This window comes from Aythya marila, assembly GCF_965140915.1.
Source record: "Aythya marila genome assembly, chromosome: 1".
In the NCBI taxonomy this organism is placed as follows: domain Eukaryota; kingdom Metazoa; phylum Chordata; class Aves; order Anseriformes; family Anatidae; genus Aythya; species Aythya marila.
The window spans coordinates 195,842,569-195,914,657 of NC_139042.1; positions in this window are offsets into that span (position 1 = coordinate 195,842,569).

Below are 72,089 nucleotides of genomic sequence, written 5' to 3' on the forward strand. Positions count from 1 at the left end.
ATTTTTCCATGAATATAATCACACTTCTGCTTTATGATATACTTTAGCAATAATGGGCTGAGTTGATTGTACCTGTGATACTAAGTAATCACTGGTAACCCCGTCATGAAAGATGTTATTATGGTATCTTTGGACTGCAATTTGGTGGGCATTTGCATTCAGCTTGACTACACTTTCTCCCTTGCCGATAATTAATTGTCAGTACACTGCAGTCCATTAAAGATGTGTGAGACTTTGAGACACAGCTTGGATCTCATATTAGCACTGGAGAGGCTTTATCTTACAAGGCAAAGAGAGCAAGTGCTGGGTTTACAGGTAATTGAACCGCTTATCATTATCATGACTGATTCATATAAGTTGCTGCAGCAAGCAATTAAATAGTACAATAAAATGAAGGGTGTGATTTTGGATGAACTTTTAATTATAGTTGGAAATGTTCTAAATCTGAATGAAATTCATGAATTAGCTGTACCTCCTTCCTTTCCTTCTCAAGCCACTTTTCCAGGTGGCAGATTCACCCCTGATATCTTTTGGGGTGGAAGTCTTTCTTTTATCTCAAAGCCTCAAATCACAGGACTTTTTCCACTATCTGAGATTTCACTTTCAGCCACTAGTTGGTTTGGCTCCTAAGCAGACTTCCATTCATGTAATGCTGAGGATAAAAGGCAGCTCTTTGGATCAACATGTAACTCCTGTAAATATCAGAGAAGGAAGAAAAAAAAAAAAAAATGAGGACAGAAGCACAGTTGCACAGTTAAATTTTATCCTTCCCTTGGCAATTTTGGAAGCCTCCCCTTTGACCCACTTGTTCATCTAGGACTTTGGGCAGGGCATAGGAGATATATTCTTCAAGCTCTCGGTATATTCCTGATGGTGATCGTGAACTCACTGGCTAGTGTGAGTTGGGTTCCATATATTTGTCTCAGGATAGACAAATTGTACTGAGGCTGTTGTAAAGCAGTTGGCTTCTTGAAAGTTAAATCTGGAAAATGTAATAATGTTAAATAGCTTGGTACAAGATTAACATTAACTCCCTGACACTGTTTTGAAGGGGGACTTCCTTGTACAAGCTGATTAATAAGTTTTCATACACAACCAGAGCGCAGCAGTTACCAGAGCTATCTATCTACAACAGCAAACGGCATCTAAAGTCAGACAAAAGGCATGTAGAACTGAGAACTGATTTATTCACAGTTTTAAACAGAACAGCAGGTATGTATACCAGATGTTACCTTCAATCCAATCAAATAGGCTGATTGGATTGCTCAATTTTGATAAGTGAAGTACTGTAGTAGATGTATTTGCCCAAAGAATGTGTACCTTGAAGTACATTATTGTTCTTTACCAGTTTATTATGAAAGTCATTAAATTACTAATTGTATATTTAATTTATTGTAATTGGTATCATTGTTCTAAAGGCTGCCATTTTAAGAGCTGTTTTCTCTTTACAATTTACTGTTAAACAAGACAGCAAACCAATTACTAACTCAGAAACATGTAAAATATTTTTATATAAAATTTCTTCTGTTCCTTCCAAATATTTCTGCCCATCTTAATGAAATGAAAGCTATATTCTTGTCCTGCCTGGAGACTTTGGGATAACTCTTGTAAATCATAATAAATGACACTTCAAGCAAATCACCATTATCAAAAGATTTGTTTGTTTGGAAGGAGGCTAGCAAAGAGAAGACAAAGGATAAAAATTCATTTTTCAGTAAGCCCTGTATACCCAAGTATTTCACAACTACCAATAAAGATATTTGTTGTCTCTATGAAGCATGTCCACACACTTTTTTTTTTCAGTGTTGCCTTGAACCTAGCAAAAACTGTTCATCTTCTTTCTTGAGACTTTTTTTTTTTTTAACTTCTGAAAATGTTTGCAATGGCTGTGCGATTGCACCATATCAATCTGTTGAAAACTGGCTTTAAAAGTATCATTTGATTGTGCAAAAACCATTACCAAAGCACAAAAGCTGTATCCTGAAACAGTGCTTGTGGGTTTGGACTGCAATGTCTGTGGGTTTAGACAGCATTTCCCATTAGACATGAAGTATTATCTTGGGCCATCATGAATTTACTGAGTACAGACTACACTGAACCTGTATTCATTTGCATCCACAGGCAAGCATTTGCCTGGAACTGGGCAGAGAACATACAAGTCTGTCAGCTGTCTACAAACCTAATGTACATCATCCTTTGAATATAGCATTACAGGTACTGCTTGCACTAAATGTTGATCTTTGCAGCTCAAGTGTTGATCTAAAAATGGTGTTGATGTTATCAGTATACAAAGTTTTGCTGTTCATTCTTGAATCCTCCTCCATTGTTGCTAGGAAGAATCTACAAGCATTTGTGTTGTTTTCTTGATTATTGTAACTTCTCTTTAAAAGAAATAAACAAACAACAAAAACAAAACCTGAAATGTTGCACCAGAACCATAATGATTTGCTTATTTTGGATGTGTTTTGATAGAGTTCAGGAATTTAATCTCTTTTAGTTCTTTTTGAGTGATGGCTGTGCTGAAGTTCTGTCCCTGAAGGCACTGGAAACCAATCTAACAGACAAAATCGCACAACGTGTTTATGAAAAATACCCACAGTACACATCTCTCACATGTTCTTCACAGGGGCCTCCCTAGGAAAAGAAAAAAAAAAAAAAAAATGAAATTTGCTGCTCTTGCCTTGCAGCCTAGTAAGATCTCAAGCTTGGGTTATGAACACCAGTGGGAATATTGGGATAGTAAACTGTACTGAGACACACTGTTCCAAAGCATAACACACTAACTAGCAAGATCAGTGGCTCAAACTCCAAAAATTTCAAGAAAATTCTGACTGAGGAGATAGAGAGATAGAAGTGGAGAGTTATCTGTGATAACATGAAAAGTAAAGTTAATACTGGCCATAGTTCTTGAGACTTGGTGGAAATAAATAGCTAGTCTCAATCGGACTCAAGTTGGTCCATAACTATGTGTGACAGTGAGATATCTCAGTAAGACTCAAATCTTCCCACATCTAATTTTGAAATAACATATATAACTAGAAAACTTCTTCCTAACCAACCTATTTTTGGAGCACACTAGTGGTTGACTCTCTCCATAATGTTCCTAAACAATGGAAGAGGCCTGGAACTAGGTCCCCATGTTTCTGCCTGGGTTTTCCTGGGTTGAATTGAAACAACACCTGTTGCACAGATGCCATCTGTGAGATAGTGAGCCAGTGTGCTGTAGACCTGTTGAGCTCACAGTGCAAAATCAGATCAGTTGTCAACTGTGTGTAAATGGTCCAAATCTTGTTCTCCTATTTACAGAACGTTTCCAGGGGAGGGAGGCTGTTTTGCCTGCTAGTCCCATGCAGGATCCAGGAATCAGAAATGGAATCAACCATCACGTCTCTCCAGATCTGTTCTGTCAAGATTATAGTTCTGCATCAATTTGGAGGCAGATCAGCAGCTAGTTCTCTGTGATCTAGCAGAGAAATCAAGATGATGTACAGTAAAGACTTTGCTTGTGGAGTATAGATTTGGATTGAATCCTTACCTCTTCATTTCTCAGACATTCTGGTAATGTGTTAGGTCTTTAGAGATTTTTGTCCTACAAAACAACACATGAGCACCTGCTCACAGTTTAGCAGTTTACACAGTTTTATTCCTCTGTGAAAGCGCTTCATCTGGACTTCAATTATTAGACTGCATTTTAATACCAAAATATTCACATTTCTCTCATTTTACTTTCTGAAGCAAATATTACCAGTGATGACTTTCTCATTTTTCATTTCACTGGCTAAATTTGAGTTGAATCACCTAAAATCCTTTGACAGATTTTGTTAAAGTAGAAGAGTCCACAAAGTAATTCGAATAGAAATGAATATGAGACTAAATGGAAGCTATGGCATATAATTATATTCTTCACAAACGATAATATCAAGCATCCATTTTACCCAAAGCAAACAGGAAATAATTGACACAATTTTGAAGCCTTTACTGCAACGGTGATACTTAATCTGGTAAGTAGCTACTCCAAAAGAAATGAAAATAAGCTTAGAGATCTCAGTGTAAAAAGGAGTGACAGTATGTTAACTGAATAAGATTTATGTAATTTTTGAGAATATGGACCAGTAAATAATAATGATAATTTTCTTATAAGTTATTGTTTAATCACCATTTTGCCTCTGAGGAAAAGTAGATCAATTCAAGATAAATATATAAAAGGAAAAAAAAAATTAGAGTTTAAGCAAACAGAGAAATGTAATGATTATTTAAAAACCATACTGATTAAATTAATGATTTATAATGAACTGTAAAATCTCTGGTTGCAATATTAACTAAACGAGTATGGTTTTACTCTGTATTAACCCACAGCCTATTTTAACAAAAAATATGCCACTGATCTATCAGATGTCATAACCATGTATTCATCATTACTAATGAGGTCTTGCAGAGGAGTCAGTATAGACTTTGGACATTTTTGTTTTTTCTTGATTTAGGATATTTTGAGGGGGCTAAAGGTAAGGAATTTTGTCTATATCAAAGACTGAGATGTCTTTTCCCTCCTCCAGTATCCTTCATGAATCTCTTTGATAGACGAAAGATTATACAGAGCCATTGACATAACTTGGATTTAAGAATCAGATTTGGGTAGTCTCAGCTGCCTTTGAGAGGGGCACCTGTTTTCTTACTACTGACTTCAAAGAAAATTTGGCTTCCAGATTTATCTGCTCTGGATTTCACCTGAGGCAGATGCCTGAACTGACTGATGTGAACTCTCCTCTCTACAGGAGAGAACTTAACAGAACTTTGTGGCACATTTTACCCACAGATATTGCTAAGACAACACATTTCCTCTTAGCTAACCTGCCTGAATTTTGCACATCAGATTTCCATTAGGTTCTGGTTCTGTTGTCTAGGTTATGACACATGGTTATAACAAAAATATTTGTTGGCAATCTATCTTGTCACAACCAGACACTTTCATATTAATTGCAGAATATAGCACTAAAGATGTCCAAGAGATGTAAAAAGAGAGAACTGGAGATTTTGTACATAATTTTCAGATTTCATTGTTCAAATTTAAGTTCTTCAGCTCCTGGATAAGCAATACAAATACCTTAATTTTGAAGGAAATTGATACAATTAAATGGATTCCTCTCTGAGGAGTCTACCCATGCATTATGTGTGAAATTTAGGCATCTACCTCTGAGAACTCTTATAAAAGTTTATTTTGGCACCTTATCTTGCCACTCCAGTGTTGACCATAGAGATACTTTCCTTAAGATGGAATAATAGCAGATCTAATGAGCTTTATGTTAAAACAGCAAAGCCCATCTGTTTGCCTTACTCTTCCCACAATGGCACTAACAATAAATAGCACACCCCCCTCCTCCCACTTCTCAATATGCACTGTGAATGTGGGACTCTACTTCCCACCAATGAAAGAGAAGGGATGAAACCTTTGTGAACCATCCACCTGCCTGTTTCCTGGCATTTCACAACCATATAGCATGCACCTGAAAATGAAGGTGACTGGTGTAGCATAGCCATGGTATACCTAGTGATTATATTTCATCTAAGATGACTCTATTTCTCCTTAGAACCCAAAGGAATTGCTATGACATAGATTGCTATGTACAACACTGAAGAAATTCTCCATACCGATCAATCTAAGTGCAATTTATGTGCAAGAACCATGAAATGAAGCTAAGTTATTCTGGCACCTAATAAGTGAATGAGATGACATTTTTCTCTGATTGAAAGCTCACAGTTCTTTAATTATAGAGCATCAGGCCAAACCTATCTTCATTTCATGCATTTTGGGTTGACCATAATGGTTTAAATTTTCAGCTTGCTTCTTCATTCTGAGCCCCTTGCAAAGACTTATAAAATGAATCTGACAGTGCAAATATTACTCTGTTACCTCTCCAAAAGCATGGGGGAAAGAGCATAACATCCTTCTGACCCAGGAGGGTGGCTGATGTTGCTTACCAAAAAGGGTTGTAGGGTAGTAAATGAAATGATTTCAAGTATTTGTTTGTGATATTAACTTAAGTTTTAAATTGTGGATGCTAGCTGTAGATGATTTGCTACTGTGTCCTGATGTGATTTATATTGCTCCTTTTTTTCTCCTTTTTTTTTTTTTTTTTTTTCATAGAATCATAGAATGGCTCGGGTTGGAAGGGACCCTAATGGTCAACTAGTTCCAACCTCCCTGCCATAGGCAGCGATGCCACCCAATAGATCAGGTTGCTCAGGGCTGCATCCAACCTGGCATTGAATGGCTCCAGGGATGGGGCATCCACAGCTTCTCTGGGCAACCTGTTCCTGTGCCTCACCACCCTCTGAGTGAATAATTTCCTCCTAACCTCTAATCCAAATCTCCCCTCTTTTAGTTTAAAACCATACCCCCTTGTCCTTTAATTATCTGATTGAGATAAGTGCCTTTAAGTGCCCTTTCAGCCCCCTTTAAGTGCCAAAAAACTGCAATGAGGTCAACCTAGAGCCTTCTCTTCTGTAGGCTGAACAGCCCCAGATCACTCAGCCTTTCTTCATAGGGTTCCAGACCTCTGATCAACTTCATGGCCCTCCTCTGAAAGTCCTAAACTTTCTAGGTAGTTTGTTGTTCTACCAATTACCTTGGTATTTCCAGAGGTCCATGCATAAATCAGTAAGTAAAAAGACCCACAAAATCAGTTTTTCCACTACCCATGGCAACATTATTCAATGAATTTTCTTACTTGTGTCTGCAGAATGTCTCTGACAAGCCGTCAGTATCACACCAACCATTTCACAATGCTGACAGACTGCTTCCAATGTACAAGGGACATCGAATGAATCAAAACGATTGGGAAGTGTGACAATGACTTCACTCTGTCAGGAAGATAGTTTGAAGGGCATAACTGAGGTGATATATTTTAATCATCAGGGTAACAACATGTGTTTTTTGACAAGAACATTTTGTATTAGCCAGAAAAGCATAATCTTTATGGCAGGTCAGATTATACTGATACATGAAATGCTGTAAATTAAAAATGTACCACTCATTTTAACAATTAATATCATAATTTAAAAGCAGGAGTTTGCTATAGCTCTAACAGAATTTTCTTTTTATCTTTTCATCCTTTTTCCTTTTTGTATTGAAGTATGCTTTCATAGTTCTTATTATTGGAAAGTATCTGGCTTCAAAATATTGACTCATATTTTATTCCCTTAGGAAGGTGCTACTATTTCATCCAGAAACATTTTAGAAAGGAAGTAAATTTTCCATTGGATTTTTGGATGGGTTTACTCTCATAATTAAAAATAAATGAAAACTTTCAGAGTCCAATTTGAAGTCTGCTCTCTCAATAAAATGCATGCAGATCCATGCTGGCAACTTCTATTAATACTAATGCAAGTTATTAGGTATATCTTCCCCAGGCACTGATGGGAGAATTTCCTGCTTATTTGCAAAGTGGAAAAGAATGATCCTCCTGTGATATAGCTTCTGGAAATGTGAATTAGACATAGTTAGGAAGGAAATTGAAAAAAGCTGTTTTAAGATGATACTGTAGAAAGGTAGTGGAAGTTAGAAAATCAAGGGATATGGCAGAGTACTAGATGAAATAGTGACCTTGGCTGATATATGTGTGGCAGCAGGTGTTTGTCTTGATAAATGGCTCTTGTAAATCAGAGGGAATGTTGTACCATCCCATCTCAGATGAAAAAGTTTAAGCACTCCTGATGAACTTTATAAATGCCAGATAGCAGATGCACTTTGGGGCTGTTAACATTTGCACACTTTATTATACACCTGAAACATAGAAATCACCTTGGAAGAATTTCTGAAGCTCAGTGTGGAGTCCCAGCCTCCATTACCTGATGAAAGAAGACATATGCCTGACATATCATTAATAAGAACAAGCTTAAATAAATTGTATAAGTGGCAGAGGAATTTTGCATGTACTTTTGTGCATTGTATGTACAGCTCATTCACAGTATGAATGATTTGTGGGAAGTTTTTCAGCAACTCTTGTTCCCTATGTTTTCACAGCTCTTCAGGTATTTGATTTGCTTTTCAGTAACTTGTTCATGCACAGGTCTATTCATTTTATCAAAATGGAAATACATGTGTTCTATTTCATGCTACTGTATTGCTACTATGACCTGATTTCTCATCTGATTCAGGCTGTTTCAAACCCCTGTCATGATTGGCTCAATATTGCTGTGATAATAACATGTAATCTGGGCATTTGCTTTTCATAGATCAGTTTGTGTTTCCACAATCTGATAAACCATAATGACACTTAAAATCTTTTCTCTTTACGTACATTTGGGGTAAGGCTATGCCCAAAATATCATTGCTAGAAATATACAAAAATGTATATTATTTTTATGCAAAATGGTGGAAATATACTTTAAATACTCTGTTATTCACTGGGGAGATTTATGCTTGTCCTCCAGTCACATTATAGCTGATTTCTTTAAGACTTATTACTTAAAAAGCACTGTAAAAGATAAAAAGTGAAGATCATAGTTATCCATAAAGTCTTACAAGTTAATTGACAGATTTGGAGTTTCTATTAGCTATTCTCATCCAGAAAGAACTAGCTTGCAGAGAAAGTTAATAATTTCATAAGTTTTTAATGGACGTAACAAGAAACTTCTATCTTAAGGAAGAACTAGAATAATTTGAATGGAAATAACTTCACAATTCAGGATTTCAAAGTATCTGTGGAACAAATATGGCTAGTATAATTGGTTAGCCATGCTGACAGTGCAAACTGTTCTGCAACTTTAAGGCATGGAGACAACAAAAGACATCAAATTATTTCAAAATCACTTTGTTACTGAGCATCGCAGCAGGAGACAGCACGTGTGTGGTCTTGATCCTTCTGACAGAGTAACACAGAAGCAATTTCCCTTGATATTTTCCATAATGATCACTTCCTATCTTGATGGAAATACTTTTTTCTCTTAAATATTTCATATTTTTAACATGGATATTTCTATTTCCTAATAAATATGAAAACCAGAGTCTACTTTTCAGAAGTCTACATTCTTTGCTCATGCCTTACTTTCCTATTTTCATGCAAATCAAAGTGACATTGAAAATGCCCATTAATATTACAACCTTTGTATACAGACTTGCTCTGTGCAAAAACTTTTAAATAAAATTCTGATTTGGAAAGCTTCATAATTTTCCATTTCAGAGTCGTAAAGAGACTTCACTTCCCACCTGGGCAGCAAGGAGGCAACAAAAGATTTAGAAGAATAGGGAAACATTTAAGCATACTGAGAGCTTAGAGCTCTGTTAATTAAGGGATGTTTCTGCTTTTCATATACTTTATTGAATCTTACAATTATTTGAATCTCATTTCCAACTCATGATTTTAGTTGGAGATGTGTAAGACAACCATGCACATGATGGTACTACTCCTGGTTAACTGGGGAGGTCCCAGTTGACTGGAGATTCCAGACTGTGACTCCCATCTACAAGACGGGCAGGACGGAGGATCCAGGGAAGTATAGGGCTATCAGTCTGACCTCAGTGCCAGGGAAGGTCATGGAACAGATCATCTTGGTGTGCAATCATACAACACATACAGGACAACCAGGTGATCAGACCCAGTCAGAATGCAAATATGAAAGGTGGGTCCTGCCTTACTAACTTCATCTCCTTTTATTGCAAGATGACCTGCTTAGTGGATGGGGAAAAGACTGTAGGTGTTACTTGAACTTCAGCAAGGCATTAAATACTGTTTCCCATGATATTCTTCTGGAGAAACTCTCTGCTCACAGCTTGGATGCATGTAGTATTTTCAGGGTAAAATAACTGTCTAGATGACCTGGCTCAAAGGGTTGTTCAGTTTTGGGCCTCTCACTACAAGATGGATAGCGAGTTGCTCAAGCTTGTGCAGAAAAGAACAACTAAGCTTGCAAAGATACTAGAAAATAAGACAACTGAGGAGCATCTGAGGGAACTAGGGCTGTTAAGTCTGGAGGAAAGGAAGCTGAAGGGACCTTATAACTCTCTACCGGTACCTGAAAGGAGGTTGTCACAAGGAGGGTGTCAGTCTCTTTTCTCAGGTGACAAGTGATATGATGTGTGGCAATGGCCTCACATTGCACCCAAGAGAGGTTTAGATTGGATACTAGGAAGAGTTCATTCATAGAAAGGGTGGTCTGGTCAAGGCACTGGAACAGGGTGCCCAGGGAGGTGGTGGAGTCACCATCCCTGGAGGTATTTAAGAGACACATAGAAGTGGTGCTTAGGGAAATAGTTTAGGGGTGGACTTGAAGTGTTAGGTACATGGTTGGACTTGACAGTCTTGAATGTCTTTACCAACCAAAATAATTCTATTATTCTATGGTATCAAAATATGTAGGTGTCATAGTTGAGTATTTATGTTAGAAAAGCTTTAGGATGAGCTAGGATCATAGAGCTGCTAGAGAGACGAAGAAATACAAGTTACTTAAGAAAACAAAACTTCTAGTTATACCATAAAGCTCAGTTTTTGGTCACATATGAAAAAGATTGTTTTTATTAAAGAACTCAAGCCATACACTGAGTCTGAACTATACTGTATAGATATGTCAAGCAGAAATCAATATAGCAGAGCAAAACCACTCAAAATTGTCTGGGCACTGAAAGGGATCATGACTATGCAGTCAAACAAGATGAGAATGTATTTGAGACTCTCACATGTAATGCCTTAACCAAATGCATATCTATTTAGGGATGGACTCAAAAATCAAGTTGAGAAAGCTCATGTTTGGGCAGACAGTAGCTCATGCAATTATTTCTCACATTCTCTTCATGTATGTTCAACTTGTTAAATTCTACTTTGAATTTCAAGCTCTAAATATCCCCATACCACAACCACTGAATTTCACTTGAATCTAATTAGTTTCACATGGGTTTTATATTTGACATAAATCTGGCCCATATTTGTTGACAGGACTGATAGTACCGGGCTATGTTCCAAGCAGGCAGTGAGACCCCAAAGCTGAGGGAATTTCCCTGGCTGCTGGTTGCCTGGTAGCTGACACATCCCTTGTGCCATGTCTTCACTTTAACGAGCTTTTCCTCATGGTCACACAGAAACAAAGTATAGCTCAAAACAATAAATCAAACCAAATCAGGAGTTGCAGCTCATCTTCATCAGATCGCAATGCCAATGAAAACTTAAATGCTGCAGTGACATGGTACTGCTGCATGTGAATGCAGCTCTGAAAAATAAATATGCAAAAAATATGATGCTGTGTTGTTTTTTACTGTGATGAATACTATCATGATGAATACCTACTTGGAAAGAATAGGCATCATAAAATAACTATTTTTAAAACTAATGCCATATAGATGAAAGGGACAAATCAGTATAACCTAAGGCTGTAATTGGCCAGGTCCCTTTCTGGCCTGGGACCCTTCCTCTGACACTGGACAGTAACAGTCATGAAGGGCATAGGAATAGGGCAAATAACTCCCAGCCTCTAGCAATTTACACCATAGAGATTTCCAGGTGTCTTCATGTCTTACAGTCCTCAGTGGGTTTCTTCATTACCTTTGCCTAGTGATTTTCTAAACACCTGAAAATGTTTAGTGCCCAACAGTATCCTAGGTGAAAAACATTTAACACATTTGTTATAAAAAGAAAAAGGTAGCAATATAATCAAGCAGTAGTAAAGCTACTGCACTCATGAACGATGCTGAATGCTAAACCTCAGCTAGGTGGACATGGATATCTCCTTTGGGGATTCGCAGCTGTGTCCATTTTCCAGCTCTTAAGCAGCAAATTCAAGGTTAATTCTTGCTTTACAACCAAGAAGGAAAAGAAATCAAGAGCAGAGACAGAGCCCAGTTTTCACCTTGTTGTCTGTATCCCTGCTGTGGTCATATGCATTCAGAGTTCAAGCAAACAACTTGATATAATTTTCTGTCTGATCTGAATTCCCTTCACTCACGTAACTGGAAAACTTCCTTACTTTTAGACTAAAAAATAATGTTTCCTCCTGGCAGTGCTCTACTCCATACAAAGCACATCAACATTCAGCAAAAGCAGGCTCTGCAGTTCAGGTGTGTCCAGTGAGAGATGTAAACCACAGACAGGAATATGTTTCTTAATTTTCCTGTTTTGGCTAAGAGCTGGAGAGTAAGTGGTATGCAGCAACCTCCAAGCATTAATAAATGCTTCCCTTGACTTATGTGAGGCATCTAGGGTTAGCCCCCAGACAGACACTGCAGATGAAGAAAGCAACACAACTGACAGAAGCAATTACAGTGATTGGTCTGTTGCAGGAACACTTACTACAGTCAGATAGGTAATATTTGCAAAGTAAAATTAAGCAAATTAAGGTTTTTTAAGTGTCAGGAAATTTTGGAGAGATGGCTGAATAATAAGAGTGTTTTATTTTGCATTCCAGAGCTGTCAGTGGCTGATATGAGAACACAGGTTGGTCTCATGGAAGGTTGATCTCCAGGCACATCTCCGTGTGCTCAAGATGGAGGTGGCAGGGGCACTGCCCAGTGCACCACCATGCCCAGCACCTCATATCCCAAATATTCTTACTGGTTGGTGATTGGTTAGTCACAATTTTATGAAACTGTCTGATTTTCTGCCCGTTTTCCATGCAAGAAAGTGTTCCTATATAAAAATATACATATCTATATATACATCTATATTTATTTTTCAATATATAAATATATAAGTACATATTCATATATATAAATTCACATAGAAGTAGATGTACAAATATGTATAGATATGCATTACATTTGTGTGCACATTTTATATCTTTAGATATTTAGATATATAATATAATGAAACATTTATAAATTCAATATATATATCCTTAAAAGCGTAGGTATACAATGGATAACAACTAAAATGATCCAGGGCTGCAGACCTGTCACAGAAGGCCACCAAGGGACCTTACACAACTCCTGTCTGGACAAAGAACAGCGAAGGCCTCAGAGGGCCCTGCTGGTCCCCACCCCTAAGGACACTGTGGAGCGCCTGGGGCTCTGTTAGGGCATGCCAGGCACAGGCACCAAGTCAGCTGAAACGGAAATCCAGCACAAAATGCCAACAGAAGTAGAACATGTGAATATTCATTGAATATGAGCCAGCAGTGTGCCCTGACAACCAGGAAGGGCCACCGTATTCTTGGAAGCATCAAGCACAGCATCACTAGTCAGTTGAGGGAGGTGATTGTCCAATTCTACTCTGCGCTGGTCTGGCCTCACCTCGAGTACTGTCTGTAGTTCTGGGCACCACAGTACAGGAAGGACATTAAACTGTTGGAGAATGTCCAGAGGAGGGCAACGAAGATGGTGAAGGGCCTAGAGGGGAAGACGTACGAGGAGCGGCTGAGGGCACTGGGCCTGTTCAGCCTGGAGAAGAGGAGGCTGAGGGGGGACCTCATTGTGGTCTACAACTTCCTCGCGAGGGGGAGTGGAGAGGCAGGTGACCAATTCTCTGTAAACACCAGTGATAGGACCCATGGGAATGGTGTTAAGCTCACTCAGAGGAAGTTTCGGCTGGACATCAGGAAGAGGTTCTTCACCAAGAGGGTGGTTGCACATTGGAACAGGCTCCCCAGGGACGTAGTCACTGCACCAAGCCTGTCTGAATTTAAAAAGTGATTGGACTGTGCACTTAGTCACATGGTCTGAACTTTTGGGCAGACCTGTGCATTGCCAGGAGTTGGACTTGATGATCCTTATGGGTCCCTTCCAACTCAGGATATTCTATGATTCTATGTGAGGACAGTAAGAAAAAGCTCCAGAAGAGACCACATAGACCAGAAGAGCAGGCAGATGGACCTGTGACTCAGAAACTGCACTTGCAGATGAATCTTGACAGAGGGTGGGTGGTATGCATCTCTCTGCCCACGGCTGTGGGGAGCTGCCAGCTCCCTGTGAGACCAACATGGGGTGCATCCTGGTGCTGCATGTGCTTCCTTCTCCTTGGGCCAACAGCAACCTTATAGGGAGCTCCAAAAGTCTGGGCTGACTGAGATAGGATGAAGAAGTCAGTGTTGTGCACTGATCTATTCATGTTCCTGTCCAGCAGCACAGCCAAGGAAAGAGGAAGGGGCACGGCAGGGGTGGCAGGCAGGAGTTATTAGAGAGGCTATTGAAGGCCATCAGTACTTAGTAGTGCCTTCTCACCCTGATGGGGCTTTGCTAGTTTCTGTCTGCCCCTCAGGACATGCTGCTTTTGCTGAAACCCCTTCCTGTGCTGGAAAGGACCAGTGCCATCAGTTTTTGAGCTCCACGCCACACCTACTAGGTTCTTCTTAGGCGCATGCTGGTTTCATATATGTCTCACTGTGCCCTTCAGGAGCTGATGTGTTTAACAGTTCCACCCCACCACTGTGAGTCATCAAAATTTAGTCGCTGTCTCTGCTTCATATCTGGTTGTCCTGAGAAATGGCAAGTAGAGTGCGCTAGGGTCTTGATGACCCACTACTGCAGGTTTCCACAACACATGTAATTTTTATAGTCCTTTCCTGATGGTATTTCGCACCATGTGTTCACATTCTCCCTCCATTCATATCAATATAAGCAATTTTACTACAATTTTCCACATCCTAAGAAGATTCCCAGGCTTCTATTTCTAATACACTGTAGGCACTTTGGTACCAGCTGTCAAAAAATGACAGCTACCTCTAATGATTCATAAGTTTTCTTCTCAAAAGTCCCCAAGCCTCTGCTGTTACCTCTCAGAATTTAGCACTATATTATAAATTTTCCACTTTCCTGGCACAGAATTGCAAATGAATATTACAATTCATTTCCTTCTATGCAATCATTTTGTCTATAAATTCTAATCTGATCTGATCTTCATATTCTAACTATTTTATTGTATTCTCATGAGCTTTATGGTGTGCCTCCCTGCTTTCTGATTGTACATTATTCATTGTACATTATCCCTTTTTATCCATGAAAAACTGGAAAAAAAGTTTGAGAGGATGGGAAAGAGACATTTACAATTGCCAAGAAGACAGAAAGAAATCTACTGAGTAATGGAAAAAAATGTTTTCTTTCACTTTTAAGTAATATTGTAAACGCTTTTCCTGTGAGTTATAATACTCTTTCACTGACTCCCCTGCTACATATTATCAAGGGTTATCTCACTGGCAAATCATAAAATTATTGGTTATAATAGAGACATTAGTTGACATCAGATACAGATCTTGATCCAGGTTCAACATGCCAGATTTATGGTTGGGAGCAGAAGCTGACTCTCCTGAGATTAGCAGCATAGTGATCAGTGCCTTAAAGATAATATGAAATTCAGTTCCACAGATCCATTGTTATAAGAAAGCTGGGGTGTTCAGAGGAAAACTGAGCTGTGCAAGAATCAGGCAGATATTCTTAATGAGTTCACATTAATAAGAATAAAAATATTTTCTGTACATGATTCCATCCCAGAGGTAGTCTCAGATGATTTAAATCATTGAAACATGACTTAAAAAACTACAAGAGGTTTGTATCTTCACTCATGTAGTCTGTTAGTAACAGCTGGATAAATATTATTTCATAACACAAAAAAATTAAGCCATTCCAATCATTTATCATCAGACTATTAAAACAAATTGGAATACTGTTTCAGTCATTAGAATGATTATGAAAATCTGCTGATGAAAGTATGTTATAAGACTGATTAAATAACTAAAGAGGCCTATATAGGCTTTTGTGTTAGGATCTGTTGTCTTCCACAGCAGCCCTGCCATGGCATCCACCTCCAGATACCAGAGTATGCGCAACGGTTAAATAAATAAATAGTTAAAATATGTTCCATATGATTCTGTGTGTCCCTAGTACATCCTTTTAAAAATGGGAGTGACGTTTCCCTTTTTCCAGTCACCAGGGACTTAACCTGACTGCCAGGTCTTTTCAAATATGATGGAGAGAGGTTTGGAAAATCCATCAGCCAGTTCCCTCAGGACCCTGGGATACATGGCACCAGGCCCCATAGACTTGTACCTATTCAGTTTTTTCAGATGGACTCAAATTTGCTTTTCACTTACGGTGAGATGGACTTTTCTTCTCAGCCTCCATCTACAGGATCAGGGAAATGACATTTCCAGAGATGTGGGAGGCCTCAGTGTAGACTGAGGCAAAGCAGTCGTTGAATATCTCAGCCTCTCTATGTCGTTACCAGTCCTCCCTCACCATTTATTGGAGTGGGAACACTCTCCTTGGCCTTTGTTTTCTTGCCAATGTACCTACAGATATTTATGTGGAGAAAAACAAATACATATATATAATTAAATGGACATATCTTTAGATGTGAGCAACTCCCAGTGCAAGGGAAGGGGGTGACCAACCAGAGGAAGTCCTTAGCTCCTGTGGGTGTGCTGGTTCCAAAAACTGTCCAGTGGAGAGTGACAGAGCGTCACGGAAACGTGAGCATCACACAGGATGGGATGCCTACCCTGAGTGCACCTGGGTGAAGCAGGCAAGTTGTCGGGTCCTGCCAGACAACCACAGGCTTGCCTGAGGGAACAGGCATGTGGCAATTTACAAAATGGTGGTTCCTGGGGAGGGAAGAGGTGGAGTAAATGCACCACAAGACTGGCAGAGGGGTGGGATGGGGCAGTGTCTGTCCAGGAGCTGTCCTTGGAGTGGAAGAAGGGAAGAAGGGGACAGCCATGTCAGCCTGGCCAGGCTGCCTGCAGCTTCTCAGTGGTCTGATTTCTCCTTGATACCTGGGCTCCATCTTGGGTGCCTGCAGACTTTGTCCCACAGGGGAGCGGTGAGTGGCTGCACTGCCTCCAGAGGTACTCGTGTGCACCTAGCCTTCACCAAGCAGCTGAGAAGAGGAGGCCATCCTCCTGAGGTCGAGGCAGTTCCCTTTCATTTCCAAGTGTCTGTTGCTGCCTTCATGTTTTCCTGCTCAGCCCGAGTGGAAAACACCCCTCTCCCGTGGCAGCAAGAATAGAGCTTGCTGGTTCCGTCTGAGCACAGGTTGTGCTGCTGCCTTGTATTGGGTCAACCAGGTGCATTCAGTCATGGAGGCTATGTTGCATCTGTCTGTGTCTGTATGTGGCACCATGCTCTGTGCATCTCTCCATTCACAGTCACAGAATCACAAGCTGGCTGAGGTTGGAAGGAACCTCTGGATGTCACCTAGTCCAACCCCCCTGCTCAAGTAGGGGACACACAGAGCATGTTGCCCAAGACAATGTTCAGGTAGCTTTCAAAGATGTCCAAGGAGGGAGACTCCACAGCCGCTCTGGGAAGTCTGTGCCAGTGCTTACTCACCTGCACTGTAAAGAAGTGCCCACCTGAGTAAACCCACCACAGATGTTCACATGGCACCTTTGGTGTTTCAGTTTGTACATATTGCCTCTTATCCATCACTAGGCACCACTAAAAAGAGCCTGTTTCCATCCTCTTTGCACTCTCCCTTTAAGTACTTACATTCATTGATAAGATCCCCCCTCAGTCTTCTCTTCTCTAAGTGAAAGGGAAAAGCTTAGAGAAGCTGTTTACAGAGTTCTGAAAAGAGTTCACAACTCTTCACTCCTCTCTTGCCACTCTTTTCATTCTATATCACAGTTCTTTGAGTTTTGTTGAGTCTGCTCAGTCTCTCTACTACATAAATGGCTTTATGTGGACTGCCAGGTAATGGTAAGAGATGCTGTGTCATACATCCCTGTATTCATAAACTGCAAATTTTACCACTAAAAGAGAGCAAACCTCATTTCTCACAATCATCAGCTAGAAATTCTCTAAATCTGGATCACTCAACTTGCCAAGTCCCTCAGCAGATTTTTCTTAAAAAGGAACGATGTTTCTTGATTAAGTAACAGAAGTTCAGAACTTCTTGCCTATCACAGTCCTCAAGTGTGAGCTTAGAAAGTTACTTATCTGTTCTGTAACTTGGTTCTTTTATAAATTGGAGATACAGTTTTCCCTTGTCCATTAAGCTTTTCAGCTTCAGTGGACAGGGATATGTTACTAGGGGGCTATAAAACACCCTGTGGAATGGTTATTCGTATTCATTTTCTATGTGCCATAATAAGTATAAAGGATAATATCAGTACATTGTGCTCTGGGATCAAATTGTGTAAAAGAGAAGAATAATAGCACAACTCCTCTGTTGTATCACTTCACAGCTGTCTGTGCTCTGAGAGCAGAGAAAAGTTGAGTCATTGAGGTGAGCAACATCACCTCTGCTTGTGTTGTTCAGAAAGAGAAATTAACCCTGCATATATGAGGACATACTGATAATTAGTGTTTGAGGCTTCTGTAAAAATTACCAGGTCCCACTGTTAGCAGAACTCAATTTCTGTGCAAACCAGAAATGTGGTAACATTTCTCTTGCAATGGCACTTGGCAGAAGTGTTGCTGCATTGTGTAGTAATGAATTCCAGGCTACCTAATGGTGAAGATCGGCTATAAGAGATCATAACTACAAATGGGAAAACAGCAAAAACTGGGAAACAGGAAGGAAGAATAAGGCCTGTCCTTGCCAAGACAATATGTGTTAGCTAGCTTAAGTTCACATCCTAGTATGAACACAATGATTTGTGGTGTTTGCAAACACTCACTTGCAAGGTAAATATTAGGAGAGAGCATCAAAGTTTACCCTGCCCTCACATTGGATGGCTAATAGCATAACCAACAAGTACTGTTACTAAGCTAGCAGTATGCCATGTTGCCACTTCCTCAAGGTAGATGTGGCTTAAAAATAAAATGTTCAACATCCCTGAGTTTCACTAAATAAACTGGAGAACAGGATATTCTGTGGCATTGGGGACTGGGCTCTGTTCACCTTCTCAACCTTCTGTAATTGGGACTAGTGCTGGATAATGAAGTTACCAGACTAAGGGACTCATCAGTGTGGCCTTTTTTTTTTTTTTTTTAGAAGAGCAAGAATGTGAGCTGCTGGGGATCAGCTGTGAATATGCTATTGATTTCTCTCCTACTGTTACCATGAATGAGAAATGCCTTGTAAAGCATTCTCATTTAGTTGGAAATGAGAGGTTTTTGTTTTTGTTTTTGTTTTTGTTTTTTTCAGCAAAGTGCAACAGCACCACCAGAATGCTTCCAGCACAAGGGAGGGTATTTTCTGCAAGGGATAGTTTTTGGTCAGCTGCACCGTTGAGCCAATACAGAGCTCTGTATTTTTTAGCTTTACCTGGACTAAATTGCTAGATTTGAAGTCAGTGATGTTGATCGTGCTATATGAATGCCACCACAGGTGTAGATCCAAGCCAGAGAAGAAGAGCATTTGTCTGAAGTGGCACATGGCAGAGTTGTCCATGCCAGCCTTCCCACTGGGCAGTGTCAGGCAGCATCAGGTGGATGCATTTGCTTAGGAATTCCCACAGGGCAGCTAAGCAGACGGGGATAGTAAAGCCATGCAGCACTTAAATTTGAGCTGTGCCTGTTGTCAAACACCACAGCCTATTTCCAGTTTGAAGTGTACTTCGGGGAGGTTTAGAAGTGAATGGGGTTATGTTTTCCCTGGAGAGTCAAGGATTTGATGGGAAATAAACAGCTCATTTTGCAACCTGTGCTACCTTTTCTGTCTTTTAACAAAGTTGCCTAAAGTTTTGGACGCTGCTCTGAGTCATTTTACCATTTCCAAGGAATATATTGAAAAATGAGATAAAATGCATCCAGTACTATTTCAGTATATTTCAAAATCAGAAATGTAACATGCTTTTATCTTAAAAGATGGAGCTCTTCATAAACTTTGTATGACTCTTGAACTGCATTTGTTGAGTTTAACATAATTTTTTCTCAGTGTTCACCTTATTATAATGTATGATTCTTTTGGCAGTGTAATTGTACTAAACTGCTTAAAAAATCATTCGTCTTTCTCCTATTACCTGTACCATATCAAAGTACAGCAATAACTAACCAGATGTTGCTACATATATTCATGTCTGTTTGTGAAGCTTTTTATTTCAGACCATTTTACAGAAACACTATGTAAAACAGTATGATGGTGAAATAGGTCAATGGGAATAATGCAGCATTGTATTTTTATTGCTAAGATACTTAAATAAATAACTGTAAGCATGTCTACTTTATAAATATGAAGTCTGTGCCTTAACAGCAAATTGTTTCTTACAATCATCCTCTTCAAAAAAGCACACGAAAATTTATTCTCTGTAGCTATTTGTATACTCAGCTATAATATTAGGTTAGTGTTTAACAGCAAATATAGCTATGGAAGCATTTCCAATTCCCATCTGAATGTGTTAAAGAAATCTAAAGGTTATAATACGGTGCCCTGGGCCTCAATGTGCTTTAAAAAGTAACAGTAGAAGGGTTTAAAATTTTACAGAGGAAATGATTCAGTAATAGCATTTTAGTTGTATTAGGTATACAGATTAAAATAAATTATGGATGTAGCAGTTTCAATAAAATGTGAAGTGTATGAATGTGTAATTAAACATACATGAGTAGGAAGATACTTTACCTCCTTTGACTTTGCAATTTTACCAAAATTCAGGGGGATTCAGAGATTATTTCCATGAAGATGAAAAAATGATAATCAGAAGTATCTGCTTTTGAATGAAACCCTGCCTATTTACAGAAATTCCAGACAAAACCCTGCTTCTGCCAACACAGTAGGAAAAAAGCCAAGAAGCCACTCCCCTCCATGTGGTTCTTAGGCTCTTTCCAGGCAGTGCCAAGGATGCTTTCCATGCCAGAAATGCCTGTACAGTATCATAGCTTTTCAGATTTGTTGCATTTTGGTTTCATATTTTTCCTGCTGGCTTTGTGCCTCTGCCTCTACAGAAACACACAAACATAATCTAATCAGTCCGCTATCTCCATTACTATGAAATGTGAGAACACTTAATTACACCCCTCCTTAAGAACGAGCTAGAAAACATTCCAGGCAGAGCAAAACAATAGATTAGTATTCCGTTGTAAATTATGCCACATTTTTTCCTCATATTTCTGGTGGTTTGAAATGAATCATACCCTGACATTTTGCTCTTTCTGGCTACTGCAGCCCCGTCTTCAGAGCTGGTAGAAGAAAAGTCTTTATCATTGTCACCATTTTGCCAGCAAATCTCAATGCTGAATCTTATTGTAGGAGGCTGGTTTCTTTATACCCTACTTTAATTGGGACCATGCTTGTTCTGTTGTCATCTGTGCTCTTCGGAGTCCACCTGAAAGCTAAGCAACCCTCTGTAAGTGTCCTCCCAAGAAATGGAATATCAAACAACTTATTTCCTAACTTGGCTCCCTCAAGTCAGTGTTTGAAATAAAGAGGAATGACTCCAAGTCATTATCTGCAGTTGGGGACCATATATTCCTTACCTAAATCATATTTCAGGGATACTAAAGATTCATCACTTTTTTGCTTGTCATTTTAAATTCCAAGGTAATAAATAGATATTTTTCTCTTTAGGCAAAACCTGGTTTTGCATTTATATTTTATTTCTTTCCTTTTCAGCTCTTTAGAATTGGGCTAGGGATGGATTTTGGAAATGATGGAGCTTCAGATTAATCTTCAGAATTGTTTTTGCTGTATCAGTATCATCTAGAACCACTTTTTGAGTCTACCCTGTCTGAAACCCATGGGATCTGTAATTAAGAGAAGATGGTGTGAAATGACTGTATAGAAGGTATCTCATGACCCAGAGGTACAATGTAACTCCTACAGCATGAGCTTTGTAACTATAGCAAGCACGAGTTCTTCATTTCTGCCTTCAAAAACCTGAAAGTACACAAGAATTTTTCCTATGAAAATACTTAGGCAACCTGAATAACTAGAACAATATATTTAAGGAATTTCCTAGGAAAATTTATTTTCCCCATTATATCAAAGAATGGCTCAACTTAGAAAAATTCTTAGACTTAGAAAGATTCTGCAATGCAGAAGAATGTGGGAGGAATCTTAGTATGAAAAAAAAAAAAAAATCTCCACCAAAAAAGAATGGATAAGTCAGAAGAATTATAAAGGTTCTTTTTTTTTTTTTTTTTTTTTTTTTTTTTTCAGGTGGTAAATACTTGTCAAAACTGAAGCTTTTACAAATGTATGGCAAAATGTAAGCCATTATGCATTTTCCTCTCAAAGTTTTCTGGTGTTATTTCAGCAATATTTTAAAGATGACAAAAAAAAAAAAAAATCTCTTTTAAGATCTAAAAGGTAGTTTTGTTCTGGGTGATGGAGTGAAAAAAAAATGGTCAAAACTGAAATGTTTAGAAACCAAGGTAATATTTTAACTGCTTTGAGCTCAGTTCTTCTTACTGGCTTTGGCCTCTATAAATGTATTTAATTTTTGGTTTTCATTCCTTCTTACAGTAATTATTTTCTAGTGTCTTGAAAATTTTCATTGATGTTCAGCCTGGGGAAGACTCCGGGGAGACCTTATAGCAGCCTTCCTGTGCCTAAAGGGTACAAGAAAACTGGAAAGGATTTTTTACAAGGGCATGCAAAGGAATAGGAAAAGGGGTAGTAGCTGTAAAATGAAAGAAGGCAGATTTAGATTAAATATAAAGAAGAAATTCTTCATCTTGGGGGTAGCAAGGCACTGAACATGGTTTGTTAGAGAAGTTGGTGATGACTGGAAGTACTCAGGCCCAGGTTGGATGAAGCTTTGGGAAGCCTGGTCTAGTGGGAGGTGGTGTCCCTGCCCATGGCAGGGAACAAGATGATCTGTAAGGTCCCTTCCAACCCAAACCATTCTATGATTCTATGATTCATCAGTTGTAAACCTATTTCACAGTTGCATCTGCTAATCGAGTCAATTGTTGTTATTCTTTGGAAATTAGTGATTGTGTTATGTATCTGAACTGTAGTATGCATGCCACAGATAGTCAACTAATCCTATGAAGCTACAAAAGAGAAAATCATTAGAAAATATTAAATTAAATCAATGTTAATTTTTAATTATAAAAAGTTGTGCTTTACTTTAACCTGGTCTGATTCTCTATTTTATTGCATATGTACTAAATGTTGTTGACAGATAAAAAAAGATGCTGTAAAGCTGATCTTTTGCTTCCAAGAGGGATGTTGGTCTCTCTTTAACCTAGCTTCTATTTGTTAAATGCAAACATACTGGTAAATCAGACATATTTGTAGGTACAAAGAATATTTAAACCTGTTCTTTTTTTCTTACTCTATAGATTAATCTATAGATTATATTATATTCTATATAATATATGGAATAATATATAATATATTCTATATAATCTAATGTTAATCTATATTCACATCTCTTTTGAAATTTGTGTGTGCAATCCTGTTTCAAAAACCAGGCTCTGTTAATGGTTGCAGAAACATTCCTTCTTTTTGCCTTGAAATATATCTCAGAAATTAAAATGCCAAAATTTTGCTAAGTGCACCTTCTACCACTTCCTTCCATTGTGAGTCACTTTTGAGTAGTTCATTGCAGAAATATAATTTTCAGTAGATGGAAATACCAATGCCATGTTACATAAATTAAAAATATTTCAAAATTACTTCAAATCTGAATAGACTTGCTGGCTTCCCATACATTTACTGACAGAATTTATGTTTTCCTGTAAAGCACATTGGAGTAATCAAGGAAGAGCTCTAAAAGTATTACATATTTTTCATCCAAAACTATGTAAAGGAAGTAGTAGTATCACACAATTAACAAGTGTTAAATCATGAGGCAGTAATATAAAAGTTTCCAGTTATATCATGGAACTAATAAGAGACAATATATCTATATTTATCTTACCTGAATTTCATTCTGATTAATTTTATCTATTTTCTTAAGGTATTATTCATGGGAAGTTTTTCTTTTTGTCAATGAAACAATTTTTTTTGAAGAGAAGATTATTGAGTGAAACATACAGTGGAAAATTATTTATTACCATTTATTCTAGAAATGTGGAGAATGTTGTGTTGCAAATAAAAAAAAAAAGCAAGTAAAGTAACCGTGTAATTATGAATATTCATTTGATCTAGACAAACTATATTTCTGTACAATATTTCTTTAAAAATTTAGCATTTTTTCATGTTTTTCCTTTCCTCTAAACTTAATTTTATTTTCCTAATTATTAAATGACTTTTTTTAATGAATTTAAGGCGAAAAACATTAGGTAATAGAAAGCCTAGAAGTCTAGTTGTTCATTGTCCATACACACTTAAATGCATTTGTCTGAATAGTGTCTTCAACATAAGCAGAATGACTGACATAATTTTATAAAATGTGTTAACTGGTAATATTTTAAAATATTCATAGACTTAAGTATTTTCAGGACTGGGCCATGACCTGTTCAGTGCCATAAATCTCTAGATACTTAGGTTTTTTTATTCTTTGATTTTGCTATGTAAGTAAAGCTCCCACGTTTCCTTAGCATATTCTGACACAGAGTGGTAGCGGAATGTCTCTTTGCATTTTTCATCTTGTAATTCATATTAAATTGCACTGAATAATGCAAACATATAGAGTTCTGCAGCAAACTGACTAAAAGTCTATCAAAATCTGAACTGACTGATGTAATCAAAATTTGCTTGCTAAATCTGATTCCCTCCCAAAGCTATTTATACATTTGTTAATGTCTCACTTTGTGTTACACTAGATAAGTCACTTTGCATTACAGTTGTCTAGTGGAACATGTCATAAATGGCATAAGCAGGTGTGACATAGTGGAAAGTAGTGACTGGGACATGATATTCTAAAAAGTTACCCTAAACCACTATGCAAGAAAATTAATACTGCCTTTTTTTCCCCCAGTACCTGTATCGCTATAATGCAAAATAATTATGTAATCTATTTAAAATTAATGAAGCTTTATTACCTTTTAGTACCTTTTGATGTACTAATATGCAGATCATCAGATATAAGCAGTGTTTTGTGCCTGGATCATGTGGTGAAAGCCATAAAAATGTCAGTGCCTGGATGATGTGTTAGTTCTTATACACTTACTGCTGTATATCTGCTAGTAAATGGATTGGGTCTTACATTGATATCACTTATTTTACATCACAGACTGGAAGACACGTAGCTGTATAAACCCTTGTATACTGATGTAACAGGTTTTCTCATTATATTTATCATTACCCTTAAAGCAACACAATTCCCTAGTAAAGACAAATTTTATTTGAATATGATCTCTCATATATATGTAACATGACAACGAAGACATCATAGATTTCTCTTCATGATCAGTTGTGTTGTCACAGGGATGTATATGAATTTCCATTTACTTTTATTGTAATGTCATTAATGAAAACTGATTCATGTAAAAACAATTCTGAAACCCATGGTATGGACTGAAACAGTGCAATTCCCTATGGTAATGATACTGGGGCTCCGCAAACCCAGCAGAAAGATGCTTATGGGAAGTACATAACTCTGTAGTCCTTGGCTGGTTGAATTTCTTTCATAGCTTGCCAAGGGCAGAACACCACAACTTTGTGACTGTGTCCTTTATGAACATGACAGTTTTCACTTGCAAAACAAAATGAAGTTATTAGGTAAAAAATATCCTGATTTTAGCAACAATTACCTTCATACAACCTTTACATAGATAACATTCAGAATAGAGGCCTCCATTTTTACGATATATTTTTAAATGAAAGGGGTTTTGTAGCTATATAAAGTGCATTTGTATTGCTTTAAGGTATTTTCTTATTGAGTGGGACCACAGAAGAATTTTTCATAGGGAGTTGTGCACTGTTTTGTGACACACAGTTGGTGTTCATATCTTAAAACTGAATACCTAAATTTTGTTACAATAGAAAAACAACTATTTCATGTGGAAGGTATTCATTACTAATCACAGACTGAGACCTAGCAGGAATTATTTTTAGCATAGTAGATATGTAATTGGATCAATGGTAAATACAATGTGATTGAAAAATATGAGAAAAAAAAAAAAAAATGTTTTACAGTAAATCAGTAAAATAAACACCTGGCTACTGTTATCTCATTACACAGATTATTGTAATCAGTTCAGAATAAGAGTAACGCCTTCCTGTGGCTTAATTGTGAAAGGATTTACATGGTTTTTCAAAGGGTCTAAATAGGAAGTATTTGAGCACAAATCATTTTGGTACAACACAATTTTTAATATCCAGTTGCTAAGGTATCTGTTTTTTTTTTTTGTTTTTTTTTTTTTTTATTTTATTTAAGAAATGTTAGAACAGCAGGATATGCTAATTAACCATAGGATTAAGAGTTGCTTACAGTGATGTCACATGACAATCCAGTACTTCTCTTTGTACCGCATTTTCTCTCAACAAATATTTTAGCCCTCTGGAGTGAAAGGAATGAAAAGGGAGAGAGGAAAGCCTAGAAGAGTCAGTGAGTATAGATAAAACAACATTAAACAGGCTACATGAAATATGCACTGCTTTTCTGCAGATAAAATAGCTGCTATATTTATCAGTGTACTCTTGTGTTTTAAAATTTCTTAGTTAAGTCAGCACTCATAAAAGGTGCAAGACTGACAGCAGAAGAATATGAAGTTCTTTGTCTGTCTCCTGGAAAAGTACTGAGTAGGCAGCAAAGTCCTGGTTCTCTTTTCCTTTAAAATTATTTGTCATTTGTGTCACTGTTGAATTTACTGCGTGATTTACCTTTGATTGACAATAATTCAAGGAGTATATGCCTCTCTGCACTGTATTACCATTATATATCAAATATGTAGGAAAGGCAATATTAAAAGAGAAAAAGTGTCTGGTTTCTGTAGCTATTCCATGTCCACCAACACTGGGCTGTAAAAAGAACCTGATGTGTGCAACTGCAAATCTGTTCTCTTTCCCACGTGCAGGAAGAGGATGCTGGCACTTGAGTGTGATACAGGGCTATACACAAGGTCCCTCAGGCTTGTATCAGTGGAGAGGCTGCATGGCAGGCAGGCTGTTGGAGGTCTGGAGATGCAGCAGAACACTTCCCAAGGTGGCGTGGAAGAGCTGGAGACAGTATGGTAACTAGAGCTGGCTTTCAGTCCTTGGGTTCTATCCAGATACTCCCTCTGGGTGTTACTGCACCTACAGTTTTGCCATGTGGATGTTTTTCTCCAAGAAAATGGGCTGAAACTGCAAATGTATCCCACAGAGCAGGAGAAAGACAACAGTCCCCGTTGCCTATGCCAAAAGCTTAATAGGCATCTTAAGTGTTTCTATGATAGATGCTGATCTCCCACCAGCTGGTGCATAGAGTGCAGTGTGTGCCAGATGGGGGGTGCAGCAGTTATCCCAGCATATATCTTTCTTATCCACTTCATGGTATTTTGTCTCAACTGCCAACATTTCTGGAGTAGAGGATTCATCTGCCAGTACTCCTGCTCCTCTCTGTCGTGTGAAGAAAAGATTCACATTCTTGTTGATACACAATTTCACACTCTAGATGCACGTTTTGATGATGCCCAAAAGGTTAAAAGTGATTGTGAGGTGATAGGGAGCCTTTGTTTCACAACTGTAGAGAACAATGCCAATATCTAGGAAAAGGGGAGTCAAAAGCGTGGGGCTGTGGATTAGCCAATGCCAAGAGTAATGGGCTCCAGATGTCAAGCAAACCCTATAGATACTTAGAGGGAAGCAGATGGCAAATTTCAATACATTCTGAATTATGAGGAATGTGCTTTTTTTAAAATGCACTGCTAAAATCTGCAGTGAAAAATTCCAAAAGCAAATAAATCATCTGCCTGGATTGTCTGTCACCAAAGCAGGAGGAATGATTTGGCTGCACACTGAAGCAGCGCAGTAGTTGTTGCAAACCTGTTTTTAGAGTTCAAAACCACGTGGACCATTGGACCACATGAATTAAAAGTTCAGCTAAGCTTGAATGAAATCCCAAGATTTAAACTACACTTAGATTTTTTTTTTTTTTTTTGCCTGAGGGACTCTTCAACTTCAACATCCCAATTGCTCCCACAGCCTCTGACACTGCTCCATCTGCTCCATCTGTTGTTGTCCAGTTAACACTGAGGGAGGTTAAAGCTGTGCTCTAGCCTGCTAAAAGTGATTTTCTAACCTGATTATAAGGCCATTCATAGAGCTAGATAGAGCAGAATGGTCTTTCTGTATTATAAGCAACAGCATTTTATTTATTTATTTTTTAGGTAGTTGTCTCCTGACCCTCTCTGCCTGTCAGTTAGTTAATGAAGATCACAGGCCCTCTGTGAAATCACAAAGCCCTCTCTTGTTAGTGGTAGAAATATTAGTTGAGGTGGTGACCACATTTTCTTTTTAGTTAAGAGCTAAAGCTCTCTGGTTCTTCAACCTAACTAAGCCACCCTCTGGAACTATGTGCTTATTTCTTGGGAAAGATTCATGGGTAAGAAAAGAGTCACTCTGGTTTCTTGAGACTTCAATGAAATAATTCATCAATAAAGACATACAGGAAAAAATCTGCATGTTTCATTCAGATTTGGACTCTAGACAGTAATTCAGATTCCGGGCTGAATTTACTTGTGGGCAGAATTAAGGCAGTAGCTTTCTGCTCCTCGCCGAATGCTCTTGGGTGTAATTGAATGACAGGGGATGCCTGCAGGGGATGCAGGGCTGCTGCTTATCACTGATTCCCTTCTGCCGGACTTATTTCCTAGAGACACTAGCCTGTGAGGATACTTGCTTAGTCGGCAGTATCACTTCCACCTGGTAGCTTTAATTTCAGCTGCTAAAGGAAAATAGCAACAAAAACAACAATAATAATAATAATAGTTTTTGACTCCCATATATATCCAAAGCTGCTTATAAAGGGTCTGAAGGAAGTGAAGGAATGAGTGAGTGGGAAAAGTTCACCGAAGGGTGATTTTTTAAGCCAGATTTTGATCTTAAACCAAAGCCACTGACTTACTTCCCTTTTATCCTGCAGGAAGACGTATTTGAATCTCTCTTTAATGTCATTGCATCAGTTTAATTCCATTAACTCCATAAAGGAAAATTCCTGTTCTTTACTTTGGATTAGCATGGGTGTGACTCCAAGTGAATAGAAAAATATATGCAAAATATATGCTTGATTCTTTTATGCAGAATCTTACCTTGAGGAAATTTAAAGAGTGACTGATGATTTGCGCAAAGATGCATTCAAGACTTCTGCATGAGTTTGCAGTCTTGGGAGTAGGTAGCCGAGAGGAGGTAATCACAGCTGTGAGTACAAATTAAGATTAACTTCATAAACCCAAAGTTTTAAGTGAGATTAGAATCAGTCCCTTTACCTTGGAAACACAGACCAGCATTTTGCTAAATTTTGGATCAAGCCATATAGACTTGACACCTGAATAAGAATTCACTGATGCCACCTAACTCTTCAGGAGGAAGCATAGATATGTGATAAAACCAGAGTTACATACAATATTACAGACTGCTAAACGCATTCCCTAACTCTGGAGGAGTTTAGTTCACTAGGAAAAGGCTTTGCATTCCAAGTAAATGAGATCCTGCAGCTCTGTAAGAAATGGCTTTAATTGAAAAGTCACATTCTTTGCCTCTCGTGTAAATAAATCATAGTACTTGAATTTGGTCATGGCCTTTGTCCAGCCTGAGGCCAACATCAGTCCAAGGTAATGCTCTGAAGGTTAGAAATAGCATAGTGGAGACAGTCCTCACTTTAATATGTTCTGTAACACTGTAGGTAAGGTACATGCGGGGATATCTCAAGCTGAATATTTACTTCATGCCTAGCTGACTTGGATTGAAATCCACATGTGTTTATGGATGCTTGAATCATGAAATAGTTCACTGTTATATATGATCTATATAGCAGATTGCTATGCCCAAATATTTAAAAGCAGGTAAAGTGACCCAAAATAATTGAACCATGTATATTAAGAGCATATTAATACAGTAAATGCAGTGGTAATGCTGATTGGGAGTAAACTGTCAGTAGAAGCAAGCTAGATCAGGACAAACCAACCTTCTTAGCTAAACTAAAAATAAGTTAAGATAATGCTCATTATTTCCTATCGAATTGCATTTTAAAATGCAGTCAGTTACAAAAAAAAAAATGTTACCTGCCCCCAGTGAAGGTAAGGATAATGTTTCTGTTGTCCTTGGTATTTTTTTACTCAGTAAAAATCAACAACAATTGCCTGTAACTCTCCCATGGCTTAGCAAAATAAGGACTATTGTGTTAAAATTATTGTTCTATGAATAGAACTTATTACAGAAGGGAAGGGAAGGGAAGGGAAGGGAAGGGAAGGGAAGGGAAGGGAAGGGAAGGGAAGGGAAGGGAAGGGAAGGGAAGGGAAGGGAAGGGAAGGGAAGGGAAGGGAAGGGAAGGGAAGGGAAGGGAAGGGAAGGGAAGGGAAGGGAAGGGAAGGGAAGGGAAGGGAAGGGAAGGGAAGGGAAGGGAAGGGAAGGGAAGGGAAGGGAAGGGAAGGGAAGGGAAGGGAAGGGAAGGGAAGGGAAGGGAAGGGAAGGGAAGGGAAGGGAAGGGAAGGGAAGGGAAGGGAAGGGAAGGGAAGGGAAGGGAAGGGAAGGGAAGGGAAGGGAAGGGAAGGGAAGGGAAGGGAAGGGAAGGGAAGGGAAGGGAAGGGATGACCTTACAGTTTAAAGCGGCAAAGTAAGGAATAGAATAGATTCTTTTTATCATTGTTCGAAATTGTAGAAAAAGATATCTAAAATCCCACAGAAATTCTTCTTTATCATTACAGCTGTTTTGCTATTTGCTATGTAGATGTGCCCTTGGCAATGCCATGGGGAAATATATAATTTTTCCATATCTCCAGTCCCCAAATATTCTTAATAAATTAGGGAAAATTGTTAATGAAGTTACACTTTGAAGCTTCTGTGATAAATTTGTAAGAGGGATTTAGTTAATCAACGGTTTCAGACCAATTTATATGTTGGAAAATGGCATGCTTTCCATAGTTATATAAACTTACAGCTACATATTTACTTAAACGTTTTACATAAGAAAGTACTTATGGAAGTTTATGTTACTTTTCCCAAGAGCACAATTCTATCAAGTCATCATTCATTTCCCTTAACTTTCTAAAATATAATTTTGCGGTCTAAATCAGTGCTCTAATCTTCCTTTATAGCTAACATACATCTGCAGTGCTGATTTGAACAAGTTTCTCCTCCAGCATTTTAGATGACCTGTTCACAATGACACCTAACTTTCACATCATCTCCAGTAACTAGTGGAATGGCAGAATGCTGTGTTTGATTGAAGACTGGGAAGCCTTCTGCTGTATGCTGACAGCAGTCAAGGGGAACTAGTTCAAACAGCAAACATTCCTCTTGAACCTAAGAAACACAAATGGGATCAGAAATTACTTCCCTATGGTATTCTCAGTAAGCAGTATTTCATCATTCATAAGCACGGAGTCTATGTGTGAAAGAGGAAGAACTTTATTATGGAAATGTAGAAAGCTACATGAATGATAACTAAAATACACTCCACAGTAACTTTGTCAGCAATTCCTTTCCATTCTGATGATCATGTAACAGGCAAATACCCTTAACCATGTAATTTATTTCTTTTTAGGGCATGTCTACACTACCAAATAATTTACCTCCTGAGTTCACTGCAGGCACTGGATCCTGTGCCCTTACTGCCTGTATTGCATAAATATTAGTTTACTTTTGGGATTTCTTTTACAGTGAACCAGCTGAATTCTCAAGACAAAAATGTGTGCAGTCCATGCCAGGACTTACACACTTACAGGGCTGCACCTCCACCTGCTCTGTTCATCAGTGATAGATAAAAGTCCTGATATATTCCAGGGCTTGAAATGCAATAACCTCAGTACTAGATTATTAAAAGTCCAATTAAGTGGCTTGCAGCACAACTCAGTGCACATTTGAATTAAATTTCACTGAAAAAAAAAAAATCTCACAGGAAAAAAAAAAAAAATATATATATATATATAGTATATATTACAGTATATATATATATATAGTATATATTACAGTATATTACAGCAAGGTTACTACCTAGGCAAAGCTACCCCAGAGCCTACTTAAAAAGGGCTGGCCCTGATCAGCAAAAATATTTTCCATTCTGCATCAGGGCAGTGGATAACTCCTTGGGTTGAATTAATTTAGCTGCAAGGATGCAACCTGAGCATATCAAGCCCTGCACCTCATATGTAAGTAGGTAGTCACATGAGGTGCAGGCAGGCAGACCTGTCTTCAACTCTTCACACTTGTATTTTTTCACTACATAGAAAAATGCAGAATTCAACAAACAATGCTGCTCATTTCCATTAAAGGCTCACATTGGTGACCAGAATCCTCTACAGATGTAAATCAATTGCATACAATACTTTTAGGGTGAGATAAGAAAGTAATTATCAAAAGCAAAAAATTTTTTTTTCCCCTTATATAAGTTACGCTGTTTAATCAGTTCTGAATTTCTTGCTGTTTGTGATAATTCCCAAAGAGTTTTGGAGATGACTAGGAAGCAGACCCCTCAAAGTAAGCTCTTTTTGGAAGACGTTCAAAGTCTCTCACCCATACTGGAATGTGCTAGAAAGCAACTACTATCTGGAGTTCTAACTAAGAGGAGCTATGGAGAGGATAAATCTATGATGAAACAGGTGTGGATTTTTGTTTGTTTGTTTGTTTGTTTTAACTGAAAAAACGTTTTGTAAACACTAGAAGGTTAAGTTGAAAGACATTTTCAACAGTTTTAAACAGCATTTAATTTTCTTTATTTTTGTTTTGATTCTATTTTTATTTTGCTTTCTTTTCAACATTGAATTATTCAATTATATTTTTAAGTTTGATTTAAATGGTATCATTGTATGTTATATTTACAGTGACAACATGAACCACCTTGACTCCAATAAGATAGCATTTTGATAAATTGTAGAACTTTCTAAAATGAAAAGTCTTCAGATTTTTCTTCCCCATAAATTTAGAAACAGATGTACTCCAGTGGGTTTTAGGAGAAATATGAAAATGTCAGAGTCTTTCATTGGAAGGAAAATTGTTTACAATGATCTTAATAGGCAGAGAAAGCAGGTTGATACCTGTCCACCCACTGGTGGGAGTCCATCTCCTTACAGACAGCAATCCAGTCTGGCCCTAGGCAGATGGGATTTGAGTTACCTCACTGAAACAGGGATTGTCCAATACACCAATGTCACAGTGCACGTTCTTGTCACTCATAGTAACCAGAAGGAGGTTTAATGCAATGTAATGAGGTGATACAGAAACTTCTTTGGCAACTATTGAGATCGAAAGGGCTGAAGGGAGCTGAGGTTCATATTTAATAAGAAGATTCAGCCATAGGAATAGGAAGCATTTTAGGAATATAGTCAAGACATTTATATGTCTTAGAACTTTTGGAGGAAAATCATCTCTCTGGTATAGGTAATGCTCAGATTTAAGTCTTTCTAAGTCTCTAAGTCTTAGAAACTATGTAGTCGGAGCACAAAAAGGGGTAGGCACAGGGAAGTACTTTTGGGATGGGAGTTTGAGGCACAGATTGATGAAGATCATGTAGGAGGTTTCTCACAGTAAAAGGACCTGTCAGAATTTATCTCCAAAGAAGCTGAGGGCCTGCAGCACAATGGCTTGGTACAAACCCTCACTGCCACAAGCAGGTGAGCACCTTCTGGGCAGGAGGGCTGTCCTTGGGCTCAAGGACAGTGTAACTGCAGGGCATTAAATCTGATGTATAGACAGATGAGGAATTCTGTACCACAACTTCTCTTAACCAGTTTTAGCCAGAGAAGGTATTTCTTAGTTTCTGTGCCAAGGCATTACATTTTGCTCGTATCGGTAGGAAAATGCCTGCTTGGCTCCACCCCAGAGGAGGCGGAATTTTAGACAAGTGGTCCCTGTGGCATACTAAGCCTGATGGTTTGTAAAGTACTCTGGAATCCCTCCAGGGGAGAAAGTGGATATTTAAATATAAACTGGTTATTATTTCTCCCATCTTCACTGCTGTATCTCATGCAAACCTTTAGAAACAAAAATAATTTCATAAATCTTGATTAAAGTAATGTCTAAGCTTCTTCCAAAATGTTTCTCCTGTTAGCTGGTCACTTTAAACAAGAATAAAAATAAATAAAAAATAAACTAAAAAAAAAAAAAACATACTTTCAAAATAAAATGCTCTCTTTTCACAGTTCTTATAGTCCCTGCCTGAAAGGGGCCTACTAATCTTAAAATAAAGCACATTGGGGATCCATAAAACTTCAAGGTATGTAATATATTTCAGAAATACTGTTCATAAGCTCTGTTTTTTTGAAAAACAATATTTGTAAGCACAAGATCCTTCTGTCCGTGCACATCACTCCTATCTCCCTCTGGCACTTACAGCAAAATTAAAGGGAAGACTCCAAAAACCTGGGCAAAGGCCAAACATCAGCCTAGGACTGAACTCTGCCATGAGTTCAGCAGCACAGAAATACTGCAGTTCCTTTTGCTTCTCTTCCCGCAGCTCAGTGATACAAGCTATGTCATGTATTTTAAGACTACCAGCAGAAAGAATTTTTATTGTTTGGGTTTGGTGAGAATTCCTAACAAAATACAGCAACAACTCTAGGTACAAGTCATTGCTATGCTGTAAAAGTGTGCAGACTATAAAGAAGACTTATTTTTTGTCTAGTGGTTATATTATAGGAAGAGGCTGGTAAACTGAAAACATTTCATTCCAAGGCTGGTCCATAGAATGCTCTTTCTCTGTATAGTGAGGGTTTCCCTGTGCTTTGAGGACTTCAGTAAAGACCCTCTGTAAGTATGAAAGCACTGCTACTGTGTTCATTTCTAAATAAGCCTCCTGAGAATTTTTGCCCCATTTGACACATTGCTGGGGAATGCACTAAAGAGGTTCAGGAAGAGGCCAGTCCTCTTGGCTTCCATGCTAAGGTTTTATTCTCTACTGCTTTTGGTCCTTTGAAAGGCATTGCATCATGGCATGGCCTGAGGAAGGTTCAGCCTTGATTCTTGCTGATCCTCTGTGTGAACCTGCATGGCTGGAAACAAGCTGAGGAAGTTTTGCTTTCATGGGGAAGTTTCTTAGAGGTGATCAGAGAGTAGTGAGCTCTAGCTGGAGCTCTCAAACCACACTTTTGACTTCTGCAGCAAGGACACTGATGAGCATGGGACTACTATTAGCCACCAAAGGATACAGCCTCATAGTGCCTCATAGTAGCAGTACCTGTCTGAACAGAATCCATCGCAGTCAGAGCTGCTGGTTGCTTCCATAATGTGGCAGTGTGTGTGGTCTCTAAATGCCAGAACATCAAGCTGCAATTAGCAAAGTATTTTATGTACTTAAAGATGCAATCCTTTCTCTATTAAATTGCAGGACTCCTACTGAATCCCAGCACTGAGCTTTGAATCGTGATGGAAGTAACCATTGCAGGAAAAGTAGTCATTTATTCCTGGAAGTTTAATCAGCTCAGGCATAATTACGGTATGTCTGCTGTTACTAGATTATTTGCTAACACACATGTGCGTGCACACAGCCTGATAAAATACTCACATGCTGACATTTCTCTGAGATGTTGACAAGCAGTACATGCAGGCTGAGGCACGAGGTGTGCTCCTCTCCTAAATTTCTTGTTCTAACTCTCTGCATTGCTACCAAGGACCGGGAATACATTAGGTCAAAACCAAAGGTCATTGAGCCCTATGGCTGCTCTGACTGAGAATGTTTTAAATGCCTCATTGCAGAAACAAAAGGAAATTCCTGCACCAGTGCTGAACTGACCACTGTGTATCATTCTGTGCATTAAAAATGCTGATTTACTTCAAGCCCTTGGTTGTGGAGTGCTATTTGATGAATTTTTATTCCTGTATACATCATCCTAAAGCTATTGCTCTGTGGTTAATTTGCAGTTAGTAGGCAGATTACTTTTTATGATTTACTCTAAGACATAGATTTTTATTAGCAGATGCCGAAGGACAGCTGGTGTGGGTTTTTTGTTTTTGTTTTGATTTAATTTTTCTGTTGTTGTTTCTTTGTTTTCATTCTTTGCACTTTAAACAAATACTGAAAAAATTCAACAATGAAATTTAATCAAAATACAATTTCACCATGAAAACATTTCTATTTCTATGTTATATAAACTTATATTCTTCAGTTATTGTATTATATGCTATAAATAAGCAACAATGTACAGATCAGCAATAGTATTTGTAGGAGGCCTTAGATATTCAATATTTGATTCTGAATGCCTGTGAAATAATCCCTTGCAGTATACATTAGGCTTATTTGTAGTAGCCATTCCCTGCAACTCATTTCTGAATAGCACCTCCACTTAGGAGCTAAAGTATGCCAATTTAGGCTCAACAAAATGCTAAGGGAGTGACTAGAAAACTGCAAGCCTCTCATCAATCTGCAGTGCTTACTTTCCCACTGAAACCATGTTCCAGTTTCTGCATATGCTCATAACTTAAAATAGCACCAGAAAATGGTAAAATACTACAAGTCCAGTGATGAATATATCCCCAGGTGTGCTCAGATCATCTGAACATTTCTGTTTACAAAGCATCAGCACCATTGTTTAATAAAATATAAATCAGTGTTTCCTTTCCCCTTGATAAATGTAAAAAGACAAAGCGAGTTGTGTAGGATCACCATAATCACAAGTTTATTACTTATGGAAAATAAGTGCTTGGCTTATGCTTGGCACTGATCCCTTTTCAAGGTGATAAAGGATAAAGCTACTTAAGGGATTGATCTAGTAGACAGAAAATCAGCTCTTGCCTGCATGCCAGGAGAAATTCAGTTAGAAAAAAATCTGCGCATCCTTGTTGGAGGCAATGATTCAGAATTAAAGCTGCATAAATAATAGAGGATTCATTGTGGGATAAATCAGAATGTTTTGGTTGATTTCAGAATGAAGTATAAAATGGGTTCATTTATGGGTTATTTATCCTTTTTCCTAAACCTTTTTCCTGCAATTGTTGTCAATTTAAAATTAAAAAATGTTGTTTTAAAAAAAGTTAGTTATTTCATTTCATAAACATAAAAAGGCATTTCCTCCTTGAAAATTCATTTTAGCATTTGTCATTTCCCATCATTTAAATAGAATCTTTCTACTGAAGTACTCAAAATAACATCTCTGCTGAATGCATTATTTGGAGGAGAAAAAATAGTCATCTACTCTTTTTGATTCATTGCTGGTAAAAAGCTAACACCAGAAGAGAAGCTAAGAAGACCACAGAGTGTGTTTTTTTTTTTGTTTGTTTGTTTTTTTGTTTGTGTTTTTTTTGTTTGTTTGTTTGTTTGCTTGTTGTTTTTCTAATACTCCATATTTATAGAACTGTGCCTATCCTGACCCACAGGGGCATGACCATATCTCTGTCACAATTCATTTCCACAGACGACCATCATTAATAGTCATTGTCAGTGCTAGACTGGTAAATGTCAAATGCAGGCAGCTCATCTGAGCACCGGAGTGGCTGATAACTTGGGTCAAAGGCCCAATATTTTAAGCCCAAATACATGTATATAAACACTTCTGATTAAATTTAACTATGGGAATACAAGAACTATCCACAGTCACAATCACCTTAGGTCTTCTCTAGCTGTAGAACAAGTTTGAATCACTCTCATTTATACCCATATAATCTGACTGTTTTCCAGAGTGATAGTTTATACAGCTATGGCAGAAAACAAAACAAAATAAAACAACAAAACTGGTGTCAGAGAAGCTTAATTTTTCCTGAGACTGTTTTTTGTGCTTTGCCAAGTACACCTTTTATTTGCAAAATGTTAATATTCCATGTTCATCATTAGTGCTTTTCACAAGCTAATGAGTTATGCTTTGACACATCCTGATAACTGTCCCACATATCATCTTTACTCTTTATATCCCATTACTCCTAATTACTGTTTTGTGCAGCTTGCTAAATAAATATTCAACATCATTGCAATTTTATTAGCCAATTAATTTTACACATTACTACCAACACATTTTTTTTTAAACTCAAACTATATATGTTTTGATCTTATAGCCTTTTTGTTATAATTTAAGCTTTCATCTGCTAGAACAATTTTACTGCTTTACTCTGAATACTCTAATTTTTACACTGATTTCTGGTAATGATGTGTGCAGGTGTGGCACTACAGATGCGAAGATACTAGAACGGCCAAGGGAAAGCATATCAGTGTGTTGCTTTTTCATGCCTTGTTTTAGAATCAACAATTTTTGTGTGTCCTGGTAGCAGTGCAAGCTCTCTGCCTATGTGCTGCTGAATTTGGGCTTTTCCTATCCATGTTACACGGGGGCGATTGAAGGCCCCACCCTTTCTCTTTGAATGCTTTTCCCCAGAGTGAGAAGCCTGACAAACTCAGCAGGGGAACGTCTTTGTTTGTCTGCTCTGAGTGCATTTCTGGTCCTTGCATGTCAAGCCACCGCATGGGCATTTGCACTATAAAGACCAACAAAAAGGATAAGATAATGGACATATCATTCAACGTCCCATATCATGTTCTCTGGTATCCTCCTTTCGACTTTGGGATCTTCTAATAAAATTAAATCAATGCCAAATTTGATACCTTCATTTATACATGAACTTGGACAATAAATGAGTGTGAAATGGGATATAGAAAGCTGCATTTTTAAAGCGCAGCTTATGAAACTGAAAACAGCTGAGTTTCCTAATACAAAAGAGTTAACATTGGTTCATGCCCTGTGCAACAGCGGGAAAAAAAAAATCTTTTTTTTTTCCAGACCAATTAAATTCCTAAGACACTCATAAAAAATTGCTTAATATAGAATAATATTAACATTTCATTTATTGAATACTTATCACAATATACATATTTACACTAAGAAAGTTTAATAGTTATTAAATAACTACAGAAAAATTATTTGTACAGCTGGTAAGTAGAGATACTCCAATAACCCGGGCCTTCTCTTGCAAAGGAGCAAGCTATGGGGCTGAGTGGATTATTCTTCCCACAGCAGAGACACATTGTAAAAAGTGCAGTTTACTGCTGCAAGAAATCTTGTTGACCAAATGTAGAATGCAGGTTTCATTAAAGCCAGAAATGAAAGTCCTAACAGCAGGCCCTGGGTAGCATCCTCTGTGAATTGGTATTGATTCTGGATACCCCATAACCATCTACATCTCTGGATAGCCTGTAACGTACAAGTCGCATTTAGTTACTGGGATCTAATCTGTTCTGCAAGTAAATTAACTGAGAGCTAGTGGACTGGTTTATCAATTAATTCTCACTTGAAAAGTACAGGCATCAATGCTGCAGAGACTTTTGGATAAGTCCATGGCACAGGGCCAGCTCAAGGTGTTTTGTTGGTCCCTGTGGACAGGGAGATTGAGGGAAGGCACAAGGAAGGGGAGCGGATGCAGCATTTGGAGGAGATCCTGGTGGCCCGAAGGAGAGCAGCTTTCTCTAGCCAACAGGGCTTTGTCATTTTTCCAGTGGAGCTGTGGACCCTAAAGGGCAAAACTGACAACAGTTTGCTTTTCACAGCTACTTATTGTAAGCCCCTGAGTAATTGTTCATGGGTGCAGCTCACAGTTGAAAGCAAGATGGCTTGGAGTGGGGCTCAAGGTGCAGCTGCACAGCAGCTGGGTATCATTGCAGCTGCTGAGATGCTGAAGTTCCTTATGACAGCCCTCACTGGGCCTTGTGTTGGGTCTTTCTGAGCTGGAGTCACCTTTTTCCTGCAGCAGCCCACACAGTGCTGTGCTCTGCACTCGTAGCTGGAACAGCACTGGTATCACTCCAGTGTTGTGTCTATTGCTGCATAGTGCTGGCACAGCATCAGGACTCCTTTCAAGCCTCCAAGAGCCAGCAGGCTGGGGGTGGGCAAGTGATGGGGAGGGGACATTGCCAGGGCAGCTGACCTAAACCAACCAACCAAACAAACCAAATTCCATAACACCTGATGTCACACAGCAGTAAAAAGGGGGGCTCTCATGGGGGAGGGGGCTGTTCCTTCTGAACAACCACTACACGTTTTGAGACCCTGCTTCCCAGGACGTGGCCAAACATAGCTCGTCTCTACTTCCCGGTAGAGAATAATTTTTTCCCTCTGTGCTTCCACGTGGACTTAATTTTTTTTTTTTTTTCTCCGCATTCCCTTTCCCTTTAATTAAACCTTTCTCATCTCAAACCTCAAGTTCTCTGTGTTGTATTTTCTCCCCCTTCCTCTTTGAGGAGAGGGGGAGTGAGAGAGCTGTTGTGGTGGAGCTCGGCTGCCCACCTCAGTAAAACCACCACAGACCTCCACCTCTCTGTCCTCCCATTTCACACTCACAGGGTGTGCCAGGGGTTCTCACAGGTCTGGTTTCTCAAGGCCAGGCCTAGGGGATACTGCTGTCAGCAGAGGAAAACCAAATTAAAGGCTTGATAAGTGGTCAAATTGAAGTCCTTGTTTTCCAAAGACACTTGGCTGAAGAAGGGGGCTGCAACTCTTTCCATGCCATGCAGAGCATGCATATGCAGAAGATGAAGGAGTTAATTCTTAGCTCCTGAGAACAATTCCTGTTATCTGCATTTGCATTGTCTGCTACCTCCAAGTCCTTCCCAGAGGCTGCAGCAGTACAGTGCTAAGACAAAAATCACAGAGAAGGGAGTACTAGCTCCAATAAGCACAGGTCATTTTCAGTGGTGGGACAGTATTCAGTTTATACCTATATGAAAGTTTTCTGAAAGGTTACTGTGATGAAATGTGAATTGCTATGTTTGTTTCTATAATATTTGCAAAAGCATCCCACTGTTTTCTGTTTTATCGACCTGCCATTTCCAGCATTCAATGCAAATCCATAATAATTGTTGCATTAATAGAAACTGAGTTCGGGATAGTATGATGTATTCACTGAATTTCTGCTTAGTAATTAATTAATTGATGTCTTTTTGTAACAGACTTTATATATTTTAATATCCTCAGCTGTCATCTATCATAGGCTTATAAATTTCTTTAACGTGAGACAATTTGAATTTGCCAGTCACATGTTTTGTATTTGCATGGGCTATGTCAATTCTTAAAATAATATGGCCAGCATTCCCCATGGTGTGATGATAGTTGTCTGTATATTTGACTCAAAATTAGTAATGCAGCTATGTATTTAAACAAGTTCAAAGGACCAATAATATCTTCATATTCAGAATAAGAACAAATCTCCCACTAGGATTTTGAGTAACAATGACTAGGTGTCTGATTGATATATTAATTAATTATGTGAGTCTGGCCGTGGTATATCTAATTAACAGCTTGTCATTTAACCTCTTAAAATCTAATTCTTTGTTCTTTTACTATTCAGCCAGTGCAAAAATTCAGAGAGAATATTCTGCATGAATGGTCAAGCATAATAGCAAGAACTATCTTCCAATTAAAAAGTCTGTAACTAACTGAATTTGACAGAAAACAATCAAGCAGTGGTAGCTCTTTTCTAAAGATTTTTTTTTTCCTTTTTGGTTTTTGGACATGTTTGATTTACATTAAATCCATGCAAGTAATAAAGTACCAGGTGGAATACATTATGGGAGAAAAAAAAAAAAATAGTTAATCAAATGTTGCATTCTGAGGCTAAACAAAATTACAGATATGCACCTGTGTGCCTCTAAAGGTGTGGCTATAAGGAGATGCTATTGCAAACACATTAAAAATTATACATTAGACCACAGTTATTACTCCATGTTATCTTTCCACTTAAGCTCTGAGCTACAGGCAGAAACACAAAAGAGATGAGTGTATCTGAGCCTTGTTTATGTTCCTGGTCACTGCTTCTAGTGCTCCTTTGAAAGAGAGGCAGAGTGGCCACAATGGTGAAAAGACAGCAGGGACAGCAGCAACTGAGAAGACCACAAGAAGAAGGGTATGTCCTTGGCTGCAATGCTGATGTCCTACACACTGAACCATTGTCATGCATGGATACACTTGGCTGAAGTGGCACTGGCTGAAGTCTAAAACTAATTCCAAAGTTGAGAAAATATTAAAGTTTTAAATTTGTGTTTTGTGGTTTTTGTTTTTGGTTTTGGTTTTGGTTTTTTTCAATACTCTGTTTTCTTTTCAAAATGTTTGTTTGCTTTTAAGAATAAATATTTACTATTTTATGACTTTAAAATTATATAGAACCTTAAGAAAAAGAATCATATCAACATAAACTATTCCTTTTCTCTCTAGGTTGAGCCACTGAAGTATAAAATCCATTATTTTCAGAGATCTAGTACTAAAGTGGGACAAGGGGAAAAGCAAATAGAATATTTCTTGAGTTCCCTTTGTGTCTGAAATGTCTTGAAAGTCAGGTACTGCAAGTAAATGAAGCATGTCTCTTACAACGTCTCTGCATTTTTCTGCCAGAGTGCTTGATAAAGCACCAATAAACATAATTGCCTTTGCATATCACAGATACAAAGAGCAAAAAATATGTGCCCAAGTATGGCTCCCATTTCCCACTGAGTTACTTATGCATCCTTCGTCATTCTGTGTGTGATCTAGTCAGGAGCTGTATCTTGGGATTCACAGCGAGTCTCATCTGAGTGCTGAACATTTATGGGATTTATTGCCATTTTTATAGATATGGTAAATAAATATAAAATTGAAAAAGTGCCATAAAATATAAAACTCATCAGCAGATGCTGATTAAGGAGAATTATTACATAAGCTTTATATATTTTCCATTTAAAATTTAGCTTTGCTGTTTTTTTAGGAAATGCTCGATATGGGCGAGGTATGACACAGCATATATATAATGGAAGATTGGAGAGTGGGATGATAGAAGAAATAAATGGCCAAGTAAATTGCTTCTTTGGAGTGATCCTACCTCACCAGCTCTGAAGGCTGCATCTGCAATGTGCTACAGATCCCCCCAAGGGGCAGTATCAATATCCACTCATATTGCCTCTGTCCAGTGCTAGGTCTAAAAGAAAGCAGATGGCAAAAAGAATACATAAGATCCCAGGATTTGTGGGGATAGATGGAAACAAATCCTTTGAAAGACCTTTATATCAGACCATCATTTATGAGACACAAAGAATCAAGTGGAATATTGCAAAAGATTATTTGGTTTGACCTACTGTGCTGCAAATAGCACTTCTCTTATGGTGAGATTCTGTAGCCAGACTCATTGGCTATGCTCACTTTCATCAGATAAAAAATTAAACTTTACTTTGATTCCATATAACTGCTTTGCTGGGTCATCCTCCAGCATGTTAGGAGCTGAAAGGTACAGCAGGTCCTCAAACAGTGTAGGAGAGCATGGAGACATTCAGGAGGCAGAACAGAAGATGCTTTTGAACACATCAGACTTTGTGGCCCATGCCAAAGGGACTTGGATGAATCTTACCAGCCCATAGATATATTTTGGACTTGTGTTTACACACTGCAAAATCTTATTGCAAATACCATCCTTCAAAGATAAAAAGTTCAGGAAAGAGATTTTGCTGCCTGGACTGTTTTATTTTCAGTGCTGATCCCCCAGTTTGTGCCTTCATCTGCAAAAAAACAAAACAAAAAACAAAACAAAACAAAACAAAACAAAACAAAAACAAAAACAAAAACAAACAAAAAAAAAAACAAAAAAAAAAAAAACAAAAAAAAAAAAAACAAAAAAAAAAAAAAGAAGAACTGAGGCTGGATATCTGTGAATCAAAACGAGAAGCAGGATCTGGGGACAAAACATTCATACAACAAATTCTGATTCCATGAGCTTTGGCTTGGTGAGCTGAGCCACAGCAGAACGTGTGCTGCCTTTGCACTCAACTGCAAGCCTGTTAATGACTGCATAGCCAGAAAGAGTCTGTATTTCTGCAGCTGAAGCTATAAGCTATGGCTGTTACATGCAGTGGTTTTGCTGCATTAGGAGCTACACACTCAGCTATAAATATAGACTAATTGCTAATGGGCAGGAGCGTTAAATAGACTGCAAGTTCATTTCCTGCAGAACTGATTAATTGCCACGTGCATTTTTCTACTTACAGGGTTAAATTTACACGGTTAAAATTACACGGTTTCAAAGTGATTGGCTTTCTTCTAAGACAGAGCAATTTGGCTGCAGCAGAGGGTAACATAACCAGCAGCATTCTACTGCAGCACTGCCTCAACTGCAGTATTTCGCAGTTACCGGTCAGTATAAATCTACAGCTGAAGACTTGATCCAAAGCCATGTTTCTGTCACTGATTCCAATAGACACTGACTCAGGACCTAAAAAAGAAATCTGTGGTAAAAAACTCAACGGCAGAGCACATGTCCTACACAATATAGCTGACGATTCCTATGCTCAGAAGCTGATAGTGTAGGGCTGCAATATTGATTTGTGTTACTGTATTTTATAGGTAGTATGTTACAAGATTAATTTTGTGCTACTCAGCATCTGCTTTCTCCTTGGGAAGTTTTGTAAAGAATTCTGCTGACTATATAGAATCGACTTTTTTTTTTTTTTTTTTCCGCAAACCAGCAAAACAGATACTTTATACTCTGCCCTTCCAAAGTATAGCATGACAGATACTGTTAAGATGATTATACTATATACTTATATGTACTTCTGTGCTCACAGACTAACACCTACAGTCTTATTCATATAGGTCAGCATCCTGGTTCAGGCTTTCTTCTCTCACTTACTTCCAGCCAACATCATTGTGATAGATTATTATTCTACTAGGATAGGCTTTGGCTCCTTCACAAAAGGTGATATAAATCTATACCTTTTTATAAATGAGTATTATTTTTTCTTGCATTTACCCATGCAAGATTTACCCTTTTAAATAGAAAAAAAACAGGCTATGGATAGCACAGGTGGAGATTCATTTACGTAAATAAATGTATAAATAGTTATATAAATAAAAAAGTGTGATATTGCATGAATAAAATTTGCCCAGAGGGAATTTTTTGATTTAGTTGTCTATAAGTATCAGTGCAGTTATATCTGGTAATGATACCTAATATCACCAAATCAATGCAGGCAAGATTTTGGGTACTTCTGATTTGGCTGTGCCTCTCCTTGGGGGTCATTTAGGAGTAGGTTTGTGTGTGATGGATGCCAGGCAATGCAATGGGTCCTTACACAGCTTAACTCCAGGCACTGCAGTGGGCAGGGATCACTTCAAAGAAAGAGAGAAGTACATTGCATCGTTTCAAAGCCTGTCAAAAATTCTTTTCCTTTTCATCAAAGGAAAAGGAAAAGGAAGGAGCTATGACCCCATTTGTTTCTGGACAGAGCAGTTTTGTACGGGATTTGAGTGAAACTGTGCTTCGTTGCACTGTGAGGTTCTGCATGCTTTTGTTCCTGCGCTATGCAGCAGGACATAAAACTCATCCTCTTCAGCTTAGCCACTGAACTAAAAGCAACAGAGATGTGAATAGTACACGCTCAGGGAAAATGAGAAGTGAGGAAATGAAAGCATGGATGCTCCTTGAAGTTCAACCTAGGTTTTGTCTCAGAGGCTGGGGCAATCTCTGATGCTTTCCAACCATGCCTGAACATGTTTCCCATGAAGGCACTTATACAAGTATTTCCTCTAACTTCCTTTGAAATTGCTGTTTTTTTATGACAGCAAGAGCCTTGCTACTTTTCTTCATGGAGACCCACATAGTGACAGGGCTGAGAGAGGGGCAAAATTATGGTGCCAGAGGTTACAAAGGCTAAGCATACCATCTCTGAATATAAACCTTCATGCAGGTTTCTGCAGGAAAAGGATACTGATTTCAGCCCTGCAAAGGTCCTTTTTGGTTTGTAAGGTACCCAAGAGCTAGGACTGGATGACAAATTTTAAGGTGAATTTTCTTTAGGAATCTGGAGACATGCAGTTTTTAATCCAGAAAAAAAAAAAAAAAAAAAAAAAAAACAGAGTAACTGTTCTTCTCCTTCAAGAACCTGTGTCCTTCTCATAGCATATGCTGCACACCATGGCACAGAGGACAATTCAATAAAGTTAGTAGTGTGTGAACGGAACTGTCAGGGCCCTTATCTCAAATGACCAAAATGTACACATAAGTAATCCTTCAGCCCTAGACATTGTAAATAAAAGAGGTCAAGAAGCCTTGGCAAAAGATCTGTGGCAATGTGCTATGATGTTGGTAAAGGCTGCTGTAAATCATTTTGTCCGACAATCACTCACAAGCAGAAATGGTTTAAGATCACTAAGACAAGAGTAACCTTGGGAAAACAGCCTGCAAACAACTGTGGTAAGTCTTTGGAGAGGACTACGATATGTTTATTACCACACCATAAATGAACATGAACACAGTACTGCAGAGATAAATAGATCATAAATCTGCTTCTACCCTCAGCTAACAAGGACCTTAGTGCCTACCAAAGCTAGATCCACTGCAACTGGTGATTTCTCCCTCAGAGATAGTCTCTCTCTATTTTGCTATTCCATGAGCTCAATAACTCGAGGAAAAACTGTTCAGTTCGGTTTTTCTGAGTTTTCTCAGTATTATCTTCCTGTAGGCACCTAAATTTCCAAATCATGAAGGTAAATAGATTCATGCTATTTATCTTTGGATGTCTAAAAGTTCTTGTCTAAACTAGCCTCAGACAAGCCCTTCTAGAGGGCAATTCACCTGACAAATGTAGCTGAATTGACCTTGTTCTCAGTGAATACTTTGAATATAGATCAGACTTAATTCCAGATAAACATTTCTAAATTAAGATGTCTGTAGTGTGGATGTCTACATGTGAACTAGCCACATAACACCCAATGCTAGTGCTCAGAAGTGAAGTCAATAGTTCTAGTGGAACCACAAGAGAATTTCAGATCACCCCAAATAGACATCTCTTGGTCAGACAGCAGCAGATACTAATGTTTAGAGAATTTTGTTGCTGTTTGTGTCCCTTAGTGTAGATAACTGACTTCGTATGAACATAAACTGAATCCAATCCCCAACTGCTTGTGCTAGGGCAAAAAAAAACCCTACCTGTTGTATATTTGTTCTCTTCTGTCTGTGGCAACTATAGGCCTTATATTGTGACAAATCTGTTTTTTGTTTGTTTGTTTGTTTGTTTTTTGGTGTTAATCCCTATTTCTGCATATCTTCCATTCTAAAAATTGTTGAAGCCTTTCAGCTGGCATTGAGAGGGCCTCACTGAATTTTCCTGTGTGGGAGAGCAGGGTTACTGCATTCTTTACTGTCATTTATCATCAACTGAGTGATATGCATTGCTCTTAATTTCAAATTTTTATAAACTTATCTAGAAGGCTTACTGTTATTGCAGGCTCTGTCAGAGACCATCTAAAAGGAAAATGATCTTCCCTAATCCATGCTGAGTATCTCCTTTTTGTCATGTTTATCATTCATTCCATGTACAAATCTCCCGCAGACATGTAGGGAACAAATATGCAGTATGTAACAGAAGATAACTTTGAATATGCAATTTCAAAAAGTTAAAACAGCAGGATTCTTGAAGTAACATGAAAGATGATTTGCTACCAGAAGAAAATAAAAATGAAACACATGGTGATGGAGCACACTTTTTATTGTTGGGGGGTTTTCTGAAAACATGTTTGTTTGATAGTTACCAGATCTATTCTGGGTCAGGACTCTTAATGGGCTTATCATTAGAGAAACAGTCTGAAAAGAAAGAGTATACTATTAAGTGTAGTGAATTGCCTTCTTCCACTCAAGTTAGGAGCATCAACCTTGTAGCAGGACGCACTAGTAAACTTCAATGGAATTGTAGAGGAGATGAAATCCAGGGCAGGAGCCAGACCTACAAAGAGATCAATGGATTGACTTCCACGGGTTTCAGCACATTTGGAGAAGACTTTATTATGCTCCTTGATTTCTACCATAATATGTTCAAAAGATTATGTATCAGCATTCAGTATGACTTGTAATCTCATAATAAAATTGGAGAACAGGTTGCTGAAGACTGGATCTCCTAGTAAATATTATCTTTGCCTTCTGAAAGATAATTCTCAATTACATCCTTAATTACTTGCAATTATGAAATCCATAGTCATGAAGTCAAATGCTGAAATGCTTGCTTTGTATTCTGGTAAAATCATCTTTAACGTCAGGAAGTCCAAGAATATCTTTTGATCTTAACTATGGGTTTGTTTCCTTTTATATCAATGTTAGCAGCTAATAATGAGACAGGTATTAATTATATTTTAAATTACTAGGTTTAATGTACAGAGGTGGGACAAACTGGTACTTATGCCAAACCTTGCTGGCAATTATATGTAACCTTGTTTTAACCCTAATTCCATCCACTATAAAATGTAGCGTCAGTGTGAAGACAGTAAATCCTTTATGGATAGAAGAAAGGTTCATTTATCTTTGTAGAGTTTCTGTAAAAGAACCTCCTCTGAACAAAATGTTATTATTGCAATGAAAAGTGGATTTAGGGGTGCTCATGAAAGAAGCTTTGCAAAAAAATTATTACAGTTTCTTTTCAAGATACTGATTTTTATATACCTTCATTTATAAATGTTCATGATCTTTGATGCATTTTTTTTTCTGTTTGTTTGTTTTTTATGAAGAAATATTAATTTATTTCAGCAAGGAAGGTGATACCACATACAGAAGGTAACATGCAGTAGGTGGGAGCGTGACTGTGTAGACAGGGCATTCCTCCAGAAGTCAGACAGATCCTGTGTAAGAATTTTGGGATGAAGGGATGATTCCCTGACGTTTTATACCACATATTTGTTGTCTTCCTTTTTTTAAAAAAAAAAAAAAAAAATTATTTTATCATTATTACTATTAGCTATTTATTTTCATGTTTCTTTTTTCTTCTCTTCTTGATAATACATTTCTTTATATCCATCAGGGCTGGGTTGCATCAGAGATTTGGTTACCCGTTTCAATATCAGTGTGTCCCTGCTTTGAGCTGCAGAAAATAATAACTAAAGAGTGCTTAAGACTGTATTTGGATCTGTGTAGCTATGGGGAACACTTCTAGCAGTCCAGAGACACTGAGATTCATGTGGGTAACAGTCACTGCCAAAACAAATTACTCTGCCTGGCTAACAGGTCAGCATTCAGCCAAATGGTGAGTTAACTAGATGGTTGGTGACATGGGGCAGAGCAGTGAAAATATAACTGGCTAAGCTGGGATCTGCCAGGGAGCCAACACTGTACACAAGGGATCTTCCCTGCCCTGAGCCTAGTTCTGGAATGTGCTGAGTGAGCAGATTTTGTTGCTTCTGTGCAGTGGGTTTGCTGTCCCTGCTTGCACTTATTAGCCTGGCTAATTTATGTGTTTTCATCTGTTGGTTCCTTGTTATTCGTATTTATTTGTTAATTGTAAGGATTTGTGTTTCAGACATATTGTAATAAAAGAAAAGCTGTCTGGTGGAACACAGCAGCTGTTTAGCAGCTCATACCAACAGTATACAACCAGTGATGATGCAGAGTGAAGAACAACTCTTTGCTTGAAAACCTGGAAGAACAGAATAAAAATAAACTGCTTGAGGCTGTAGAAATCCCAGTTCTCTGAAAACTATTGTAGGTCCTCTAAAGGTCCTTCAATGAGCCATGGATTTACAGAGATAAAAACCAGTACCTCCTAGAAATCTGTTCCAGAACTGAGCCTGTGCCCTAGCATGGTGCAGGGGCTCCAGAGTCACAGATCACAAAAATAAAATTAACAAGGTTTTTCTCCTGAGGGCCTTCATTTGAGCATAGCAGGATCCTGCTTAGCTTGTGGAAATCTGTCAAGATCAGAGTTTGCAATGGTTTACTTTAATTTCCTCTGCACTCGGTATAATCGCTGAAATAACTGAGCTAGCTACAATTATTGGCCATGCAATTTCATGCATCTGTGAAAATTTATTAAAGTACAAATCCTTGCATTTGCTCTAATTTGTGCTAATGAAAGAGCTTGGCACATTTGCTAGTAAGTCTTATGAAGAAGAAGATTCAGAGGGAATTCAGGGGGAATCACTGTAATGATTTCAAATTAGAATAATAAATTTGACTTTATCACATTAAAATTAATAAGACTGTTGTTAGTGATTTGACTTTCAGCTACTCTGCCTCTAATGTGGAATATAAAGATGGATCTTTTTTCAAGAAGTTTCTGGCAATCCACAGTTGGGACTTTTGATCAAAGCAAAGCTATAGATTTATGTCTCGACATATTTCTTACTAGGAAATTTGAAGAAATTATTAGAAACTGTAGGGAAGTGTGGATAATAAAAATGCAAAGGCTATCTGGATGCTGAAGGATTACAAAGTTTAATGAACATTTGGGTTGCAATTTAAATTATGATCTGAACTTATCACACAAAGTTATACTTTTCCTCCAGTATTTTTCCTTCAGTATAATCTTAAAATAAATAAATTAATTAATTAATTAATGTCTCTCCTGTACTAGTGGAATAGATGTATTATTTTTATTTTTCATACCTAAATAACATACTGTTCCCAAGTTGGTTGAAACTAGTCTACAAGGAACATGAACTCCATTTTTACATGAACTGATTCTTAACCATGGACACTCATCTGTTGTGTTGTACTTCACTGTAGTGAAAATTACTTGAAAGCAAAAGCCTTCAGATGTGCTTTTTCGTTGTGTCTTGACAAACATACTAAATTTCCACATGAATGAGGACAGAAGAATCTGAGAAGTACAAAACATATCAGCTGTCTACTGAAATTCAGATGCATCGTATCCTCCTGCAGCAGACGGCACAAATAGTCCAGCAGAGGTAGAAATTGCACTGCAATTTCTAGGGCCATTGAGGGCTCTAGACTCTCTAGACTACAACATGTCTGTCCATAGGGCTGTAAACCAAAAAAAGAAAAAAAAAAAAGAAAAAAAAAAAAAAGATTCTGATAAAAGATTCTGATTGCAATCACAAGCCAAGCTGAACAGTCTTACTTTGGTACAAGATGGAAAAGTACTTCCATTCTAGGAACAACTAGAGCAACTAGCTATGGGATTGCTTTTAGGAAACAGGCTGAAGAGGCTGAAAAACTGAGAAGGGCTACTACTGCTACTGCTCCTGGTTTTAGTTCTTTCTCTTCTCCTTCCTATTAACCTCGAAATGTTCTCTTCCTGTTTTTTTACCATCTCACTTTAGACACCTCTTTTTCCTGATTCCAGGAAGATCAACTTGGACTTTGCAGCTGATGTAAAGTGAGGGGAGTCCACACTGTAAAGGAGCAGAAACTGCAGAGCTCTGCAGAGCAGGGGAGTGCTCAGAGGGAGGGGAAGCAGGAAGTATGAAGAGGAAAGATAGGTAGAAAAGAGTAGAAAAGGGCTGGTAGTGTGTAAAATTGGGCCGGTCAGTACCCTTGCCTGGCGTAGACCTGCACTTGATCACCACAGTCTGTCTTATCTTCTTATTTCTCTCATTAAATCTTGTCTTAACTCTCACTCTCTTTTTATATTCATTTTTTTTTACCATGTGTATGTGTGCTGAAGGGCTGCGTGCCAGCTTCTGGGGAGACCTGTGTGCTCATGAGTGAAGTTTGGTGCCAGCTACCAAAAGACAGGCTGGAAGAGTGGAAAACCCTGGCCTGTGGTTCTGGCTGCTGGAGCAAGTTGGGTCCTGGCATCAGCTGCAGGAGTGAGTAGGGTCTTCTACTCCCAGTCATGGGGCACGAGCAGTGTGTGTTCCTGAGGTGGGAACACACCACCCTGGAGGGTGGGGCTAGCATGGCTGAGGAGGGCATGGGCTCCACACCACTGTCTGGAGCAGAGCTATAGGTCAAAGTCTTTGTGCCTGGTGGCAGTTGCTGAGGAGCCAAGTGCCTGTATCTTCCTTATACTTGTGTGTGTGTTAGGGTAGCTAACATCAAGTTGGGCCAGCCAGCGAGTAGGCAGGTTCTGAAGCAGGTTGAGGCCCTGGGATGTGGGCAGAGGTGCTGAGCGGACAAAGGAGCTGTGCAAGTACTTGAGGGATCCACAAATGAGTGAGCCTGCCTGCACTTCTGTTTGTACCAGCCAGAGAGGATGAAGGGGGCTTAGCTGTCTGTGTGTTTTACAGGAGTGCTGCTGAAGGCAGCCCTTGTCTGGGGCAGCCTGTGTGACTGATTTGAGTCAGTCCTGTTCAGTGTGTGTGCATCTCTGGAATACTTGCTCAGCTTTGCTACCATTTGAGCCAACGAAAGAGGAACAGCTCCACATCCCCCCACCTCTGGGGAGACCCCAGGTCCCTAGGCATGGGGCTGGGCCCCAGCAGTGGGACAGGAACTGACATGGGCCAGAGCAGCTGGAGGAGGTGGCTATGCTCTTTACTTCAGTTAACACAGAGGTGCGAGGCCTACTCTGTGGTCTGAAGCATATTTCTCTGGCCTGAGATGGAGTTTAGCTGCTAACACAACTGTAAAAAAAAAAAAAAAAAAAAAAAAAAAAAAAAAAAAACACCAAAACAACCTGGGTGTTGGCGCTCTTTTTTTTTTTTTTTTTTTTTTTTTTGAGCAGAAATGGAGTCTGCAGGCAATGCCACACAATCCTAACCCACTGCATGAGGAAATTCAGCAGCACAAAGTTCCCTTCTCCTTACATTCTCTGACCAGTTCTTGGTGCAGAACCATTTATTGGAACTGGACAGCCAGGATTTTGTCTATGTTTCTGGAAAAAAAGGACAGTAACATGTATGCATTTCAATGATGAATGTATTATGTATGTGTAGGATAGCAAACCTCATGGCTATCCTTTTAATGGTTCTGTAGACAGTTCCTAAGATACATAAGCAGCTGTCTCATCTCTTGTTATCTCTTCAGCTAATTTTATTCTCACCAGAGAACTTCTGCTGTTCTGTTCTCACATTATCACCTCAGTTATCACATTAAAAGAGTGAACTCTAGGATGGCTTCACTCATCAGCAAGGGACTGAGCTGAGATCTTATATATATATATATATGATTTTGATCTGCCTGAAGTTATTCTTAACCAGTCAGTATATATCTATTATTTCATTAAAATGATCATGAGTAGGGAGTGGTTTAGTGCTAGAGATGTGGTAAGGAAAGCCACTCAGACTGAAATCCGCTTCTCAGACCTTTGCCTCACATACAGACTAAACTACACACATTTCTTTAATTGTCTATATATTAGAAATATGTATTTCAGTGAAAGGAAAGGAGGAGGGAAAGCACTTTTGCAAGAAAACAGAATACCTCCAGTTTTTGTTTTTGTTTGGTGAGATTTATGAGACAAAGGGTTCCTCTGTAGGTTTTTGCAATTTATTTATTTATTTATTCACAGAAGCCAACATAGACTTGCTGTCCAATATCTACCACAACTGAGAACACTGTTGTTTTTCACTCCAAGTCCCTGACAATCTGGATCAAGCAGCTAAGTAACAATTAACAGAATTTGTGGTTTGCTAATGCAAGACAGAGATGGACTACAAGATGACTCTGCTTTGCTTTTGCCATTCCATTTTTAGTTACTTCCTCTGTCTTCCTTATCAAGCAGCAAAGTACAGCATGACTCTCTTAGTTAGCAAACAACACAATCATGGCAGTAAAAATATTACGGTATCACATGCTATATATGCATCATTTGTAACCGGAAAGTTAGAAAAAGTATTCTATCTTTAATAGACACTTTATCAAAGCTTTTTGAGACTCAGAATGAGAAACTGAAATAAAAAATAAAAAAATAAAAAAGTACTTGTTCTGAAGAGATACAGGTCCTACTTGTAGAGTTGTAGAACAACAAAGGGATATCTTCATGGCTGTGAATTTTTTATTTTAAATGTCAGATTGGCCTGATCCTCATTCATGCTGTGCTTTAGATTGAAGTAAACTGGGGGAGAAAATCTGACATTTGCAGAAGACAAGGGTTCATTCTCATCTACCCTATGTATTACTTACATATCTGCTTGGCAGATTAAAATTAGAATAATTCCCTGGGGAGAAGGATTAGTGAGCAGAGACGGAAGTGGCTAAGGTACATGATAAATAGATTTGTCACCTAACTGCACTTTATGACTTAACGTATTATTTCTTAGCTGTAGCTAGAGTGCTGCAAATTACTTTGTTACTAACGAAACAAATATCTATGTCAGTTCCACACCAATCTGTCTCCTGCTTTATATTCTCAACATGGTGATACTGTTGAAAATAATAGACACAATCTGATGGAATATAAGGTTGAAGTGTATTTTAATTTTTTAATGAATCTGTTTTGAAAAACAGGGCTGATAATTGCATCTCAACAACTTCTTTCAACAAAATGGATAGACTGTTCACAGTTCATAACAAACTTTGAATAAATTTATTATGTCCTGTAAATACAGGTCACTATGTCAAAAGTATTGACTTCTTATTGTGGTTCACTCCCAGTGAGAAAGAAGGAGAGAGTGGAAATCTTCCCACCTAGCACTTCTCTTGGGGTACTCCTGGTACATTTCATGTGATAACTTTGCCCTCCTGGCAGGAGAATGTGATGAAGGTCGAATGTGATGAAAGCGATTGTCCCATTCTTCTGGGCCTGGAGACATACAATAAGCCTCGTTGACCGCAGTCAACGCACAAGGCTTTCAAATCAGCTCAGTATTAGTGCCCATTGGACAGAACAGATTGCATCCATTTTTTATGGATGTGTAAGGTGAACTCCTACAGGAAAAGCAAACTTTCTCAGCCCTGGCTTTTCAGGAGCACCAGCCCTAATGATGTCGTTGCTATAATTGTGTCTCACCCCATTTGATGTTTTCAAAAAGACTGAGTAATAATCATTTACAGTATCGACAAGCAAATGTGTTTATGAAAATCAAATCAATACATGACTTAGTCATCCAATTTCACATATTTCATTTGTAAATTGTTCACTGTAGATTTTGTTTATGTTTTTATAAAATCCCTCAGCTTTATAGAAAATCAATTCTCTGTCATCTAAATGTTGTCTCATAGCTCAGCATGGCCTCAATTTATTTTTGTAGCACTCCCTATTAATAGGGATGTATATTAGAAATAGCTGTTATAAATGCTGGACTTTTTTTTTTTTTTTTTCATTAGAGAGATTCTTTGAGAAGTTTGATGAAATTATAGTTAAAGTAAGTGCTCTAAATTGTAATTTTGAGTAATTTATTTGTCCAGGGTGACAGATTAATCATAGGTGCCTGTATAACATAAAATTCCAATTAAAATAAACAAAAATTAACTTGTCAAAGTTGTCATGTATGGAAGAAATAAGTCTGAGTAATAAAAGAAGACTTTAAGCCAACTTTTTTTTTTTTTTTTTTTTTTTTTTTTTTTTTTTGGTGGTGGTAGTTATCGTAGTTTACCATGGGTAGTTATGTATCTCAGAAGATACTGATGAAATCTGGTCTCTTATTTCAGAGATAAAAAAGACCACTAGCCTTGTATGAAAATAATCTGAAAGAATGATGTGTGAAATTAAAAAACAGTTTTGTGGATTTCTAGCTAATGGGTTGTGCTATTAAAAACACTAACAAAAGAGCAATACTACAAAAGAATAATACTACAAGGCTGAGATGGCCATGTTAAACAGTCGAACAGGTAATTGGGCAATTAGTGACACTGAAAGGCTGCGAAGGCCTTGTTAAACAGTGGAACATGTAATTGGGCTATTTGGAGTTTATTGGAAATCAGTATTTATTGCTATTGAAAATCAATTATTAAAATGAACATTTATTTTGGAACATTGGACTTTATTTGACACATTATAATCTTCACCTGATACTGACTTCTATCTCTAGTTACTGAAATGAGAGAGATGCCACTCTGCCTCTTTTCCTGGACCTCCAATTATAATTTCCAATCAGTTTTATTATATCCAACTATCCAGATGAGGGAAAGAGAGGTGTTGTTAATACAGAGAGAGAAGAGCAAATGGCTACCTTGGAATCAACTAAAATTTTTTCTTTGTATGGGAACATAAAAAGAAGTATGGGGAAGAAGCTGAAATATGGCCATTATCTTGGAGGACAAAGATTATTCTAGGAAATATCATGACTGCCAACTTGCATCAATTAAAACTGAATCCAACTAAATCAAGTTATAAAAAAATACATTATTAAAATATATATATATATTGTATAGTGTTATGTTAAAAATTAAGATAAATTTGGGGATCTAAATATTTACTTCCAGTAAGTCCTGGATTAAAAATAATATTATATACAATGCTACATAGGAGAGGAGGAGTACTTGGATTTCTCATTTTTAAAATATAGCAAAAAAAAAAAAAAAAGTAATTGACCCTCCCCTCATCAAATCATCCATAATTAAATGTATAGAAGTTAGAGAACAAAAAAAAGAAAGTCAAAAAATAATGATAGTGCTGCATTAGAAGTGCACCTCCAAGCATCTAGTTATGAAAGAAAAGTGTTTTACAAATGGAAATTTTCACACCATAAAATGGGAAATTAAATTTGAATGAAGCTGGAACAAGGCAAGAATAGCTATGCTATCAACGGTGATAAGGAAAGCTGTCTTATGCTTTGGCAGACCCTGACCGTCTTGATAATAAGAGAGAAGTATCTTTGTAAAATCCTAACAAATGTCCAAAAGTGTTTTTACTCCAGACAAAAGATACTTAAAGACTGTACTTAAAACTCCATTAAAAATAAATAAATAAATAAATAAATAAATAAAGTACAAAATAAGGATATTGCCAACCAGTGTAAAATGGTTGACTAACACAATGATTAAATCTTAAAAGGTGAAGCAATGTTTTGATTAATCGTGGTCATGAAGTAGGAAGGACATCAATTGGGAATATTCTGACAGCCCATAATAAGTCAACCAAGAGCTATATGCAGAGCAAACATACAAGTTCTTATCCAAATGTAGGGCATATGAGTCAGGCACACCATCAAATAATATATAGAAATATGAAAACCAAAAGGAAAATGCATTCTAAAATGCTTGTGATGTTATTGAAAAGTTAAAGATAAAAATGATAACACAGGGGTAAGAGATGAGGCACTTTACTAAGAAAGGGACAGCCTACAGTTTTTGCCTCAGTGACACTAACATTGATGGAATAAAGGTAGACCCAAATTGAAAGAAAAGTCTTGCACTGATGTTTGTACATGAAAAGTTCAACCAGCTCTTTCAAGAGCAGGAAGCCATTCAAGTAGAACATGACTGTAAATCACTGGAGGGCATTTCTTAAAAGCCACTACAAGCTGCTCCAAAATGCTTTCAGCCCACGCTCTGAGGGAGCGTCACTATTATTTTAGACGTGTGCTGCAAGGAAAGGACTGCAATTACTGACAACTTATCCAGGGAAGAATTGTAGCATTAAAGGAAAGACAAGTGAATAAGAATAAGAAATTGTAACCCTTGCAGAAATATAAAAAACTAAGAACACTGTAACCATTTGGCAATGGGTTTTCATGTCTTTTTAAAGAAGAGATCTGGATAGAATCATATGAAACACAAATGTTTACAAATATTCGTAACAGTTTTCCCTCTGGGTATTTGGTCCTACAGAAAGAAGCCCCAACTCATTCTGAAGTGTGCCAGAAACCATGAAATGAGATGAGCATCCAACATCATATTGAACTGTACATTACAGTCAGACTGCAATGTCCAGACTATTGGGAGAAAAAAAAAAAAAAAAATCCAAAATATGTCTGTCCCTGGAAAGCTTAGGCACCCCGTGTATCAGCAAGCAGCCCTGAAGATCTCTAAAATCTGGTGAGCAGATGTGATACACATAGGAGAATGACAGGCAAGCCACAAAAGTGAAAATAAAAGTGTACAGCACTCTTCATAGATCTTGGAACAAAGGGAAAATAGATCTAGCTATCACAAACCACTCATTATTGTAGACTCATTTATTGACTGCTTCAGTGATAGATAAAGCAATGAGCTGTTTAATTGCATTTGCTATCACAAAAAATTGTCATTTCAGACAATGGTAACAAAAGAAAATAAGAACATGAGAACCATTCAGGGTCAGACAGAAAGTCCATCTAACTCCTGGTGCTGTTGCCTCAAGAGGACCTGCTTAGACAAGGGCAAAAGAGTAGCACAAGAACAGAGGCAGTTCCCCAAAATGTCTCTTCACCTTAATATAGCTTAGGACTTCCTAACCCAGCAAGGCTGCTTTTATTTGTTAGTCTCTGAAGAATTTTTCTTTCCATGCATTTTTCTGTATAGCTAGAAGGTTCAACAATTACCTTTAATTATACATTATGCCTGCTTGTATTTGAAGTGTATTATCTTTTCAATTCTCCACCTTATTTTCTTTTAAACGTTCTTTCAGTCTCTTAGTGTTTTCAGTAGTTATTATTGTTTGTTTCAAGTGAAAATTTCTGATGTGCACTCAAACCTTTCTTACAATACAGTACCACAGGCTGACACCATATTTCATATGAGCCTTTACTAATGAGGCATACAGCAGAAGATTAACCCCATAAGTCTTGTAGATGAAATGCTCATTTTAAAGAAACAAAGAATAGCACAGAGGAGGAACAGCTGGAGTTTTGTTGGCTATGACATTGTTTCTGTGAGAATGAAAGCATATTTCTTTCTCTAATGCCAAAGTATTGTGGGGATGCTACCTGAAGCAGGGCTGCCACACTGGATGTTATATCTCTGCTGTCTTTTTCTACTTACAGTGAAGAAAATAGTTTCTGAGAAGTGCAGAGATTGAACAACATTGTGAAGTCATTCTCTAAGTATCTGCATGCTTGTTATAAGGTGCCTGTTACATGAGGCATGAACATTGAAAAATCAGTACTTTGATGTCAACATGATTTGTAGATAAGAAATATCTTATATGAAGGAACTCTGTACTTCACTGAAGAACAATAGGATAACAAGTCAAGGATGACCTGTATGAAATGCCTTAAGCCTTATAAGGCTTGTCCTGTTCCAACTCCAAATTGTCTCACTAAGTCTGACTGTGGATGAGAGATATACATTCATCTTAAAAGAATTTTCCATCTGTATGATGCATAAGGCTGGGAAATTAGAAGAAAAAAATAAAAATCTCATCTGTCATTGTAGCACTCAGGGATGCAATTACTTTCCTTAGACAACTGCCCATTTCTTCTGCAGCAAAAAGCATGTTCAACCCTGTATGGTCCTGCGTGCTTCTCATGACAGACCATGACACTTCATTGATCCTTTTGGTAGGAGCTCTTTACAGTTTTGAAAGTACTTTAAATATAACAGGTAAAAATCTTATTCCTCTGACTTCCTCTTCATTCTGTTCTAGAGACAAAAAGAAGTCCAAGGTGGCTCTGGGGAAATTATCCCAGCTGAGCAGCACTGAAATGCAAATTTCTGCTCCTCCTCATAGCATGGGGACTTGGCCTGCTTTCCTCTAGGATCTGGTGCAAAATCTTGAAGACAAGAATACAGGGCAAAAGTTTTACCCTGAGTCTTCAAGCAGATAGACAACTCTGGTTTCATTTACACTTCCATACAAGTCTTGCTTTAGGTGCTAAGCCTGTTGTTCTGGGTGGAGCAGCTCAGATCACCCCAAGACCATCTTGCAAGGCCCTTCAGCCTGCAGCCTTGCTGGTGCTCTCAGAGGTCAGCTGGAAAGCAACAGGTCATCAAAAAATAACAGCAGTAAGTTGTGGAGCTGCTGGGGACCTCTTCCTTAATAGAATAGTTAAATAGGTCACTACCTAAACCCAAATCACAATCCAAACATGGGTACAGGCATTTGGAGCCAAAATCTTTCCCCTGGTCCTGCAGCTATTGCTACTGTACAGTGAGCGAGCTATGGGGATGTAAAAAATGATGAGAAGATCTCTGCAGTGCAGGGTGAAAATGGTTCAACTTTTGAAGCTCCTCATCAAAGGAACCTGAAGCAGTTTGAGTGTTTCATGTCTTAACAACTCCATATTAGCTTCTTATATACTGCAGAAATGTGAATACTTTTCTCATCAGTTTTGCCATCTTTTCAGTGCTTATGAAGGTATTACTAACTCTTAGCAGTTAAATTAAATTCTACATTTCCATGGCATTTTGACCCTACTTAATTTTTCAGATGGGGATATGTTTAGTTTTATCTCTTCTGAAAATGTGGTTTTTGATAATGAATGAGTAAGCATATAAATGTTTAATTACCACAAGAAAAATCCCACATAAATTGGAATTGGAGTCTTCCCAGGTTCCTGAATCCAAAGTGCACCTTTCACCTGTAGCTCTTAAAACACTTGACTGTGTATACAAATGTACAAGCAAGATCACAGAATAGAATCCTATGTTTATGACAGAGAATACAGAGGGAGAAGAATAGATTACTGAATTAAATTTTATCACATTTCTGAAAAATAGTTCTATTTTAAATACAAATGCAATTTTAAGTTTCGGAACCATCTAATCTTTGTATTCCTTACAGATAAAACATTAAAGTTAATATAGAGATTTATTATTATTATTATTTATTTATTTTTCAATTCCTAGGATGTCTTACATCTATGTTGTTAAGTATATTTCTCTTACCTGGCAGAATCTGAGGCACATGGCTTTAAACAAGCAAAAGCTATCTGCAGACAAATCCCACTGACTATGATGATGTGCAATACCTATGACTATAATGATGTGCAGTACCTATGAACAGCTGCACGCAGTTAAACAGCAGAAGTACAAGAAAAACTTAATCTTTTATTTCTTCAAGAAATTTCTTGTGTCTTTTCCATTCATCAGTAGTTTACAAAATTTAAATAATTGTCACTCATTTTCTTCCATGGACTCAAGTGATAAAAAAAAAAAAAAAAAGTGCTTGCTTAAATGGGGATTGGTCTGTAATGGTTTTCAACTATCATGACAATTCATTTATAGAACAAGAAGTCAGGAGGAAGAGATTTTTTTTCCACACATATTCATTTCACCTTCCAGCTTTCTAAGCAGTTCTCAGGGATGAGCTGGTCCCTATTAAAATACCTCCACCTCCTGGGAAAAGGATGGCTTCACTGGTGACTGAGGAAAGCTCTGGTCCCAGAATTAAAGCCATCGTCCTTGCCTGGGGACTTGCTGACTCAAAGCAATGGTTTTGTTTCATCTCACCCACACGGTGTTTCATCTTCCTGCACACATCTCCAGTAGCTCTGGGGCTCGTTCACCTTGAACTTCATGTCCCTTTTTCCTTTCACATTTTTGTCACCTTCATGAATAAAAGCGTCCATACCTTCTTCTCAGCACTGAATCTCTGATATCATCCCGAAAGTTCTCCATCCTCTTTATTGCTAAACTGATCTCTATGTGTCCCTGCTTGAGCAGAGGGGTTGGACAAGATGACCAATATAAATATAGTTATTCTTTATATATTTATAAATAATATATATTTATATATATATAATATAAATATAGAGGTCCCTTCCAACCTTAATCATCCTGTGCTTCTGTATCTCTGAAATATTCCTTCCTGGCTTACAGAGAGGTGACTGAGGAGATCCCTACTACTTCTTCAGCCTTCCTCTACTTCTGTCCACATGTTTGCTGTTGGACTGGAAACTTCTCAAGGTAAGCATCCACTTGTCCTGAATATCTGGGAAATGTTTATCATTTCCTAATCTCACAGGTGAACAACAGGCAACTATGTCTATGTGGCTCTGTGTAGCCAGATATTGAAGTGTTTGTCAAGACATCTGGGCTCCTGGAAGCATTGCAGAACAAGCTGCAGAGCCCAATAGTGACTTTCCTTCTGGTGAGGTTGCCCCAATTAAGCTGCACTAATCAAGTGTCCTAATCAAATCAGGCATACCTAATAAATATATATGTGTGTGTATATATATATATATAATTGAAGACTTTTCTTCACATTGTCACATACATACTGCAAGTATGCAGTATACTAATACTTATGCAATTGCTGTGATACAAAGCCTTGTACACATATTCTAATTCTTACAAATTAGTGGCCCTCTCAGATCAAATTCTATTCCAAGTAGAATAAACTGAAAATTATTCCCATTCTTCTCAGTACAAACTTACATGTATCTTACATTACCATTCTTCTTGGTTAAAAACTTAGCTTGTATTATCAGAGCTTTTCTAAGCATTTGCAAAAACTTCAATTAACTTCTAAAATGCTTTTGCAATAGCTTGGCTCAAGCAATCTACATTACCAATTAGTTGATGTAAATGCACAGGATACTTTTGTGTTGAACACAACACACCAAAATAGGAGCAGGCTGAAGCAGGAACAGCTTCTGAACTTGCACCTCAAGTGATTCCAGACTAAGCTAAGGACCTGGCTTTCACAGCCACAGCCTGAGAGAGTTAAATGTCTTCTGTGGGTTAAACATAAAGGGGAATATAATGTTGACTCACAGTTTACACTTGCATAGTTTCAAAGGCAACAAGAGAAACTAAGCTATAAAAACATATTTGCTGTAAATTCTTTGCTTAGCTCTTCACTGACATTTGCCTATGCTATTAATTTTTTTCATCGCAACTGGAAAAAGAAGATAAAATTCTTTGCACTTTGTATCTAGTATAGGCCACTGGTCAATTTAATTGAAAATTACAGAGTGGGGTAGGGTAGAAAAGCTAGATCAGTGACTGTAGTAAGTACCATGATCTTTTGATGCTTCCAACTCTGTTCCTCTTGATATACCCAACAAACCTTGTTTAAAGCTATAATTGCAGCAGTGTTTGTGGAGGGTAGGTATGAAGTAACAGGTTGTTCTCAGTCATATGCACATACACATACACAGTCCGGCATTGCTGTCAGCTGTATTTCACAGAGCTGTATTGCCTTTTCTCTGACTGGGTTGGCAAGTGAGTAAAGCTTATCTGCTAAAGCATGTACAGTGAAGCTTGTAGTTACTGTGATGAATGAAAACTTGTCACTATATGTATCATTTAAAACTACAGACAACCCTCTGTTCTGTCCTCACCTATCAGGTGTAATTGCTTAGTGATTAAAATCAGAAACTAAATCCTACATTTATGTGCATATACTTGTGTATGTTGACTACAGTCAACAGTTCTCCAGCTATTGTCATTTACTGCTTCATGAAAACTTCTTGCCTTTGTTAAAAGGTATAGCGAGCCCTTAATAAATAGTCTGGTTTTCCTTTTCCTTCTAGTAAGTGAGCTCCAAAGAGCAGGGATGCTGTTGCAACATTTTCATGCTATTTTAAAGCTACCATCCAGGCAACTAAAAAGGAAACGCACATTTTTTTTAGCCATTCCTGAAAATATTGAAGTTCAAGAGATTGCACATACAAATAAGAATTATTTATACAAGGAGGGGAGAAAAGTTTGGATCTCAAATTCAGACAATACAGTTGAAGAACGCCTGACGAAGTAAAGAACAGCTCACAGAAATACTGCTACCAGGAATGTCTCCTGCCTCCTCTCCAGCTCACCCCAAAACACCAGTGCTCTCAAGGACACCAGATTCTTTATCTAATTCATCCTGCTTGCTTTCTTCCATCACTGTTGCAGCCAGGCAAGCATTTCTGAAGCCAACATTCTGATGAGGTTGTCATGAGCAAGAATAACATTTGAGCTGTGTAAAGCTAAAGAGACAAGAAAGAATCTGCACCCTAAGGAAAGTTTGTTATTGCGGCTTGCACACAGCTGGAGATCCCATCCCTCCAGTAGCTAAAACAATTTAATTAGCCCTCACTTGAGCCATGCTGTTATTACTTCGGTCCTTGACGAAACTGTTTCATAGCACTCTCCCCTCAGTGTTTACTTTAGTGCATTACTGCTAGGAGGAGTATTTTTAAAGCATTTTGGGTCAACTTCCTGTTCCTCCTCTTCAGACTTTGAGGAATGCTGAATAAGTTGTTCTTATCTGTTAAACTCATGTTATTGCCTCCGGGTTACAGTGGTTACTGTGTAAACTAACAAAGTTCAGTTAGGCAATTCAGGCTCATATTTTACACATAACAGTCAAATCTAATGAGAGAGTAAAATACATCATAGAATCACAGAATCATAAAATGGTTTGGGTTGGAAGGGACCTTAAAGATCACCCACTTCCAAACCCCTGCCATGGGCAGGGACACCTCCTACCAGACCAGGTTGCCCAAATCCCCATCTAGCCTGGCCTTGGACACTTAGAGGGACGGGGTGTGCCAGTGCCTCACCAGCCTCACAATAAAGAATTTATTTCTAATATCTAATTTAAACCCACCCTGTTTTAGTTTAAAGTAATTACTCCTTCTCCTACCACTATAATCCCTGACAGAGTCAGACCTTCTCTTTTCCAGGCTGAACAACCCCACCTCAGCCTATCTTCATAGGAGAGGTGCCCCAGCTCTTCAATTAAATCTGCCAAAATGTCATTTTCATTAAAAATTCTGTCTACTATCAGAATCCTGTCTTTAAGAAAATTGATGGGGCTGAGGAAAAGACATCAGTTTTGTTTTGGGTTTTTTTTGGTTGTTCGGTTGGTTGGTTGTTTTTTTGTTTGTTTGTTTGTTTTGTTTTTGTTTTTGTTTTTAATCTCCAGGTCATTGCTGCTGATTGTACCATCCCTGGTGATCCCTGGTGACAGTGGTCCAGCACCCCTTCTGACAGGTAGTCAGTCCAAAATCACTATGAAACTACCAAAGGTAGCCTCTCCTCCAAAATGCTCAGCCCAGCAGGTTACAGTTCAGATTGATTAGGAAGGAGGTGAGAAAAGTTCAGGATAAAGTTATTCAGGGCATATACAAGGGATTTCAGCTTCCAAACATGTCTGGTTTAATTCATTTCACTTAGCACCTTGCTATTTTTGTATGTACAAAATCAGAAATGTTTGTTGCCTGTTTATACTGCCCATTAGCCAAATACATAACCAAACCCAAAGACTGCTTTGAGTTTTCGCATTTTTTTTTTCCTGTTAGAGCTATAATACTGAATACAAATTAGCTTAATATATTTTAAGAAAACTGTAATTTCTCAGAAGTGACCCCCTCTAACACTATCTTTGCTTTGGAGTAAAGGGACTCTAATCGATGAAATACACTCACAAATGATACTTGTGCAAAAGTTCCTTCAGCTTCTGAGGTTCACAAATATATTTGTAAGTTCAGCCTCACCCAGCTCAGCCATATGGAATCAACAGGGCTCTATAGGTCTTTCCTGTAAGTGTATTAAAGCTTTTTTAAAGATAGGAACATATGCAGATACTGATCTACATGTATGTATTGCTCTCCTCTGCATTGTGCAAGAACATTTCATGTATACCCTTTCCCACTGTTGTATATTTTTTAATACCACTTTGGTATACTTGGTGTACTTTGTATCCCATGGGAATTCAAATTTGCTTTGGGTTAGTCATTAACAATGCCATGTTTCTGGTAAGGAAGCCACATCACTGGATATTGTCTTCATGCTGGTTTTGTTTTGGATATCATGGAACAGACAAATAGAATTGGCAAAGCATAACCAAATGATAACATATGAAATCTCCTGTGAGTTTTAGGAACCAGCAAAATAAGTTTATTCTAGTTTAGTACTTGAGAGACTATGTGTTTCTGAAACAGTCAAGAGGGTAAATTTAGCATCTCATATGGAAAAATGGTCAGAGTCAGTCAAAATACATTGCACCTAATTGTATTCTTAACATAGGCATAACAGGTCATAGACATAGCCATAAGTCAGTGAATAGCCTTCCTTGTTCAGCTTCATTGTCTGTAAAGTACTTTGATATTTTGAGAGGAAATGCAGCCTGGAAACGCACTGCTTCAGCTCTAAAATAGTACATGGGATCTGATTAACAGAGCCCGTAAATCACTTTTGACAGTTTGTACCATGATAACATTACAGAATATGTGATTTTTACTTTAAAGAGCAGAGATTAGAGATGAGCTGATCAATTAATAAAGTTTATAGCTCCAAATGAACAAATGAACCTAAATATCAGTGGCAAGCACTCATGAAAATTTTTTTATGGAACATCCGGCGTTGCCTAAACATGGGCCTTGGATACCAGCATAACTACATGCCTAAATCTTTCATTGCATCTAGCCACCGACAGTTTCAGTTGGATATTTCCCGTACAAGAGTGGATAGACTTCTCTTTTCTTTACATTTGCCAAAAAGCTGAGTTAAACAGGCACAGTACGAAGTTTTTGATATATATTTATATATATATATATATTTTATTTTTTTTTTCAAAGAGAAGGGAACATGACATATATCATCACTCTTTCTCCCTGTATGCTAGGGAAGAGATAGTCAAGGGACGGATAATTCAAATCTTACCAAAACCCAGAGAGCCTGGGAACTGGAATTAAGTTGGAAAACAGTCCTGAGCTATCAATCTTTGGATCCATCCAAGATCTAAGGACTCCAATTTCCTAGATGTTCAATTAGTTATCCATCTAAGCTCCTTTTTTTTTTTTTTTTTAAATTAAACTTCTAGTTAAAATTTCTCATTATTGGTAAATGTTAACAGATATTAGTAGGCACAATACAAGAGCATTGTGTTGACTTGTGACAGCCAGTTTTTCAATATCCAGTATCTGAGTTAAAAAAATGAGATGAATGTTGTCTTTTCTGTAGAGCAGGAGAAGAGGAGTAAGAATTATTAAGACCATTTATTTTAAAAGGTTTGTAATGGAAATTGAAACTGCTCAGTGCCATATTTCAGACACTTTGATGGAGTGTGTTCTTCTAAAATTCCTTGTTGAAACATAATTGTTCACAAGCATTATTACTTTGCTGCTGTTTTGCTGTATTTCTGCTGTTCTGGACAAAATCTGGTAGTCTTTCAGTTGCTGAGACCCTGCAACCTGTTGGTTTGGGAACTAGAATTATTATGATGCTGCTGCTTTGTTGTTAGGGCATATAGTCAATACTGAAGCCCAAAAAAGCACTAGTGATAACCCATGTTTTGACAGCTTGTCAATAATCCTGGCATTATGATCAAAAGGGTTGTAGTAGGACTTATAACCTGTGTCAGGTGAACAGAGAGACGGCCCTCATTGAAAATAGGGTGGGGAAAAAAAATCCACTGCTATTGCTAAGAGGTAAGCCAAAGGCAACAGATTGGCAAAATCATACCAAAACAATTACAACAAACAGATCTTCTAAAATGTACAAGCAACAGAAAAATAATTAGTCATTACTTACTGTGTTTTCCCACCAGGTCACTTTCCAAGGACAGTGAAAATAAAATCTTCAATTTTATTTAATATTTCATTTTAACTGTTTTGTCTGCCTTTCACCACCACTATCACATCCCACAAGTCTTTAAGGAATACACACAGCAAAACTTTATTAAAAAATGATCCATGGTTTGTACTTATATATTAATATTTAAGCCGATTTCAGTCAGCACTGTAGAGATAGCAGCCCAAGTGGACAGGACATCAGGAATTAAAAACACCTTGCAAAAGCCCAGGGATTCATGGGAGCGTGGTATAGGAATAATCGAAAATCTTTTCTACTTAAGATCTTTTATATTATATTTGCATCAACCCTTGCCTCATAAGCCATTGTGCTTTGGGGTGGAAAATTCTTTGATTTTCATGAAGGACGAACTTGGAGCCATCTGAAGCCAGTGCTGTTCAGTGGTGGGCACCAGGAAGGGGACTTGAGTTTAGGCTTCCCAAGGCACCAGCATGCTTAGCTTAGCTCCTCACAAGTGCTTATTTGTTTCCTTTGCCTTCACAGAGAATGGCCTTTTGAATTACACTCCTGTGGTCTTTTGAATCACAGCTTAATTAAGATGTCTAAGTAACCTTAGCAGACAGTACAAATAATACATTATACCCCACTATAATTCCTTAGAATATTACATCAATTTAATTACAGTTCACCCCACCCTCCTTAAACCTGGCTAAAAATAATCTTGCTTTCATTAATAAGGGAATTTACGTGGAGATTTTTGTGTCTGGATGAGGGTTTTTGTGGTGAACAGTGGGTGATGCTTAAAGTCTTATTCTATTTCAGCAAAGTGCTTGAAAGGCTTAGTAATTAGCCAAACTGAAATCACATAAAAGGAAATTAAATAACAAACAAGCAAATGGAACAAATATCTCTTGGCAACATCATTAAGGAACCACTTCTCACATGAGAAAAAGGCCATGCAAATGGCAAATGTGAATCCAGGCTGGATCAGGCAAGATGTTTGAAGCTGAGACAAGGAAGTGCCAATGACAGCGTCCAAGACGCTAAGAACACCTTATTTGGAATATTGTAAAAAACTTGGGTCAGATAAATTTGACACACAAAAAAATCATTAATTTGGGGAAAGATGCAGCAACATGCTGCTAGGGGGTTTAGAAGGGTTTCAAATCTATCTTGCAGGACTAGGCTTAAAGGCAATCCTTTGCTAATCTTAAGAAAAAAAAAAATCTGAGCACAGCATGATTTTGCTCTGTGAATATTCTAGGAATAAACAGAAAAGAGGGAGAGGAAAGATTTAAGCTATAAAACAGAGCCAACCCTCTTGTAATATTAGTGCAGAGCTTTAGATGGGGTGTGATATTCCACATTGTATCCTCTGGCAGAAAAGAAAAATAAGAAAAAGAAGAAAAGGAAAAGGAAAAGGAAAAGGAAAAGGAAAAGGAAAAGGAAAAGGAAAAGGAAAAGGAAAAGGAAAAGGAAAAGGAAAAGGAAAAGGAAAAGGAAAAGGAAAAGGAAAAGGAAAAGGAATTTTTTTTTTTTTTTTAAAGTAATCAGCCCAAATACTTCTGTTGGAAATGTTGCCTAACCATGCTGCAGTCATGTGAAAGCCAGGCAAGCAAATTGCCAGGGCCACTGCAGTGCTCCTGGACAGTGAATCAAGCTGCACACCCAGCAGATCTCTCAGCATCCATTTTCTTCTAGATTCAGGAGCTGACACAGGCAAAGTAAAAACCTCTTCATGTAACCAACTTTTGTAGTAATCAAGCCCACTTTCTGCAAAATGTTGCAAGTTTTAATTCCTGTAAGCAGGCTTATTATTTGTCCTGGTTTCAGTTAGAACAGAATTAATTTTCTTCCTAGTAGCTGGTGGAATGCTGTGTTTTGGCTTAGGATGAGAAGAGTGCTGATAACACCCCGATGTTTTAATTGTTGCAGAGCAGTGCTTATACCAAGCCAAGGACATCTCAGCCTTTTGCTCTGTCCTGCCAACAGGCAGGCTGGGGGTGCAGTAAGAGCTGGGAGGGGACAGACCCAGGACAGGTGACCCAAACTAGCCAAAGGGGTATTCCATACCATCTGACGTCATGCTAAACAATATATAGGGGTGGCTAGCCGGGGGGAGGGGGCCGGACTGCTCGGGGTTAGGCTGGGCATTGGTCAGCGGGTGGTGAGCAATTGCATTGTGCATCACTTGTTTGTACACATTATTAGTAGTAGTACTATTATCACCATTGTATTATTATTATTATTATTATTATTATTATTATTATTATTATTATTATTATTATTATTATTATTATTATTATTGTTATTATTATTTTCCTGTCTTATTAAACTGTCTTTATCTCAACTCACAGGCTTCACTTTCCATTTCTCTCCCCCATCCCAGAGAGGGAGGGGGAGGGTGAGCGAACAGCTGCGTGGTGTTTAGTTGCCGGCCGGGTTAAACCACGACATTATTTTAAAATCTGATATATAAGTTTATTGCCTTACTGCTTCAGAAGACCATTAAGAAATTTTGTAAGCAATTTACTGTGGAAGAGGTAGAAAAGAAAATCCACCTGTCATCTTTTTTTAGGATGACAGGCTGAAACCAGTAATCTCAATTTACACTAAAAAGTTGTGAGTTTTAGGCAGACTCAATTAAAGCTTTCTAAAGTCGATAGAAACACAGCCCTCCGCAACACACAGATTAGCTCTCATTGGCCTTGGAATACCCCACTGTGTTCAGAAGCCAGCTACTTAATCGTGACTAAAATTGTATGATCTATTGGATCCTCCTGCATAATTATACTTCAGATAATTGTATTGAAAGAGAAATCAGAGAGAAAGGCAGCCAATATGCAATAATAAATGCATGTTGTCACCTGCTACAAAACATATAGTACCAACATAAAAGGTACTACATTTTTTGGTCTAGCCCCAAAAAATACTTTGTAAAGTTATACAAGTCAAAGAAAACAAACAAACAAACAAAAAAGACAGGCTTCTTGCATAAGTATGTCTATACATTATTTGTCATGTTAAAGTATCTCTTTAGTCTACCAGTAGAATTATTTGTGAACCCCAAAGCTCCATAAAGCTGAGCATAATCCATTATTCATTCATATAACTAAGCTGCAAATTTTATATTGACCATTTGTCTCATTTGTCTTCGCTGCTTAAAAAAAAAAAAAAAAAAAAAAAAAAAAAAAAAAAAAAAGCTATTTGTCCAACAGAAATTCAAAGGAAATGGAAGAATGTACTGGGTCTGGCTGGAATGTTAACTTTCCCAGCAGCAGCCCATACAGTGCCGTACTCTGTACTTGTAGCTGGAACAGCAGTGTTATCACACCAGTGTTGTGTCTACTGCTGAGCAGCAGTGGCACAGCATTGGGCCTTTCTCTAACCCTCCTAGGGGGTGGGCAAAAAGTGAGGAGAGAAACATCACTAGGGCAGCTGACCTAAACCAATCAAAGAGATATTCCATACCATGTGATGTCACACTCAGCAATAAAAGGTGGAAACAGGAAGAAGAGGGGAGGGGTGGGCTCTCGTTGGGAAAATGTAGGTCCTCCTCTCGAACACCGGCTGTGTGCGTTGAGGCCTTGCTTCAAGGACGGGGTCAATCATCGCTCATTTGTGGGAAGTAGAGAGTAATTTCTTTCCTCTGCACTTCCATATAGCCTTCATTTATTTTGTTTGTTTGTTTTCCTCCCTTCTTTTTATTTTTCCTTTTCCCCTCCCTTTTCCCCTTTCCCTTTTTATTTCCCCTTAGTTAAATTGTTTAGTTCATGGTAGTCTTTATTTAATTATTATAATTATTTCCCTTTAATTAAATTATCCTTATCTCAACCCGTGAGTTGTTCTTTGCTTTACTTCTCCCCCTCCTCATCTAAAGGAGGGGGAGTGAGAGAGCGATTGTGGGGTTTAGCTGCCCAGCACGGTAAAACCACCACAAAGAAAAAGTCCCTTCTGATTCTGGTGACCACTCACAGACCAAGACCTCCAAGGCTGCAAATTTCCACAAGAAAAACTGCTCAGTTAGCTCCATAAGACACATCAGCCCAAGAGGCAAGGGCTTTACAAACGGGGACAAAGGGCTGTGTTACTCCAAGGCTGTCGCTAACCCATTGCGTGCACAGGACTGGAAGCTGCAGCCTCTCGTCTTTCCCTCTACTACTGCTCAACAACCACGGTGCAAAAGGACCAGATCTATTTGCACAAGATGGTACTGCAGCAGAACAATGCCTAATTGAACAGGTGTAGATACTAGAAACAAATTTAATGAAATGAAATTTCCTTGCTTTGTTTGTATGAGACGAAGAATACAAACTGAATGGATTAGGCACCCCCTGTTTGCCTGACTATCTGATATATCACATTATGTGGCCAAGAGGGCCTTCCCAGCACAGCCTTGATCACCCCGCCAGCCATCAGCACGTCACACACTGCGGGGTGCCAGGCTGCCCTGTGACAGCAGGGACATTGGCAGGCTGTGAGACACTTCTCCTGCTGGTGGCATTGCAGACATGCAGATGGATATCAAGTAGCATGGAGTATTCTACCCAGGAACCAATAAATATGGTTTTCTCTAGAAAGAAATATCTGCCATCCACTGAAATATGTTGCTGAGTGGTTTGTAACCCTGACTGGAGCAGCAGAAGGAAATGCAATGGGTTTCCTTGCTGGGCTCACTGCAGGCAGGCTGATAAGTCCTCACCAGCTACTGTCTACACAAAGAGGATGGTGAGTTTACTGGTGTATTTTCTGCCCTTGATGTTTATTTGAGTCTCTTTCATTTGCATCCATAGATTTCATTTGTTGTTGTTGGTTTTAATTATGTTATTTGAAATAACTTATTTATGACCCTTGTATGTTAAAAACTGACCTTGGAAATCAGAAGTATATTCAGAAACAGGATCAGATTTTTTTGCATGTGAATTTTTAAAAGGAAAACACCAATAAAAGTAAAGTGCTTTAAGTATGGGTCTGTGTTTCCTGGGACAGGAACATGTTAGAATGTTCCGCATGGAAACTATTTACGCAAAAGTATAGTCTTTGATTATGCCTATGCAGGGGTTTTCTGGAAAATAGAAATGCAGGAAACCCTGCAATTGAATAAATATTTAAGATTGATGGCATATTTCAGATGAAGAGGGAATCGATAGTTTAATCATTCTGTCATCCTTGGCTGGATTCCTTCTCTAACTGCAATAATGCTAATGCTGAGCCACAATATGCAAGAGGCAGTAGGATTGACTTTGCCAGTAGGAGGCCTCACATTCAAGTCCTAGGAGTGACATTCATCTGAATTTTGCTTCTTTAACCTGTAGATACTACACAGGGAAACTATAATAAACTCCTCTGCTATGGATTGTTTTACAATCAGAAGAAAAAAAAAAAGTAAATACTTTTTCACTT